At 48.0% G+C, this 60,948-nt stretch overlaps 1 protein-coding gene across 1 annotated transcript; it reads left to right on the top strand.

Annotated features, from left to right (window-relative positions):
* The first annotated feature begins 1,874 nt into the window (after positions 1-1,874).
* BPIFB4 (BPI fold containing family B member 4) lies at positions 1,875-29,211 on the top strand. The gene is made up of 16 exons (XM_057703416.1): positions 1,875-1,980; positions 2,941-3,003; positions 3,397-3,916; positions 4,878-4,982; positions 5,739-5,882; positions 8,436-8,499; positions 8,965-9,025; positions 10,030-10,121; positions 11,702-11,905; positions 13,300-13,353; positions 17,368-17,538; positions 19,728-19,795; positions 21,720-21,762; positions 23,488-23,551; positions 25,536-25,612; positions 29,188-29,211. The coding sequence occupies exons 1-16, from the start codon at positions 1,875-1,877 to the stop codon at positions 29,209-29,211; spliced, it is 1,860 nt and encodes a 619-aa protein (XP_057559399.1).
* The last annotated feature ends 31,737 nt before the right edge of the window (positions 29,212-60,948 follow it).

Here is a 60,948-nt window from a genome sequence, read left to right as displayed (position 1 = left end):
CTCGATGCCCAATGTGCAGAGCAAATCTGGATTCTGGTCTCTTGTAATTACATGGTGTTTGCCTCCCCGGGTCTGGGATCAGACTCCAGCTGCTATATAAGATCAGGCTGTGACCAGATTCAGCCAAAGCAGAGGGCCCGATGAACGGGACCTCTCAAGACTGAGCTGCAGGGACCTCCCGAGGGTAAGGAGGAGCCTCCTCCCTCCTCAGAGTCTGGGCAGGGGGTGGCTGAGGCCTGGGGAGGCAATGAGGCATGTCCCAGACTGGAGACCCGCCCGGGACACCCTTTTCTGAACCTCAGTGACCTTGTCTGCCACGTGGGCATAGTCAGGAGAAACTCAGGGACCAGCCAAAGGGCCCGACTTCAATTACGTGGGTGAACAGAGCTGCACTCATCTTCCCCAGGGATGCTGGGTACCCGGGACCTTTGCCACCTCCCTGAGATTCCTCAGCTGCTTGCTGATGTCAGCAATCCCTCCTCTGATGCCCATCTTTTTAACTGAAGGTGGTGATCCCTCTTTGAACACACACGTCTCTGGGCAGCGGAGTTAGGATGAGGTGAGGAAGTCAGAGGGGAAAAAACTCTGGGACACATCAGTCCTTAATATTCTGGTATCAATGAGTGCCTCTGATACTCTCCTGGGAACAAACAGGAGCAGGGAAAGAACTTTGGGGCTCTGTGACCTTCAAGGGACATGGGGGCAGGGAAAAGGGAAGAGCGCGCGTAAGTGGAAGGGGATGAAGCCAGCAGTTTCACAATCTGGCCCCGATGGGAGGCCACGTCCTGCTCTGAGTCTCTGAGGCTGGCGAGTGGGTAGACTGCGCTGGTGGAGTGAGAGACGTGGACTAGACGTGGAGGCAGCAAAATAAAGTTTCTTGGAGGCTGACCTGCTCTTCCCAAAATGCATGCTTCACCTCTCCCATCTCATACTTCAACTCACTTCTTAGGGGTCTGAAATAATAGTCCCCAAACAATAGCTAATGTTTACTGAGTGTCTGCTGTGTACCAGATATGATGGGCTGGTGACTAGGAAGCTGTAGCTCAAAAAGGTCAAGTCTCTCGTCTAAGGATGAGAACCCAGATAGCTCCGATCCAGAGCCCCTAATCTTAACTACATGGTGTAGAACCATCTCCTCCAGAGAGGTGGGAAAGGGTATTTGCTGGCTGGCTGGATGCGTGGAAGTGTGACTAGATGAATGTGTTGACAGCTGGAAGGATGTATATCGATAATGGGTGTATGGAAGGAAAGAAGGAAGAAAGGAAGGCTAGATGGATGGACATATGACTGGCTTGCTGGGCTGGTTGGAACGTGGATAAATGATGGATAGATGGGAAGAAGGATGGACAGATGAATGGATGGATGGACGAATGGCTGAATAAAAAGGGGAAAATGGATGGTTGATGCGTGGACAAATGGATGAGTGAATGAAGAATGGATGGGTAGGTGGCTGGGTGAATAGATGAGTAGATTTCGCCAGAAATCTCTGGAGAGATTTCCTCAGAGTCTGCCTTCTACTAATTTGCTATTTTGGTTGGAATCCCCTTTACTCTTCTCTCTTCCTGAAGCTCCATTTGTAAATTTTCATCTCTGGAGATAATAAAACATCTATGTTATGGACAGTTTGGTTAATGGGTCTGCTTTGTGCCTCCAGATTGATGCAATTTGAAGAACTCAGAAGGTGGTATCAGGAACTCTGGACCTGCCCCATTCTATGACCTTGGGTCGTTTCCCCTGTCTCTGGGCCTCAGGGTCTTGATGTGACTCTTTGCGGGTTGGGGGGTGGTGGTGTTAACTCCGCCTGCTGGCCAGCGCGGTGACACCCAGCCGTGGCCATAGACCCACTGTCTCCTTAGCAGAGAAGCAGTGGCAGCATGTGGACAGCGTGGTGTGTGGCTGCTCTGTCCGTGGCAGCTGTGTATGGCATCCGTCAAGAGACAAACACCGTCCTCAGGGTTACCAAGGACGTGCTGAGCGACGGTGAGTCCGGCCCTGCAGGGGGTGGGGGGTGGCATGGCACGGGTAGGGAATTCCAGCCAACTCTGAAGTTCCCAAGGACTCTCTTCCTCACTGGCAGATTCTACGTCAGATGGATGGGTGGCTTCTCTCTGGGCCTTAGTTTCTTCTTTTTCTTTTGGCTCCCACTTCCTGAGCACGTGCTGTGTGCCAGACACCATGCTGGGGACTTTATGCTTGAGGCAGTAGAAAGCAGTGATTAAGAGCTTGGGTCCTGGAGTCAGCCTTCCTGGGGTTCAGATACTGACTGTGTGACCTTAAGCCCATGACTTGAGTTCTCTGAGCCTCAGTTTTCTCATCTGCAAAGAAGGTGTAATTATGGTCTGCATCTCAGAGAAGTGACTCAAGAGCTAAATGAGATGACCTTTGGAACACTTCCCACAGTTTCTGGTTCATAGAAAGCCCTCAAAAGTGGGAGTTGTCGTTGATCCTGCCTTCAATTCCTGGGGCCTCACGTTTGTCCTCTGGCAAACAAGGACACATTCCTGCCCCTAATTCCTATCCAAAGCTATCATGAGAATAAAAAATGAGGTCATTTCTTAGCTAAGTGTCACGGGCCTCAATTTCTTTATCCATCAAACGGGGACAATAATCCTGGCTTTGACTATCCCAGGAATCAGTTCGAATAATGCACAAGGAAGTAGGTTTTTTAGGCTGTAAAGTGTGGAGCACTTGGGAGGGATGATCATGAGGGAAATCTACCCAGGCTTGGCTGAAATCCAGTTAAAGTGTGAGAGGTCAAACCAGCAGATAATGAGCTCATGGGGACGTCAGGGCTGGGTTGGTCTGGAGGAGTCTTTCCATTCGACCTCAGCATCTTACCAGTGGGAAAAGTGGGGCCCAGAGAGCTGAGCAGTGCTGGGAGGCGGTGCCTGGGGGCTGGAGGGGGAAGAGGCCCTGACTGAGACCTTTGCTTCTCTGCAGCCATCTCGGGCACCTTGCAGCAAAGTGATGCCCTCCGCTCGGCCCTGAGAGAGGTGCCCATGGGTAAAGCTGGTGGTGATGGTGGTGGGCCTCTCCTAGGGGGTCTGCTTGGTGGAAGTGGAGGTGGCGGGGGAGGTGGTCTTCTGGGGGGCCTGCTTGGTGGCGGGGGTGGAGGGGGTGGTGGAGACTTGTTGGGTGGAGTTGGAGGAGGCTTACTGGGTGGCAGTAGCGGCAGTGAAGGAGGGCTCCTGGGGGGCAGTGGTGGTGGTCTCTTGGGCGGCGGGAGTGGCAGTGGTGGGGGGCTGCTGGGTGGTGGAGGCCACGGTGGTGGGGGGTTGCTGGGTGGCAGTGGTGGTCTCTTGGGTGGCAGTGGTGGTGGTCTCTTGGGTGGTGGTGGTATTTTGGGTGGTGGCCGACACCGTTATGATGACTACAGACGCGCTGAATTCCCCCGAGGTGTCGGTGGTGTTCCCTACAATGACTTCCATGTCCGAGAACCGCCCCCAAAGTATACCAATGGCCACCAGCTTGGCAGTAATTACAAGTATGGTCACATCGAGACCAATGACAACACCGCTCAGCTGGGGGGCAAATACCGATATGGTGAAATCCTTGAGTCTGATGGAAGCGTCAGGGACCTCCGGAATGGCAACTACCGCAGTGCTGAGGATGCATACGGCAGCCACAGAGGCCACAGGCGGTACAGGTCAGCTGAGGTGGCAGCAACCGTGGGCAGACGTCACCGGCGAGAGCTGCGGCCTGGAGAGATCCCACCTGGTGTAGCCACTGGGGCACTGGGCCCAGGTGGTTTGCTGGGCAGTGGAGGCATGCTGGCAGCTGACGGCATCCTAGCGGGCCAAGGTGGCCTGCTCGGTGGAGGTGGTCTCCTTGGTGATGGAGGACTTCTCGGAGGAGGGGGCGTCCTAGGCGTACTCGGCGAGGGTGGCATCCTCAGCACCGTGCAGGGCATCACGGGGTAAGAACGGGCCAGTCTCTCCCTATCAAGCTCCCTGATGAACCTCCAAACAGGAAAGATCCCCCAGAGGCCTGGAGTTGGAAAAGGGATGGTCTTTAGTGCCCCATACAACTTAGGGCTTGGCCTTAGGACTGGACATCTCGAGTCCCAAGTTGTATGATTTGGGGTCTTGTCGTTAAACAGTCCTGAGTTTGAGTCCCAGTTCAACCTTTTATGTTAGTGTGTGACTTTGGGCCATTCTTTTCCTCTCTCTGAGTCTCAGTTTCCTCATCTGTAGAATGGTCATAGTAATATAGTCTAGATGGAAAAAACTCAAAGATCATAATACATATTATAATTTTGACTGCACCCAGCTTCCTCCTCATATTCACTATTTAATTCAAGCAATATTTAGAGCACCTACTATGTGCAGGGCGCTATATTGGCACTAGGGATACAAATTCACGGTGAGCCAAGACAAGACACATCACTTGTCCTCACAGAGCTTGCAGGCTGGTGGGGTACAAGGCAACGATAAAGAAGCCGGGAAACAATCACGCAATTACAACAGTGCTAAGAAGTTCATGGAGAATTGAGGATGGGTATAGTGGAGAGATCAGGGGAGGCTTCCTGGAGGAAGAGGACCTGGAGCTGAAGTCTAAAGAATGTGAAGGAGGGAACCAGGCAAAGTGGGGCAGGGACAGGCAGAAGGAATAGCATCTTTACGTGAAAAAAAATTCAAAGGAAATACATGGAAATGGAAACAATGGGTCTCTAGGCAGTGAAAGGATGGGTCATGGCATTTTTTCTGGTTTTAACTTCTCTGTGTTTTCCAAGTTCTATCCACAAACCACAGGTCTCTCTGGAGTAGAGAGGAAGGAATGGGGCACAGAGGAGGGAGGCGTAGGGAGGGCTGCCCCGGGTGAGCAGCGTGGCAGGCATCGGGGGTGGCCCCCCTCTCACCGCTCTCTGTCCTGTGCAGGCTGCGCATCGTGGAACTGACTCTCCCTCGGGTGTCTGTGCGGCTCCTGCCGGGTGTGGGCGTCTACCTGAGCTTGTACACCCGCGTGGCCATCAACGGGAAGAGGTGTGTGCCCTTGGTCCCGGAGGGGTCCCTGCCACCTTACATACTAGCTGGGAGATCTTGGGCAGGTCATCTCCCTGCTTTGTCCGTAATGTGGGGACTAAAAGAACTGATGTGTCACCAGTACATGCATGGCTTATACCTCTGGGCTCAGGTCATCTTCTGAGCGGCGAGCAGTGAAGGCAGCCTGTGCAGTGGTTAAGATCTGTGAGGCTGGAGTCCGGGACTGCCTGGGTTCAAATCCTGACTCCCTCTTTTAATCTGTCACCTCGGGCCAGTCCCCCTAATATCACTGAGCTGTAGTGTCTTCATCTGCAATGGGCACAATAAGACATATCTTTTTCCAGGTGACTGTGGCCACCATGAGGGACGGCAAGCAAAGGCCTCCCTGCGCAGTGACTGCTACTAGTTGGTGCTCATTAGAGGGCCTCAGACAGTGGACTTTTGCACTGATTTATCCCCATGGGATGAGGTCACGCCTACAAAGCTGGATGATTGGGTGGCCACCTTGGAAACCAGAATTTATACATAGAGTTTATTTATGGACCTCTGTTCCCAGCATTTGGAGCTCTCAGAGGCTACGGGGAGATAGATCAGTTCACGGATGACTTGAGGGACCCGGGAAGGCTTCTGGCTTGGGACCCCTAGACGTGAGCCAGCAGCATAGCAGATGGCGGGGCCAGCCAGGGCAAAAGCCGAGGTGCGGGGTGGTGGTTGAGGGTTGACTCACTGTCTCCCTGGCCCCATGGTCTCCTCCAGTCTTATTGGCTTCCTGGACATCGCAGTGGAGGTGAACATCACGGCCAAGGTCCGGCTGACCATGGACCGCACAGGTTACCCCCGGCTGGTCATCGAGCGATGTGACACCCTCCTGGGGGGTATCAAGGTCAAGCTGCTGCGAGGGTGAGTACCAGCGGGCTGTAGAGTGCCATGGCGGATGCTGGAGTGGTCTGTGTTTGGCAAATCATATTTGAGAGCAGAGGCTCTGGAAGCAGCCTGGACTTTAAACCTCTTCAGCTTCACTATCGCTTGCTCTGTGACTTTGGGCAACTCTGTTGCCCTCTCTGAGCTCCATTTTCTTTATCTGTGAAATGGGGGTGATTCTTTTCCCCTTTGGAATTAAGATAATGAGTGTAAAACACTTAGTGAAGAATTCAGCACATTTTAAGAGTTTATAAATACACGTCTAACAGAGGTTTTGTGTCCATTGGTGCCCCAACTCACAGGGAAATTTCTCAATTGATTCTGTTCAATGTGACCTTGGTCAGGCAGTGAGTATTTTCTATTACACACTCCCCACAAAGTGGCCAAGTCGGCCCCTTCTGTCCAGAGAGGTCTCAGGTGTCTGTATATTGACCGGAACACTGCCCCCAGGTGATGGTCTTAGATGAGGGCGCATCAGGGCAGCTCAGAGCTGAGTCCCTTTCTCTTCACTGCCCAGCCCTTATCCTGGGAGATGCTTGTTCCGCTTCTCTCTTTAAGACCCTCTACTCTGGGAATTCCCTGGTGGTCAACTGGTTAGGACTCCATGCTTCCACTGCAGGTGACACGGGTTTGATCCCTGGTCAGGGAACTAAAATCCTGCATGCTGCTTGGCCAAAAGAAAAACAAAAAGACCCCCCCTCCTACTCCTTCCTCTCCTGTCTTATCAATTTCTTGGCCCTCAATCCCCCCCAGACCTCATCTTAGCTAAGCTGTGGGAGCAAAGAAAAATCATTGTGTAACTTGAGCCCCAAATTTCTGATTCATGTGGGCTTCTCTGAGTCTTTGTTTCTGCTCCAGACTGGGTGGAGGCAGAGAAAATCAGCCTCTGGTGTTCTGGTGACAAGAGGAGAGGGAGGGAAACACAGAAAGCTCACAGATTTTTAATTCACGAGGAAATATGTCTGGTGGTACATGCTTCAAAAGATAAAATGATAAAAAGGCACAGTCCTCTCCCTCCTCGTCTCCCATCTGCCCCCTTCCCATCGAGCTCACCATGGTTATTTGTTTCTTGATTCTCCATCCAATTTCTTTGAACAGATGAGGCAGAGTTGAATGTAAATTCTCATTCCCCGTCCTCATTTTAGCACAGATGAGCACATACTGTAAACACTGTTTTGCACTTTTCTCTCACTATCTATTGGGAGAATTTTTTGTACCAAACATGGAGAATTTCCATTTGTTTACCTTTCTACAGCTATGTAATATTCCACTGTCTGGATGAACCATGATTCCACTGCCCCATCCCCTGGTATGGAACATTGCAATTTGTCTAATCTGCTCTGACAAATGAGGTTACAATGAAGTCTTTTATATACCTCTTTCATACATGGGCCAATGTGTCTGTTGGAGATACAGTCTGTGACCTGAATATACATAGATTAACTTCAAATTATCCCCTCAACACACATGGGTGGATGTACACACACACACACAGATAAACACGCATGTGCATTCTGACTGGCCTTATCATCCAAGGAGAATTAGAACCAAGACAAGACCCCTTAAGTTGAATTCGCTGAAAAAGGAGACCAATAATACACAGTAACCTTGGGGGAAGTGACCTAATTAGGACTTTATCTGAAGAAATTCTTTGCTTTGCACAGCATTGGACAGTCAGCTACAACCTGGGGGTGGGGATGGGGCACAGGCAGGGAAGAGGGGACTTATTTCTAAGGGGTCAGGCTGTCAGTGATATTTTTGTGTTTGGATAGCCATGTTCCTTCATTTTCTCATCACCACAGGGCCTCGGGAAACAAATATGTTACAAACAAACAAATGCATTACAAGTCTGTCTGTCCGTCCACCTGTGTGTTTTGTCTATGCATCAATAATCTCTTTCCCCCGCTTCACTAACTGGTTAGGAGAGTTACTTTAGAGCTGGGTGATGTGCTTAGAACTTGCTCTGGGTCGCTTCCCTGGGACCTTAATTTCATTGTCTGTAGAATGGACCACATTTCCCAATCTTTTCAGCACCAACAACTCATCTTTTCTGGTGGACCAGTATTTCTCCTTCCCTCCCTTCCACATTCATTGAGCACCTACTGTGCACCAGATACTGTGCTAGGTGCTCAGATAAAATAATACACTCATGTTTCGCTTTGGGAAGATTATGCAAAGCTGCATAATCTTTAGATGTTGCCCATGAGGGGCAGATGTGCAGGAAGGAATGACATTTGCAGTTAAAAATCAGGAATATCTCAGCCTGGGCCAGGCCCATTGCAGAGCCCAAGGAGCATTTGTTTGTTTGTTGAATGAATGAATGGATGAATGGATGGATGAGTGAATGAATGAAAAGTCAAGCCATTTGCCTGAGCAGCCCTTCCAGCCAGATCTAGGGTGAGCGTACACTGACCTTCCAGCCTTTAGAACAATTTTCCAGCACTCACGGGCTCTCCTGCTCAGCACCTGGACTGGGGCCCCAGGTGTGGACAGCTTGGTGAGCCCCTCCTGGCCCCGCTCCTCTCTCTTCAGGCTTCTTCCCAACCTCGTGGACAACCTAGTAAACCGAGTCCTGGCCAACGTCCTTCCTGACTTGGTAAGAACCTTTCTTGGGACATGGAGTGGGGAGCACAGACTTTCCCCAGTCCGGGGAACCGCAGTCCAGCCTCCATCCCTGGAGGCATGCAGGTGACTCAGAGGGATGGAGGGAGCCAGGGGGCTGGGATGTGTCCTTGGGGGTCTGGGAAGGGCCCTGAGGAATGTGGAGGGGAAGATTAGTGAAGGCATAAGGAGGTGAAGCTTGAGACTCACACAAGTCTGGGTTTGAATCCCAGTTCCAGCACTTCCAAGCTGTGTGACAACTCACATCACCTCTCTGAGTCTCCGTTTTCCCATCTGTAAAATGGGGGTCATGAGAAAGCCTTCCCCACAGGGCTGCGGGGAAGACAGTGCCACGCACAGAGAGGCAATCAGTACACAGTAGCTATGGTTGTTACTGTTCATGCACCCCCACTCCACCCCTGTGCCTTCACCAGAGCTCCTTGCCCTCTCTCCCCTACAGCTCTGCCCCATCGTGGACGTGGTGCTGGGTCTTGTCAACGACCAGCTGGGTCTCGTGGACTGTAAGTCCTTCCTGCTTTGCTTCATTCAACCAACATCTACTAGCACCTGATCTGGGCCCAGCCCTCGGAAGGCCCTGGGGACGCAGCCATGTCTGGCAGGAGGGCCCAGTGGGCTGGAGTGCTGTGCGGCTGATGCCAGAGGAGAGGGGCTGCCCGGCCTTTCCTCTTGTCCCCAGACATTCCCCCAAGTCCCAGAGAGAGGAGCTTCCTGCTTGGACCAAAGGATGCTATGGCTCTGGACTGGTGTCGGGAGGCTGGGTTCCAGCCCTGGCTCTTTCCAGGCAGCATGTGAACCTGGAACAGCTCTTCCCAGCTTCCTCATCTCTAAAATAGGGGAGTTGGCTTCAACTCTCAGAGAGGTTGGAGTGCATAGCAATAGATTAGAGAGTGACAGATGCCATGGAGACTGTCCAGGTCCTCAGACTCAGGCTGCAGCACTAGCCCTTGATCTACGATTTCTGGTGAACATTCCTGAAGGCAAGCCTGTCCCATGTAGTTGCCCAGGTCGTGCACCCCATGACTCCAGGGACCTCCTTCCAGATAGACCACGACATAACGGTAGCACCAGTTGTGCAGTGCACAGTCTCTACAGCCGTACAGGGCTGCAAGAGCCCAGAAGGTCAGCTATTCATCACGAGCAGTCAGCGAAATGCCAGATTCAATTAAGCACCACGTTGTGGAGCCCTAAAACTTCTTCCCTGGTGTACAGTACTTCACAGTTTACAAAGCTTATCAACCTTGAGAATCTCATTGGCTCCCCAATATAGTCCAAGGAATTCTATTAAGCCTGTTTTATAGAGGAGAAAATGGAGATTCAGAGAGGTGCAGTGTTTTGACTGAGATCACACAGCAAGGAAGAGGTAGAGTTGGGATTTGAACCCAGAATGCTTGCTCTTTCCATGGTATCTGGAGCTGAAACCTTGCTGCCCTTCTCCCCTCAGGGCACAAGGAGGGTGTCCAAGTGGGTGAGGGGGCCTTCCTGTGACCCCTACTTTTGCCTGCAGCTCTGATTCCTCTGGGGATATTGGGAAGCGTCCAGTACACCTTCTCCAGCCTCCCGCTTGTGACTGGGGAATTCCTGGAGCTGGACCTCAACGTGAGTGCCTGGGCTCGGGCACGGGAGGTGGCCCTCTCCCCAAAGGCAGATGTGTGAGTGAGAGTCCCCCAGGTTGCTGCTGAATGCCTGGGAGGCAGCATTTGAACACAACCCTTTTCTGCTTAGATGAGGACCTTCTAGGAGCCGTGCTGGGAAACACAATCACAGCCAGAACTTACCGATTGCTTACTGTGTGCCGAGCACATTCCTAGTGCTTTATGTAGATTAACCGTATGAGGTAGGCACTCTCATTGAGGAAACTGAGGCACAGAGAGGTTAAACCACTTGCCAAAGGTCACACAGCTAATAACTGTGACCCTGGGCTCTGAACCAGGCAATCTGGCTTCCAGCCAAGAGAGCTGCTGCCGTGGGCTTAGGTTTGCTGGGGAGTGAATCTGGCTAATCATGCGCTGGTGAGCATTAGCACCGGACTCCTCATGATTTTTTTTTTTAAAGTCCTGATTTGTAGTGTTTGCTGATTTCCACCGTATGTGTACTCCTTCCCTGGCCTAAACATGGGGATGGGAAGAGATGCCTGGAATTGGCTCTTGTGAGCTGGTGTGAGCTGGCTTGAGCACAACACTGGATTCTGACCTGTAACTGTGCACAGGTGCACACACATACGTACTCTCCCTGGGATGCACGGACACGAGTGCCTCCCCATTTCCTCCATCAGACGCAGAGCTATAGTGCACACCCATGCTCTCACAGACACGGCATACCTGTGCACACCGGGTATATCCATACACACATAGTTATTCAAGAGATGTTTATCAGTTGCCGGCTGTGTGCCAGGCTCTGGGCTGGGGCTGGAGGTGCAATGGTGAACACGACAAGATCTCTGACTTGGCCATCTGCTGGAGTGGACAGGCCATCCAAGAATCCCTCAAACGATTAGAGATCACGAGCTCTGTGAAAGTGGGTCCCAGGCTATCAGAGCCTAAAGCAGGGGTAGGATTTACCCAGGGAGATCACAGAGGGCTTCCTGGAGAAGGTTAACACTTGAGCTGAGACCAGCTAGATAAGTGGGACATAACAAAAGAAGAGGGTGGGGGAAGGAAGGGCAGGTGGGAAGCACCATGGTCAGGGGACTGAGGTGGACGCAGGGATGAACAAGACCCTGGTGGCTGCACTGCGGAAGGTGGGGTGAAGGGCAGAGTAGCTCCACATGGGGCAGACCGCACAACGCCTTGTAGGCTACAGCGAATAGTCTGGTCTTTAAAGAGCAGATACTCCTGTGTATATTGTGCGGTGCATTAACTTGCTACCTTGTTAGAGTGGGGTTGGGGGGTGGGGTCTGGCAGAATCTATAGTATATTTCTACTTCAAATATATGGCTTTGTACCATGGCTTAATTATAAGTGGACATAAAGCAGGGACTGCAAGAGATGCTATTCCATCACACACTGAATTTACGGAGCCATAGACAAAAGAGTCACTGAGACCCTTGCAGTGCCTTTAACCAAGGAAGGCTTCCTGGGTGCAGATACAGGGCCTCCCCGCAGCCTTCAGACCCCCTCCTTCACTCTTCTCCCTGCACCTCTCCCTGCTGTGACCCCCTTTCTTCTCTGCTTCCCCAGACTCTGGTTGGGGAGGCTGGAGGAGACCTCATCGACTACCCGCTGGGGCGGCCAGCCATGTCTCCCAGGCAGAAGATGCCAGAATTGCCCCCCATGGGCGACAACACCAATTCCCAACTGGCCATTTCTGCCAACTTTCTGGGCTCAGTGCTGACTCTTCTGCAGAAGCAAGGGGCGCTGGATATTGACATCACCGACGGCATGGTGAGTCACAGCCCGCGGGGTGGGCTAGGTTGGGCAGCAAACAGCCTGTTGTCCATCCTCTCTAGTCCGCAGGGCCTTGGGGAAATGGCTTTAAAGCGACAACTGTAGACAGTCCACCCCTTGACCCATCTCCATTTGAGGATGTTGTATCGATTATGTCAGTGTTTACCAGAGCATGGTGCCTGGGAGGGTTTTAGGTGATTCACAGACATGACACTAAACAACATCAGAAAGTTGCTCCCTATCCAATTCTATGTCATTTTATTGCAATCCTTTTTAAAAAGCATAATATAAATCCATATACCTGTATTTCAATATAAATGTTTAGAATCCTTTTACTTGGTAAACATTGATACTATATAACTAAAAGATATGTAAGAATAAAATACCACCTTTAGGTACGTTCCAGAGTCATTTTCTCTCCAAGTCTTTTTTTTTTTTTTTCAAAAACTTTCAAGCCTTCATAAAAGCTGCAAAATAGTACAATTAATGCCACAATATCCTTCACCTGGATTCACCCATTAATATTTTGCCACATTTACTTCATATCTATTCACCCATCCGTCTGCCCTCCTACCTATCCACTCATCCATCCATCCATCCATCCATCCACTCATCTATCTGCTGTTGAACAACTTGAGTGCTTGGAGATGTCATGACATTTCACTCCATAAACTTCAGTGTGTATCTCACAAGAACAATCTCCCCAACCCCCCCAAAAATCAGATACATTATGTCAACCTTGATTCTATCAAGAGGAAAGTCTCCATTTGGTCCCAGTAACCCTCTCTTAAACTTTTAGGTGTCCTCTTTTAATTCAGAGAGAACAGAACTCACACCCAAAGTCCCCCACAGACAACAGTATCCATGCAGAATGTAATGTCATTGTTTTGTTTTTATTGCATTTAATTTTCTGCCTGCCATCTCCCTCTGTCAAATGATACTGGCTTTCCATTTATTAGTATTTGATATTTTAAAAAAGTAAGTCTTTTAAGGAAAATATGAAGTAAATAGCAGTACAGGTAGTTCAGGGATATTGTAGAATCACGCACTTAGTGGACCCTGGGTTACGCACACGGACACGCTGATGCTCACCTCGTTTTAATAAAGAATCACATTTTTAGAGGAGAAAGATTCAGGTCTTGCCTCCTACCCTGAAAAGCAATCTCTGTGGTAAGCTTCAGTGGCTGCCCTCATCCACTTAACCACAAAATGGCGATCGTGGTCTGCATGGTGGCTGCTTGGACAGGTAGGGCCTCCCGAGGGGTCTTTAAGGGGTAGGAGATGCCCCCACTGGTTGTCGGAGAGGGTGTAGGAGTTTAGCACAGTGTTAACAACTCCTGTCTGTCCCTACAGCCTCAAAGACTCACATAACCCTTCTTCTTTCCCTGCAGTTTGAAGAGCTTCCTCCACTCACCACATCCACACTGGGAGCCCTGATTCCCAAGGTACGTAAGTCTGGTGCATCCCCTTGTCTTCAGTCTCGCATTCCCAGGAGCTGGGTGGGAAGGGGAGATACTCTGCACTAGAGGAGGGCGATCCAACTTCCCTCCCCCACCTTGGGAGTGCAGTGACAAAGGCTTGGAGGCCAGACCCCTGTGAGGGGGTGCGGCACAGAGGGCTGAGATGGAAAGAATCTGAGCTCTAGCAGTGGACTGACCTGCGCAGATCTAATCCCAGCCTGGTTACTTCCTCGCTGTGTGTCTTTGGGCAAGAGTCTTAACATCTCTGAGCCTAAGTTTCCTCACCTGTCAAAAAAGCATGCTGATACCTATTGCACAGGTTCATCCGGGAGGGTAAAGGAGGTGAAGGAGCTAAGGCATGTAAGGATGCTGGCACGGGGCACATGTGGGTGCATGGAGGTCTAGAGGGAAAGGGACAGATCTTTGGAGCAGGAAGACATGAATTTGAATTTCAACTCAGCACATCCCAACCATACTCCCTTAGACAAGTGACTTCTCTCTGAGCTTCAGTTTTCTCATCTGAGAAACAGGCGACGATGCCCACCTCTCAGGGTGGCTGCAGACCTGGGATTTGAACCCAGGCCCAGAGTAGGCATTTCATAAATGTTAATTATGAGTTCTTGTTAATAATAACAACTTCCTTTAAGAAAAAAAGAGCAAATGCACTCTTATTGGATTAGCCACCATACACAGTTGGAACAAAGGCCTTTCTGATCCCAGTTCTCATCCCAGGCCTGCGACCCTGTGCCTGGCACCAAAGAACCTTTTATGTAGTGTTATACAGGTGCAAAGGCGTTCTGTCATTTACAGCCATTCTAGACATTTTTCATCTCCTTTCTACCTGCCCCATCTGGTTCTGGGTGGAATTCAAAGGAGGCAAGAAAGGAGACCAAACTCAACAAGTTGTCACTATTGCCCTCGTGTGGTTGAAAGTTGAATGGCAGGGCACCATTACTAATGTGGCATCTCCAGAGGGAAGTGGATCCCTCGATTCACTGGACCTTTTATTTATTGGACCACTTCTTATGTGCACTGCACACTGCACTTTATGGTTCATGAAAGTTTTTAAGAATCCACTGTTTCACTTGATTTTAACCATCCCCCCATCCGTGGGGCCAGTTTCCAGATGGGGAAACAGGCTCAGAGAGGTCACACGATGTGGCAGCGGCACAGCTGAGCTAAAGCAGGGACTGAGGACTTCATGTGGGGCTGGGTCTGCAGCAGGGGGGACTCAGCCTAGACAAGGAGGAATGTCTCCTGGAGTCACCAGGAGATGCTTGACCAGAGCTAGGTTGGGCATCCTGGGTCCCCTGCTGCTGTGGAGAGAGAGTTCAAGGTAACCTCTCAAGTTCAAGGTAACCACTGCCTGTGAAGGCAGTGTTGCTAATTCTTGGAGATTCTGCAGGTTGGGGTGGAGGTGGTTGGGATACCAGGCCCCTTCGGGGAAGTATCCTGAAAATCCTTTTGTGAAAAGCCAATGCACCAAATCATTGATTTCTTGAAAGCCAGTTTGCCAAAGCTGAGTCCACTGAGTGGTCAATTGGCTGAATTTACTAGATTTGCTGTTAGCCCGAGAGCTTGCCCAGAAGAGTTTCATCCTGAATGTGTTCAAGAAAATGAACGTCTTTTTAGGAGCAGGACCCACACTGCTGCACTGCCTATAGAAAAGTTTATGTTTAAATTGGTTTCTTTTTAAAATAACTTTGTGGTTTTTACTATATATTTATGCTCATTTAATATATTCAAGAAAAACATTCCTTAAACTTTTTGCTAATCAGTTATTTAGCAAATACGGGAATTTGGTCATTTGATGAATTGTCCCTTTAGCCAATGAGCTTTGGAGGAATCCATCTACAGCAACTGGGCTCAGATCCCTCCTGCCGTGGGTCTCCGGAGACCCCAGTGAATCCAGACAGGTGGGGCAGGCTGCGCTTTGCTCTGGGAATTTCACTGTGAGGCACGCAGAACTGTGGACTTTCTCATTTCAGGTGGGGCGTCCAGAATCAGTAAGAGGGGAGAGAGGTCCTGGGTTTCTTTTACTTTTTAAAAAATTAATTAATTAGTTAATTTGTTGGCTGCGTTGGGTCTTTGGTGCTGCACGTGGACTTTAGTTGTGGTGAGTAGGGGTTACTCTTCATTGTGGTGCACGGGCTTCTCGTTGCGGTGGCTTCTCTTGTTACAGAGCACGGACTCTAGGCCTGCAGGGTTCAGTAGTTGTGGCACTCGGGCTCAATAGTTGTGGCTTGTGGGCTTAGTTAGGGGTACGTGGGATCTTCCCAAACCAAGGATCAAACCCATGTCCCCTGCATTGGCAGGCGGATTCTTTTTTTTTTCTTTAAAGAACTGTTATTGAGATACAATAAACTGCGCATATTTAAAGTGTACAATTTGATATTTTTTTCTTATTAGTAATGTGTATATGGCAATCCCAATCTCCCAATTCATCCCATCCCAACCCCCCCCCCCCCGACCCCGCTTTCCCCACTTGGTGTCCATATGTTTGTTCTCTACATCTGTGTCTCTATTTCTCTCTTGCAAACTGGTTGATTTGTACCATTTTTCTATATTCTGCATATATGTGTTAATATATGATATTTGTTTTTCTCTTTCTGACTCACTTCACTCTGTATGACAGTCTCTAGGTCCATCCATGTCTCTACAAATGTCACAATTTCATTCCTTTTTACGGCAGAGTAATATTCCATTGTATGTATGTACCACATCTTCTTTATTCATTCATCTGTTGATGGACATTTAGGTTGCTTCCATCACCTGGCTATTGTAAATAGTGCTGCAATGAACATTGGGGGTCCATGTGTCTTTTTGAATTATGGTTTTCTCTGGGTATATGCCTAGAGATTGCTGGGTCATATGGTAACTCTATTTTTAGTTTTTCAAGGAACCTCCATACTGTTCTCCATAGTGTCTGTATCAATTTACATTCCCACCAACAGTGCAACAGTGTTCCCTTTTCTCCACACCCTCTCCAGCACTTACTGTTTGTAGATTTTCTGATGGTGCCCATTCTAACTGGTGTGAGGTGATACCTCATTGTAGTTTTGATCTGCATTTCTCTAATAATTAGTGATGTTGAGCAGTTTTTCACGTGCTTCTTGGCCATCTGTATGTCTTCTTTGGAGAAATGCCTATTTAGGTCTTGTGCCCATTTTTTGATGGGGTTGTTTGTTTTTTTTGATATTGAGCTGGATGAACTGTTTATATATTTTGGAGGTTAATCCTTTGTCTGCTGATTCATTTGCAAATATTTTCTCCAATTCTGAGGGCGGTCTTTTCGTCTTGCTTATAGTTTCCTTTGCTGTGCAGAAGCTTTGAAGTTTCATTAGGTTGCACTTATTTATTTTTGTTTTTATTTCCATTACTCTAGGAGGTGGGTCAAAAAAGATCTTGCTGTGTTTTATGTCAAAGAGTATTCTTCCTATGTTTTCCTCTAGGAGTTTTATAGTGGCAGAAGGATTCTTAACCACTGTGCCACCAGGGAAGTCCCGGTCCTGGGTTTCTGAGTCACACAGACCTGGCCTAGAATCTCAACTCTCCTGTTGCCCTTGGAAATTTGCTTGATGTTTCCCTCTGAGTCTCAGTTTTCTCCTCTGTAACGTGGAGAAGAAAGTACCTTATGGAGTTGTGATGAATCAATGAAATCATGAATGTCCAGCACCGGCCTCAGTGCCCATCTCCCCTATCTCCCTACGGACCAGGTTTAGAGCATTTCCACATGTCAGGCATGGAGTTTAAAGCTTTACTGGCATGATCACATTGAATTCTCATGATAACTCTGTGTGAGAGGCTCAGAGAAGGCAGCCCCTGTCTAAACCCCACAGTGGTTGGAGGCTTTGCATGTGGTTTGTAGGACTCAAACAATATTGTTGAGTCTGAAGGTATCCAGTGCGGGACCCTGTGCTGTGTGTGTTTAGAGGTTGTGACCCCAAGCCCCGCCACCACCGAGGGCCCCGCTCACCCTGGCCACGTGTCCGCCCACAGGTGTTCCAGCAGTACCCTGAGTCCTGCCCCCTCACCATCAGGATCCAGGTGCCGAACCCACCTTCAGTGACGCTGCAGAAGGACCAGGCGCTCGTGAAGGTGTTCGCCACCTCCGAGGTCATGGTCTCCCAGCCCAATGACGTCGAGACCACCATCTGCCTCATCGATGTGGTGAGTGGGGGGTGGGCAGTCATGTGGTCTCCGGGAATCCGCAGACACCTTCAGATCCCCACAGTCCCCACCACAGTGGCTACGAGTCTGGTTTGGGGGCCAGATGATCTGATTCAAATCCAGGCTTTCGCACGTCTAGCTACGTGAGCTTGATCTTTCAGCCTATACCCCACAGGGATGGCAGCATGGCATTAAAGAGATGCCCAGAGAAGTACCCGATACACCATAAGGGCTCCAAAAGCGTTGACTGGTGTTATTCTCACGGGTTGTGTACCACACTGTGGCAAAGTTGTCCTTAGTCCTTCGTTCAGCAACATTTATTGAGCACCTACTATGTGCTACGTTTTCTACTAGATGCTGGAGAAAAGGGAAATAAGACAGATGGTTCTGTCTTTGTTGTCCGTGGTATCTAGCAGGGAAAAGATACAAATACAACAATTTCCACAATTATTTCACAGAGGGGAATCCTCTTAAAATCATGTGACTCCTTTGATCAAAAGGCTTTCTTTCAAACCTAAACAAAACTAGTCCTTTAACAATGGTCTACAAAGTCCTCCCAGGGCAGCCCTCAGTCACCTTTCAGCTCCTCTGCGATCCTCCAACATGCCAGGCACGGTCCCACCCCGGGGGTTTGCACATGCTGTTCCCTCTGCCTGGAATGCTCTTGGCCCAGACATCTGCGTGGCTCACACCCTCACTTCCATTAGGTCTCTGACCTAATGTCACCTCCTCAGAGAGGTCATCCCAGACCCCCCTTCTCAAATACCCCGCACCCCTCCCCTCTCTCTCTCTCTCTGCCTCCCTTGCTTTATTTTGTTTATTGCCTTAATGTGATATTATTAAATGAATTTGGTTGTTACTTTATTCCTGGGCAGAGACACAAACTGTCTTATTCACTGTGGGAGCCCCAGAGCCTAGCACAGGATCTGGCCCATAGTAGGTGCTCAGTAAATACTGATGGAAGGAATGTGTTCACTTGTGTTGAGTGCCTTTCCTGCCTCCGTGGTGAAAGCTTCAGGCTCAGATGCTTAGGGTTCTGTCCCATCTGCTGTATCTTCCCAGTCACTCCTCCCAGGGCTGGAGACCAAGTGAGCCGCCTCTAGTCTGGAAGGTGGGTGTTCTTGGCTGGAGCACGTGCGGAGTCCACGCTGGGCATCGTCAGCGGAGAAGTTAAAAGGGCCTCTTCTCAGCCAGGAGTGGGGATGGCTGCCCCTCATCCAGTCCCTCACTGATCTTTGCCCCTGCCATGCAGAGATGTCCCCCATCAACAGCCCACATATTTGGTCCAGCTCGGAACCCTGCCGGGACCCCCACTGCCCCCAGGATCAGCCCCGACTCCTCTCCAGCCCACTTGCCCTGCCTGGTCTGGCCCTGTCCCCGCTCCAGCCTCCAGGAGTCCCCTCACTCCTCACTCTCCAGTTTTCTCTCTGTCCCTCTGCCAACCTCCTTCCTGCCCCAGCACTTTTCCACACGCCCTTCCCACCGCCTGGATCACTCTCACACCCTCTTTTCCATCCAGCCAAATCGTATGTACCCTGCAGGCCTCGGTTCAAACACCATTTCTCAAGGATGATTTTCCATGCCTGGGTCGGTCTCTGCCATAGACATCCAGCACCCCTGCTTCTTCTCTGTCATCCCAATTTATTATTATCACTAATAACATCACCTGAAAGTGTTGTGAGCGTCCTTTTTTTCATAAGACCAATTTGTTTTGTTTTATTTTGGGGGGAAGAGGAGGGCAGAGAAGCAAAGAGGGATCTTCCTACCACAAGGCTTCTGCTTAGAGAGGGGATGAGTCTGGACTTTTTATGCCCTCTCCTGGGGGGGGCAGGGCAATTATGATTGGCAGTGATGATGCCCAATCCCATCTGCAATGGCTGGTCTGAAGCAGGCCTCCTAGGCTGCAGGCCATGCCCACCTCCTCTGAGACAGCTCAGAGAAACTTGGTAAACACCACCGACTCCCATGCCAGTCATTGTCTTTCTGAGGAATGTCCGCCCAGCCTGTGTTGTGACTTACTTGTGAACAACAGTTAATGCAGGCAATGTACGATTCCCAGCTCCTTCCCCCCAGAGGTGGGAAAATCCATTACATCCTGAGTGCTACTGGGGGTCTCACAGTGAGCCCCGCGCGAGCAAAGGCCAGTATATGACAGCAGCGACCTTCCACTCACCTCCCCTTTCCTCCAGGACACAGAGCTCTTGGCCATGTTTTCCGTGGAGAATGATAAGCTCATGATTGACGCCAAGCTGGACAAGTAAGTGGGTTTGCTGCTGACGGTTCTTGCTGCTCAGAAAGACCTCTTTGGTGCTCTTGTGTCTGGTGCCAACTCACTGAGGGACCGGGAGGAGACCAGGACCAGGTCTCCGGGCATGGCTGCCAGGGTAAATCCAAGAGGCTGCACAGGGGAAAATGGGCCGTGACTGCCAAGACCACTGGCACAACGAGCCTGGCAGGGTGGGTGGAGCCGTGAGCTTCACAGAAGGCCCTCCTGGCAACAACAGCATGGAAGGTCACGATGCTGGTGGTGGCTGCGTGCCAGGCTCTGCGCTGGGTTCTTCTGTGTCTTACCTGGTTTAGCTCTGCAGAGTCGGTGCTCTTATTCTCCCATCTTAAAGAGGAGAAAACTAGGGCTCAGAGAGGTGGATTTACTTACTCAAGACCACAGCATGAGAACAGAGAGGGCCATGAGCCAGCCCAGGTGTGTCTGACCTGGAGCTGCATTGAATGGTTACAAGCACAGCCTGCAGAGCCAGTGGTATGGGTTCAAATCCGCAGGTGACCGCCAACGGGCTGTGCGACGTAAGCCAAGTGACCTTGCCTCTCTGAAGCGCAGTTTCCTCATCTGAAAATGGGCATCATTGTCTCTACCTCATAGGACTCAAAATAATAAGAACTGTTATTTATTAGATGCTTTCTAAATGCCAGGCATTGAGCTAAGCCTTCAATGTGTCTTCATTCACTTAATTCTTTGTTTGTTTGTTTGTTTTTTGGCCTCACTGTGCAGCTTGAGGGGTCTTAGTTCCCTGACCAGGAATGAACTTGGGCCCCTAGTAGAAGTCCTAACAGCTGGACCACCAGGGAATTCTCATTCATTTAATTCTTAGTATCAGCCTATGGCAGTAAGGGCTATGATTGGTCCCACTTCAAGGTAAATGAGATTGTGTGTAACATTTTCAGCATGTGCCTAGGTCACTGTAAGGTTTTCCTCTTACAGCAAATATTTATCAAGCCCAACAGTGAGAGCTACTCATCATATGGTGCTAATCCGAGCCATTCAGGAGTTTCTAAGGAGGTCTGAGACTGAGGCCTGGATGGGGAGAAGGGGTCGCTATGTGGAGAGCTGGGGATTCCAGCCGTGAGAGCAGTGTGGGCAAACTTCCAGGAGCAGCAAAGAGCTTGGGTGTCATGGATGGAGTGGTTGCAGGAGGAGAGTCGGACGTAGAAATTGGGAAGGAATCCAACATTCCGAAACAGGTCTTCTCCCCCGAGAAGCCTCATTCGTTTCTCTCCCTGTGGACCGTGGTTCCAATGTCTCTCTGCCCCGTGGACAGGTCTGATGTGGCTTCTTTTAGGTGGGACTGTTGGTTTGCAGGTGAGATTCAGGTATAGCGCGACTGAGGCCCTCCTGATGCAGAGAAAGACCTCGAACCCAGGTCTCCAGCCTCCCTGCTCAGAACAGCACAGCAGCCACGAGCACGGCTCAGGACATGAGGCTGGGACTCCTTACTCCCCAGCTCTGTGGCCCTGGCCGGTTCCCTGGGAGCCTCCGGTTCCTCCTCCACGGGGTTGCTGAAGGATCACGCAAGGCAGGGACGATGCTCACACGTGCATGGCACTCACCGTGTACCAGGCGTGATTCTGAGGGCTTTACTTGAATTACCTCGCTTAGTCCTTGCAGCCGCCCACTCTGCAGAGGAGGAAACTGAGGCACAGGGAAGTTAAGTACTTTGCCAAGGACACACAGCTGAGATGTGAGCCTTATGTGTGTGGCACTGTGTCTGGTATCCAGTTAGTGCTGCGTACATGGAGACCGGCCCTGTTCTTATTGACTCCCCCAGATCCAGAGAGGTCTCCATGAGGATGTTAGTGGAGGCGCTTCTGACAGTTTATTGACGTGTGAGCCCCTTATACTTCTCAGGCAATCACTCCTTCTAATGAGCTGTTGTCTTCATCTACAGGACCAGCCTCAACCTCAGAACCTCAAACGTGGGCAATTTTGATGTAAGTACCAAGCTCAGGCCCTAGAGTGAGATCTGGGAGTAGCATCCTGTGAGGCTGGCTGGGGCCTGGGGTGTTGGTGAATTCCAAAGCGTTGATTGGCTTCAGTGCTGTCAGGCCTCATTTTTACAGATGGAAAAACTGAGGCCTACAAAGCGAGTGAGGGGCAGGGTCCAGACTCACAGCTCCTTCTACTCTGCCTATGGTGTCCCATTTTAACTGACTGCCCCCACGGAGATCCCATGGCCCAAATTCCTCCACCCCATGGTGGGTGATGGTGGGGCAGCCGTGCCCCAAGGGACCCCGCCCTCCCTGAATTGGGGGACTCAGCTTTGCCAGTGACTCTCGTGTCCTTGGCAATCCCAACCCACTCTGAGCCTCTCTCCTCATCTGTAAAGCAAACAGGTTTGGATTTATTTTTAAACCCCCACATTCCAGAATTCTGCTTTTCTAAGGATCCATGAATCTGAGATGCACATATTCTAGAACTTGGCCCTGTTTCATCTCTCTCTCTCTCTTTTTTTTTTTTTTCCATTCTTGTGTCCCCCAACTCCAAGGCTTTGCAAATGCTATTTTCTTTTATAAATTGACAATGAAATAGATGCTTGCTTTCTGGGACACGCTGGGGTGAGATTTCCACATGTACAGAGACAGTCAGACCCATTGTGTTGCTCGTTTGGGGGCTTTTCTTACCCAAACAACCCACAGAGTTGGCATCACCAGCTTCATTTTATACATAGAGAGACTGTTGCTCAGAGAGGGGCAGTGACGTGCTTCATAGCTGGTGGGGCAGAGCTTGGACCAGAACAGAAATCTATGGTCTCCAAGTGGAAAAAACGCCAAAACTTAATGCGAAACTAATGAATATTTATGCAGCAACAGAGATTGGCGTCAGGCACTAAATTAGGCTTTTATTATTTTTTTAACAAGCTTTTTTTATTTAATACTCACAACAAACTTATCATTTGTGTGCAATTATTAGTCCACTTTCCAAATAAGAGAGTCAAACACAGAGAACTTAAGTGACTTACCCAAGGTCACAGAGATGTGAGAGGCAGGGCTGGGATGTAAATCCCATGTTCTTGTCACTGTAGTACCACGTGGTACCACACTACGGCAGGTGTTCTACACAGAGGAGCTTATGTTTGATTTTGACAAGCACCCTCTGAAGTAAGGGTTATCTGCTCCCGTTTTCAGATGTGGAAAGCAAGGTTTAAAGACGTTAAGAAAGATCATATATGAAAAGGCTCAAGGCCAAACATTTTACGTGATCTCCTTGTAAGCCTCACTGCATCCTTGCAAGCTAGGCTTGCTGGCCCATTTTACAGCTGAGGAAACTGAGGGTCAGAGAGGCAAGGGAATCTGCCCAGAGGCCCACAGAGGCTGAGCTGGGGTGGGGACCTGAAGTGCTGGCCCCAGAGCCCAAGGGTCTTTCGAGCCACCAAAGATTTGTGCTCTGTGCCTCCTGGGAAGACCTGGGCCACCATGAGCCTTGGACCAGCGCTTGCCCTGCTCTGGGCCTCAACTTCCCCATCTATACAAGGAGCAGGTGGACCAGGTGCACCTTGGAGCTACCAGCTTGTGGAGTTTGGAATCACAGGGGCTCTGACTGCCGGCTCCCAGATTCTCCCTGGGCAGCTCTGTGGCTTCCTCTCTGGTCATGGGGCGGAGCCTCAAGGATCCCTTTGGACCTGAGCTAAATGCTGCCTTTCTGTTCTTCCTCTGCAGGTTGGCCTCTTGGAGGTGCTGGTTGGGAAGATTTTCGACCTGGCATTCATGCCCGCGATGAACGGTGAGAGCAGAAGCCCGGGCCTCCCTGGGGCCGTGTGACTTGGGGGCTGGGTGGCTACTGGTTTGCTGGGCATATTTTGATGCACCTCAATAGCATTTCTTCACTCTATAGAACTTCACTCTACGCTTATTTATTTCAGCTTCTGAAAGCAAATGTTGCTCTGAGAGTCCATCAACTTCTTTATTTGCTGCTTTTGCTTTATTCTTTTTCCTCCCTTATTTGGCTGATTTTTCTGATTTTTTATGTAAACTTCTGATTATATATGAAAATGATATGTGTGTACATTTTAGAGAGTCCAGAAGAGTTTAGAAAAGAAAATCTCACCTCCCAGAGGCAATTCATCCCAACATCTGGATATATTTCCTTCTAAACTCTTCTTTCTCTGTTTTTAAAAATACAGTCCCAGATGTTTCCAGATTTACTTTTTATATGTTTCTTTTTAGTTGTGCTAAAATACACATAACATAAAATTTACCTTATTAACCATTTTTAAGTGCACAGTTTGGTATCGTTAAGTATATTCACATGGTTGTGTTCCCAACTTATTTTCAATTGTGTATTTATTTCTACTTATACAGGGACCACGTGCATACATTATTACTGTAAAAAGTTCAGTCGGTACAAAGCTAAAGTTGCTCTTACCCATATCCCCAACCTCCTAACCCAGAATCTGCCCCCTCGGCAGTCACATTGTCAGTTAGAGGGTTTTCTTGCCCAAATTTATATATAGAACAGACTGAGCGTGGTGCCTCCCCTCTGCGGCTCCTTGTTGAACTATGGGGGCTGGGACAGCCGCCCCATCAGTAACCCGGTTATGATTGGAAACCTTGGTTCCCAGCCCTCATGCTACTGGACCCCAACCTCTCTCTCCCCACTTCCACTTCCTGGAAGAGAGGATGAAGAGGGGCGGAGTCAGCTGTACCAGCTGGGTTCGTTTGGAGAGCTCTGGATGTCAAACAGGCCCTTATTCTGGGAACCGCCACCAGAGGAGGCTGAACCTGAGTCACAGGGAAGTGCAGGCCACCAGCCCATGCTCGTCCCTGGCGGGAGAGGATGCTGTCAGGAGCTGGCGGGGCTGGGCTGACCTGGGAGCCAAGAGATGGAGACGCTCGTCCGGGCTTGGCCACTAAGAGGCGCTGTGAACTTGGCAGCGAGTCCCTCAGCCTCGCTACATATAGTGTGATTTACGGTTCTCAAAAGTGAGAGAGCGGGTTAGATCCATGATTCCCAAAATGGGTTTCGTAGAAAACTAGTCCCACAAGTTACTCTGAGAAAAGGGTTCCACGGCCAAGAGAGTTTGAGAAATACTAAATAGGTTCCTCTAGGGGTAGATTCATAATATCCTTAGCTCTCTGAAAAATCTTGCCGGAGTCAGAAAGTCTGTTCAACCTCACTCAATCCTGTTTCCCTCACCTGCCCTTTCCTGCCTCCCTTCCTCTCTTCCTGTTTCTTTCTAGAACGTTAATCAGCGGGTCTGCTTAGGCTCTGACAATCTAAACCAAACAGTACATCCCATGGGGGTCACTTGTTGGGGTCCCATGTGCATCCTTCCGTGCCTTTATTCAGCAAACATCTGTATCGTCTTCTGTACCCGGCCCAGGGCTGGGTGATGCTGGGGACGCAGTCCTTGCCCAAAGAAACTCAAAATCAGGTGGAAGTGACAGATGCAGAGACAGAGGATTAATATTTTGTGATTTCTGTAATGGAGTTGTTCAGGAAGAGTGGCAGGAGCCCAGAGTTGCTTGGTCTGGGGTGGAGGAAGGGTCACAGAGGTGACATCCAAGCAGAGTCTCGGGGAAGTCTTAGAACTCAGCAGGCAGGCAAGGGTGAGGCAGTGTGCTCCGGGTACGAGGACCTGCAAGGACAAAGGCCTAGAGGCATGAAAGACATGGTCAGTCTTCTTGAAAACACTGGTGGCTTCTGGAAGGCTGCCGCCTCTTGGCCACACTGACTATGTTCGATCATTTTTTTTTTTGTCCCACAGCCGTGCTGGGCTCTGGCGTCCCTCTCCCCAAAATCCTCAACATCGACTTCAGCAATGCAGACATTGACATCCTGGAGGTAAGGGGACTTAGAGCTCTGTTCTGCTTTCCCTTCCACACCCAGGAATTGGGAGGAGGAAGAGAAGGGAAGGGAAGGGCAGGACAACAGGGGCCTCTTCCTTCAAAGGATGGGGCTGAAGGAACAAGAAACAAAATTGCTAAGGAGCCTTAAATAAAGCTTTTCACATCCATGCTCTCATTTAGTCCTCAAGACAGATGTCATTGCCCCCATCTCACAGATGGGAATACTGAGGCACAGAGCAGTAAGGGGCTTACCCAAAATGAAAGTGTAGCATAGTTCATTGGAAAAGCTTTTATTGAGCACCTACTGTGTCCCAGACAACACCCAGGGGGCTGAGGATACAGCAGTGAACAAAAACATGCACAATTCTGGCCCTTGCAAAGCTTCCCCAACCAGTGGGGAGATGGGTGGGGCTTTGGGTAAATATTCCTGAAATAATTACTAATTATATCGTGGCCGGTGCCATGCAGGGGGTCTTGTTTCCACTACAAAAAACACGTGCTCATTATCTGAAACTTGGAAAACAAAGAAAAGTTTAAACAAATACATGTTTATCCTCCTTGATGTATTTGCAACCCAGAAATTACCACTTAGAACATTCTGCTGTTTTTCATTCAAATCTTTCTGGAGTTTTATTTTTAAACATGACTTGATCAGGGAATCAGTCAGTAGAGCCCTGGAGTTAAAGAATAAGGGTGCTGGCGCCCAATGGCTTGGATTCAAATCCCGACTCTGTTAGTTTCAGCTGAGTGATGCTGGGCCTCAGTTTTGTTCTCTATACCAAGGGGTTATTATAGGGCTGTGTTTAGGATAAAAGGAGACTCTGCATGTAACATGCCTTATACAGCCCCCGGCACATAGTAAGCACTCTAGAAGTGTCCATGTCAGTGTCATTGTAATAAAGAAGTCCGCAGTGTACATCCTGGTGCACAGAACTGTTTCTGGCCTCAGGATTTAGTTCCTTAGAACACAATCCTGGAAGTGGAATGAATTGGCCTTTGCCCCAGATTGACAATTTCCTTTCCAAAAGGTGGTACCTATTTGCATAGCCACCAGCTGTGTGCAGAGAGCCCCGCTGCTCACACTCATTTGAGACTTGGCCCTCGGCCCAGGGGACAGCCCTTCCACCTTAGGGGAGCAGTCCAGTGAGGTGGCAGTGACCTTGGATGGGCAATGTAGGCAGAGGTCAGATGCAGGCTCTGGGACAGTCCCCTGGGGTGCTGGTCCTGGTCCCTTCTCTTGAGCTCTTGCAGGGCCTCAGTACCACTCTGAGGCTCAGCTTTCTCATCTGAAAATGGGAACAACACTACCCACCTCACGGAGTTTATGGTGAGAGATTAAATGAGATACAGCATTTTAGTGTTAACTGTTATTCATGTTTTTTAAAGATTTATTTATTATTTATTTATTTTATTTTTGGCTGCATTGGGTCTTTGTTGCTGCGCACGGGCTTTCTCTAGTTGTGGCGAGTGGGGGCTGCTCTTTGTTGCGGTGCATGGGTTTCTAACTGTGGTGGCTTCTCTGGCTGTGGAGCATGGGCTCTAGGTGCGCAGGCTTCAGTAGTTGTGGCACATGGGCTCAGTAGTTGTGGCACACGGTCTTAGTTGCTCCATGTGGGATCTTCCCAGCCCAGGGATTGAACCCGTGTCCCCTGCACTGGCAGGTGGATTCTTAACCACTCTGCCACCAGGAAAGACCTATCATTCACTTTCTAAAATGGGTTAGGAAGTGTGAACAGGATTGGCACAGATTTATCATCACCATCATCGTTTCTACCATTTACTGAGCATGTGCGTTGCCTCCTGCACTCTTTTATATGCATTTGGGTCCCACCAGGGCTCTGGTTGGTCTTTGCCCTCACATCATAGGAGAAGGGCCTGAGTATCAGGTAGGACAGGCCATTTGCCTGAGATCACTCAGCTAGTGAGAGGTAGGGTTTGCACTGAAATAAGAGAGGCACCTCAAGCCAGTGGTTCTCAACCAGGGCTGTATTGCAACCCACCTCCCCAACCTGAGGGGATTTTTGAAATTAGTGGGGATGAGTTTTTCTCTCCTAAATAATCATGCATCAATATACCATATCAAAATACATGTTTTATTATAAATTACCTCTTATTTCTTCTTTATATTCCATCGAATGAATTTATACTAGTTTTAAAAAATATATGTGTAAGTAGACTGTATAATCTATGAATTTTGTTTCAGAATAATAAAGGAAATAATATGAAGACCTACAGTAAAATGTAAAATGGTTGTTGGGTCTGAAAGGTGAAGAATCACTGGTTTAAAGAAAGACTCAGAAAAAAAAAAAGACTCAGAGGGTCTTATAGTCCCTCTCTTATTCTTATTCTTATTCTTACTCTTATGTGGGTCTAGCCATTTACTTTAACTTTTTATGTTTGAAATAATCTTAGACTTAACAGAAAATTGCAAAAAATAGTACAGAGAGTTCCAGAACAGCCTTCGCCCAGCTTGCTTTCATGTTAGCATGTGCTATAACCAGAGTACAATGATCAAAATCAGGAAATTAACATCGATGCAAAACTATTAACTACAGGCCTCGCCCACCAGGTCCCCCACTGATGTCCTTTGTCTGGGTCAGGGTTCAGGATCCCAGTTTGCATTTGGTGGTCACACCTCCTTAGTGTCCGTCAAGCTGTGACCGTTCCTCAATTTTCCTTGTGTTTTATGACCTTGACATTTCTAATGAGTAGGGCCGGTTCTATGGGATGTTTCTCAATTTGGATTTGACTGATATTTTCTTGTGATTAGACTGAGGTCATGTAGTTTTTGCAAGATCTCCACCAAATGACGTTGTGCCCTTCGCAGGGCACCGTGTCGGGGCACAGGATATCAGCATCTTATTCCTGGAGATGTTCACTCGGTCTTGTGGTTAAGGTGGTTCCTGCCAAGTTTCTCCACGAAGTTACTATTTTTTCCCTTTGTGACTAATATATATCTCCTAGGGCTTAAACTTTGACACTATGCAAATATCCCGTTTCTCCCCATAGTTTTCCCACTAATGTGGACATTTGTCAGTGGTTCTCTCCTACAACAGTTACTACCATGCTGTTTGCCCAGTGGTGATTTTCTGTTTCTGTAATTCCTTTTACAATTATTAGTTGGAGTTCTGCTGTAAGGAAAAGCCATCCCTTCTCCCCTATTTATTTATTTACTCAATGATTTGTATCAGTATCACACATGGGTATTCATTTGTTCTATGGATTAAGTCTATTACTTTTATTATTTATTATTATCGTAGATCATTTAAATTATGAAAGCTGGATTTTGGAAGAGTGTGGAGCGGGGCTCAGGCCTCCTTCTCTTATTTTGGAAAAGAAGGAAGTGGGGGCAGGGAGGGAAGGGTCTTTCCCAGGATCCCCTGTGCACAGCAAGCTAGTGACATGGCCAGGGTGATTCTCAGGCCCCTTTGACCCCAGCTGTCCCCACTGTTCAGAGCTACTGTTGCCAAGAAACCGACTTGCCTCATCCAAAGGCAGGCGACTGTCTGCCGAGGCTGCAGCCAGAAGCCACCCCATCCACTAACTGGGTTCTCTGTTCCATACTCCAAGGACCTTCTGGTGCTGAGCACCTGAGTGGCAGAGGCAGAGATGCTGCTGCAGCCCTGGAAGAAGCCAGAACCAGACCAGGAAAAGCTCGGCCTGACACGATCCCCAGTTCCAAGTCTCTTCAGCCCGTTGACAGGTCCCTCCCCAGCCCTCCAACCCTCTTCTCACCTGCCCCCACCCTGAGAAAGGATCCAGCCATTGCCCCCGTTGACAAACAATCTCATCCATGGTCAGCACAGCTCCTCCCCCGCCCCCCACTGCAGGGGTTGGGGGTCCCACAGAGGACTGAGGCCTCTTGGACTCCACGCAGCCCCCAGACCTCACGCCGAGAATTTTACGCTTTCAATAAAAGATTCTACTTTCCCTGCAGTTGGGGCCAGTCTCCACAAAGGACCCTCCTTCAGGGTCTGGCTCTTTCCTTCAAGGCTTCGCGGGGGGCAATTGGCAGATGTAGCTACAGCTGCACGAAGGGTGGTTCAGTTCATGACTGAAAAATGCCAGACACCTCTGAGGACCCTGCAGATGGGTAGGAGGGGCCTTAATTCAGTTCTCACTGTCTCTTCAACCCTCAACTTGGCTGATCTCTCCTGCCTAAGTCCCCCTCTCCCCAACTCCACAGCACACGGGGAGGGCCAGGACTTAGAAGCAGCAAGTTCAAAGTCATCAGACTGACTGCACACTGCAAGAGAGACTGCCCTCTATCCTAACTCCCATGTGCCAAGATGACAAGGGTCTCCACTCCTTTCTCAGCTTTCAGTTGCCCTCTTCCCTCCCTCTCCTCTCTATGTTCCCAGCATGTGACTTGCCGCTGTCTGGAAGGGTGGATGGGTGGATCTCAGGTCCAAGGGGAGAGATGAAAGAGGCAAAAAAAGATACCCTCCTGCCCTGTCCTCTTGAGAGATGTTGATTGACTGCCTGCTACCTGCTGAGCCCGGCACTGAGGCTTTGGGACTTGATCTCATTTAAACTCATGAGAGCATCATGAGGTAGGTACCAGGATGGTCCCTACTTTGCAGATGGGGAAACTGAGGCACCAAGAAATGCAGCGACTTGCCCAAGGTTACACAGCTGCAAAGTGACAGAGCTGGGGTTTAAACCTGATGATTTAGCTGCAGGACCCATGCCTGCTTCACTCACCACACTGCCTCTGTTCATAAGCTGCTGGGGGAAGCCCTGGGCTGAATTTGACCCCAGAGCAAAGAAGTCGTAGAGAATCAAGAAGCAGCACTTCCAGGATTCTACCAGGAAGAGAAGGACATCGCTTCTGCTCACATTTCATTGGCCAAAGAAGGTCACGTGATCTTGCCTGACCTCGTGATCTCACACTTCCCTCAAGGTAAGTGTGATCAGGAAGAAAGGAAAACCAGGTATATTGGTGAACAGAGTAAGGTCTCCCACTCTCTCCCGTGCCCTCCTGGGTAGGTGAGGCTGGAGACATGGCTGGGGGTCAATGAGGCTCCTGTTGCCATAGAGATTCTGCAGAAATACTAGTCATCTCTTGCCTTCAGGCCTAAGCTGGGGAGGTACGGATGCAGCAGCAGCCCACAAAATGAGCAAGGATGCTCCCAAACTGGTTCTTTACAAACAAGCCCTTGGTTTCTAGAAATAAAGCCCAATGACTCTACTTCGAATGAAACCCAGACCCTGGGCATATATTGTCTGCTCAGAGCAACTGCTCCCCAAACCCCACCCCAAGGCTCCTGGAAATGCTATCTGCTAGACAGCGAGGGAAAGAGCCAATCTCTCCATATTAAAAACAATCAGACAGTCTTCTACAGAGAGGTTCCCCTGAAACAGGACAGCTTTACACATCATCAACCTTAACGTAGGCATCAGGAGGTCATTAAAGAACAAGAATTTTGGAGTCAGGAGAATGGGGCTTACATTCCATCACTGGCACTTGGTTGACTTAGTGAGCCCCTTAGCCTTCTGAGCTTCAGTTTTCCCATCTATAAAATGGATAATAATAATAATAATACCCTAAAATGAAAGTGAGGCTATTTAAATGAGACCATTTTTTTCTGAGGTGCTTAGCACTGAAGCTGGCACACAGTAAGTGCTTAATTTGTGCTTGCTGTGGTTAGTGCTAATCTCTAGAGTGTGAGCCTTTGGGACCTTTTGCCTCTGTTGACCTTGAACAAATAGACTGCCAGTTATTTCTTCAGCAAAGATGGGCTTATTCAGGATCAGCATAAAATTGCAATTTGAGGTCTGCAGCCATGGTGAGCCACGTGCAAGTCCCCCCACAGCAAGGGAAGGAGAACTCTTTTATAGAGGGGAAAAAGAAGTTGGGAGGGCTGTAGTAAAGAAAGAGTCCATGGCTTTTCATTGGCTGAGTCCTTGCCAGGAGAGAAGAGGAGTTGGGCTAGGCTATTGTCATGGGATGTGAGAGCTCCCCCTTCTGGTCTCCGAACTCTATTTAATTGAGGTTTCTGTTGATTAACTTTGACACCTCTGATCACAGCTAAACCGAGGACAAGGAGGGGCACTTGGCATGTTGGCAAAAGAATGCCCAAGGGATCCTTCCCAGAGCAAGGCAGGGGCTGTTCTTCCAAACAACTCCATGCCTACATTTAGAGCCACACAGCACATTTAGAGCAGTTTTTAACACAGTTATTTGATTCCAGCTTCTAGCCTTGAGAGGGCACAGAAATACTGAAGTCCCTTTTATGCAATTAAGATATTTCTTCCTCTCAGTGATTTTCAGAAAGGCTCTTCCCCCACCCCTCACATGTCTTGTTTTTTCTTTCACTTAAATATCAGGGAGCTAAACTATTTAGTTTATTCACAATAGTTTATTGTAACTCAATAAACTCAATAGTTTATTGAGTTTACTCCCGGCTGCATCATTCATTCATTCATTCATTCATTCACTAAATGGCTACCAATTCTGCCCTCCTGGAGCTGAGATCCTAGTCCCCAAGACAGACCTTTAATAATAAGGTCTAAGAAAACAAAAATAAGTAAATTAGTAGATAAAAAAGGCTATTTTGAAGTCGTCTTGAGGGTTATAAAGGGACACATATCAGGGAGGAAAGGGGAGGGGGAGGCACCACTAGGTGGTGAGAGAAGGCCTCTCTGAAGAGAAAGCATCATCACAGACCCCTCTAGGGGATTTCACAGTCTATCGTCCTTCCTTTCCCCAGGATCCAGTGTCTCTTTCTCTCCTGGTCTCCTTGGTAACATGCAAACCCGAGCTCCTGGTAGGGGAGCTCAGAGAGACATAGCGGGGGACTCCCTGTCCAGTCTACCCTGAGAAGGGCTAGAGGGGAGGAAGTTCCGCTTTAAAGGGCAGTGCCTCAAGAGGGCGACTGGAACTTGGTTCCCAGGCCACTGGCTAAGGCTGCTGTGTTCCTGCTTCCAGTGTTAGATCCACCTCCTATCAATCCTCATGAATTCATCCATTTGTTTCTATTTCTACCTCCTCCTCGGTCCCCCTCCCATCATCCTTCCTCTGGGCAACTGCTCCAACCTCCTCACTGGTCTCCCTTCTTCCAATTTTGCACCAACTATCCATTCTCCACTCAGCTGCCAGAAGGTTGGATTTTTTTTAAACTGCACATCCAATCACCTCCCTTCTCTGCTTCAAGCTCTTCTGTGGGCTTTTCATGGCACCCAGAGCAAAATCCAGACCCCTCACCTCTGCTCACAAGGTCCTTCAGGGTCTGTCCCCACCCCCTTCTCCAGCCCTATGTGTCCGCACTTTGGTGTGACAGTGAGGGCACAGCGTTGGAGTCAGGTAGACCTAAGTTCAAATGCGTCCCTTCCCGCTGACTCTGAACCTCAGTTTCCTCTTCTGCAAAATTGGAGTGAGAGTAGCAGCTATTTTAGAAGGTAATCCTGAGAAAATGCATGAGGAAAGCCAAGATGCAGAGCCCGGGACACTGTCACAAACTGCCTCCGCCAGTGGGTGGTCCAAAAACTGCAAGGCAGAGGGAAAAACTTGTGTCAAGATGTGGAGGGAAAACGCAAGGGGCTGTGAGAACACACTGTCAACCCCTGTCTCCACTTCACCCCTGCTCGCCATACATAAGCCCCCATAATCATAGGGACTGGAGACTCCGTGAGCTTCAGTCCCCCTCCTCACCACTCCCCCCAACCCCCTACCCTCCTGGCCCCATGAGGAAGCAGTAAGAAGCATCCACGGGGTGGACCCAGGTTGGGTGATGGACATGCAGTTCCCATATGACACCACAAGGTGGAGCAATGACATTGCAAATTCACGTTTCTCACACGGAATGTGAAGATAATTTGCATAAAGCAGCTTTTTTTTTTTTTTTTTTTTTTTAATGTCAGGCACTGTGCTGGGCACATGGCTTTCATGATCTCATTTAATTTTCAAAGGCTTCCCTCAAGGTCAGTATAATTAACTTCATCTTAAATGTTGGAAACAGGCTCAGAGAAGTGATGCAACTAAATGTGGGGGCTGGGAGTCAGAACTCTTGGGCTCAGACCCCAGTTCTTCAGCCTATGGGACACTTAACCTCAGTCTCCCCATTTGAAAAATAGGGATAATAATAGCAGTATCGTTACGATAGTTAACAGACCTGAGCTGTTTGTTTATTCTATGCCCGGCCCTGTGCTGTGCTCCTTACACAGGCCATTCCATGCAGTGCTCACAACAGCCTAGGAAGTGGCTGTTGAACCCCTGTTCTGCAAATGAGAAAACTGAGGCTCAGCGAGGCTGGCTGCCTTGCACACAGCTAGAAGGAGGCAGAGTGAATTTGAACCCAGGGCTTCTGGCAGAAAGCAGGAGGGGCTGGAAGAGGGGGTACGTCCAGGGCCTCAGGGAGGAGAGATGCCCTAGGGTCTCATTCTGGTCCAGCCACATCCTTGCCGAGTCCCCATGTTGCTGTGGCCTCAGTTTCCCCACTGGTACCACAGGGAATTGGGATTCATGAAGGTGGGCCCTTCATCATCCACCCGGTTCTACAGCTCTGCTCTGGGGGTGGGGGGACTCACAGGGTGGCAGCCAGGAGAACACATTCTGGAGATGCCTGTCTGGGGCATTGGGGACTCACAGGTTGGCAGCCAGGAGAACACATTCTGGAGATGCCTGTCTGGGGCATTGGGAACCCACAGTGACGGGAGGGTCCCAAGCCCCCAGGGCTCTCCCCACAGCCCTCAAAAAGTGACCCCAGAGCTCAGTCCTCTCTAGACCTCCCTCGTGCACCTTGGGCCCCAGCCTGAAGACACCCGGACTGTGGTGGTTCACAGGCCCGCCCTTCTGGCCCAGTGACACATGTGAGAGCATTTGTTTTGTCAACCTCCTTTTTTTTTTTTGCAGTTTATCCATTGTTTTATTAGGGACAAATTTTTTTTAAGAACTTTTATTGAGATACAGTTAACAGGCAATAAACAGCATATATTTAGAGTGTACAATTTGGTATCCCAATCTCCCAATTCATTCCATCCCAACCCTCTCCGCTTTTCCCACTTGGTGTCCATATGTTTGTTCTCTACATCTGTGTCTCTATTTCTGCGTTGCATTTCCTCTTTCATAGTTGTTAGCATTTGCCCTATGTACTGAGGTGCTCTTATATTGGGTGCATATATATTTATCGTTGTTATCTCCTCTTCTTGGATGGATCCCTTGATCTTTATGTAATGCCCTTTCTTGTCTCTTGCAACATTTTTTATTTTAAAGTCTGTTTTATCTGATATGAGTATTGCTACTCCAGCTTACTTCTGATTTTCATTTGCATGGAATATCTTTTTCCATCCCCTCACTTCCAGTCTGTATGTGTCCCTAGGTCTGAAATGGGTCTCTTGTAGACAGCATATATATGGGTCTTGTTTTTGTATCCATTCAGCCAGTCTGTGTCTTTCGGTTGGGGCATTTAGTCCATTTACATTCGAGGTAATTATTGATTTGTATGTTCCTATTACCATTTTCTTAATTGTTTTGTTGTTGTTTCTGTAGGTCCTTTTCTTCTCTTATGTTTCCCACTTAGAGAAGTTCCTTTAGCATTTGTTGTAGGGTTGGTTTGGTGGTGCTGAATTCTCTTAGCTGTTGCTTGTCTGTAAAGCTTTGGATTTCTCCATCGAATCTGAATGAGATCCTTGCTGGGTAGAGTATTCTTGGTTGTAGGTTCTTCCCTTTCATCACTTCAAATATATCATGCCACTCCCTTCTGGCTTGCAGAGTTTCTGCTGAGAAATCAGCTGTTAATCTTATGGGAGTTCCCTTGTATGTTATTTGTCATTTTTCCCTTGTTGCTTTTAATAACTTTTCTCTGTCTTTAATTTTTGTCAATTTGACTACTATATGTCTTGGTGTGTTTCTCCTTGGGTTTATCCTGCCTGGGACTCTCTGCGCTTCCTGGACTTGGGTAGCTATTTCCTTTCCCATGTTAGGGAAGTTTTCAACTATAATCTCTTCCAATATTTTCTCAGGTCCTTTCTCTCTCTCATCTCCTTCTGGGACCCCTATAATGTGAATGTTGGTGCATTTAACATTGTCCCAGAGGTCTCTTAGGCTGTCTTCAGTTCTTTTCATTCTTTTTTCTTTATTCTTTTCCGCATCAGTGATGATCACCATTCTGTCTTCCAGGGCACTTATTCGCCCTTCTGCCTCAGTTAATCTGCTATTGGTTCCTTCTAGTGTATTTTTCATTTCCGTTATTGTGTTGCATATCTCTGTTTGTTTGCTCTTTAATTCTTCTAGGTGTTTGGTAAACTTTTCAATCTTTGCATCCAGTCTTTTCTCAAAGTCCTGGATCATCTTCACCATCATTATTCTGCATTCTTTTTCTGTAAGGGTGCCTATCTCCTCTTCATGTAGTTGTTTTTCTGGGGTTTTATCCTGTCCCTTCATCTGGTACAAAGTCCTCTGCTCTTTCATTTTCTCTATCTTTCTGTGGCTGTGGTTTTCAGTTCCGCAAGATGAAATACTGCTGATACTGCTTGATACTGCTGCCTGCCCTCTTGTCTGTCAAACTTCTTTTGCCAGCAGCATCTCTGTGAACAACCTGAGGGTCTCCGTGGGCCTGGAGCAGAGCCATGTGGAGCCAGATTGGCAGGGGTGGCAGGGGGAAGACAAAGAAGGGAGAGAAGAGGGAATTGGAGTGGCCTTTGGTTCTTCCTGAAGTCTCTGCCAAGCCCACAGCACCTGGTGTCCTTGGTCCAGAATCAGTGATCCTGGGGAGGCTTCTAGGCACCCAAGGACCCATGGTGGGAGCCTCTCAGGAGACACCATCACCATGACATCCCTTCCTTTGGGCAGCAAATACATTCAGGTCACATCTATGTGAGTCTGATGCATGCAAATCTGAAACAGCATCCTGCAAAATACGAATGAAGTTCCATGTTGTGAACAGAAAGCTAATTTTTCTCATTGTTAAGAGCGCAGAACTGAACATGCCCCAGGCTCTCCCTCCTAAGGAGGAGTCAAGGTCCCTCTCTTGGTGCCACACTCCCTCCAGCTCCCTTCTCCCCTCCCATTCCCCCTTCACAGCCAGGTTCCCCAGAGCTGGACTTCCCAACCTGGAACAAGTGCAAAATGCCCTGAGGCTCTTGTTAAAAATGCAGGTTCTGGTGGGTTGGTCTGGGCTGGGGCCTGAGATTCTGCATTTCCTCAAAGCTCCCTGGAGAGGCTGATGCTACTGGTTCACAGGTCACCCCTTGAAGAGCACACTTGCTCGGGACACGCTTACCCCTCCACCCATCCAGTTTTACTGGTCACCCTACCAACTCAGTGCTCACCAGGACCTCAACAACCTCCATGTGGAAGAAACCAGTGGGCCCTTGTCAGCCTCATCTTCCTTGACCGCAGCTCAGACATCGTTTCCTCCTCCTTGAAACCAGTTCTTCCCTTGGCCATGGTCCCCATCCTGTCCCCCCGACCCCAGCTGACCGTTCCACCTCTGCTGCCTTGGCAGGCATAATGTTTTCACTTTGGCTAATCATTGTGTACTCCTTTGCCCTGGCCACTGTGACTGGATCAAAGCTCAGCATGTAACCCCAGCTGGACCAATGGGAATCAGACGTAGACTTTTTTAAAAAATAAATTTATTTATTTATTTTTGGCTGTGTTGGGTCTTCGTTGCTATTCATGGGCTTTCTCTAGTTGCAGCTAGTGGGGACTACTCTTTGTCTTCATTGCAGTGCTGGGGCTTCTCATGGTGGTGGCTTCCCTTTTGTGGAGCATGGGCTCTAGGTGCACGGCTTCAGTAGTTGCGGTGCACGGGTCTTAGTTGCTCCACCACAGGTGGGATCTTCCTGGACCAGGGCTTGAACCTGTGTCCCCTGTATTGGCAGACAGATTCTTCCAAAACTATGTTGAATAGTAATGGGGAGAGTGGACATCCTTGTCTTGTTCCTGATCTTAGAGGGAATGGTTTCAGTTTTTCACCATTGAGAATGATGTTTGCTGTGGGTTTGTAATATATGGCCTTTATTATGTTGAGGTAGTTTCCCTCTGTGCCCACCGTCTGGAGAGTTTTTATCATAAGTGGGTGTTGAATTTTGTCAAATGCTTTTTCTTCATCTATTGAGATGATCATGTGGTTTTTATCCTTCAAATTGTTAATATGGTGTATCACATTGATTGATTTGTGTATATTGAAGAATCCTTGCATTCCAGAGATAACTCCCACTTGATCATGGTGTATGATCCTTTTAATGTGTTGTTGGATTCTGTTTCCTAGTATTTTGTTGAGGATTTTTGCATTTAAATTCATCAGTGATATTGGTCTGTAATTTTCTTTTTTTGTAGTTTTTTTGTCTGGTTTTGGTGTCAGGGTGATTGTGGCCTCATAGAATGAATTTGGAAATGTTCCTTTGTCTGAAATTTTTTGAAGAGTTTGAAAAGGATGGGTGTTATCTCTTCTCTAAATGCTTGATAGAATTCACCTGTGAAGCCATCTGGTCCTGGACTTTTGTTTGTTGGGAGATTTCAATAAACAAAAGTTTCAATATCATTACTTGTGATTGGTCTATTCCCATTTTCTATTTCTTCCTGATTCAGTCTTGGAAGGTTATACCTTTCTAAGAATTTGTCCATTTCACCCAGGTTGTCCATTTTATTGGCACATAGTTGCTTTTAGTAGTCTCTTATGGTGCTTCTAATTTCTGCGGTGTCTGTTGTAACTTCTCCCGTTTCATTTCTAATTTTATTGATTTGAGTCCTCTCCCTCTTTTTCTTGATGAGTCTTGCTAGAGGTTTATCAATTTGATTTATCTTCTCAAAGAACCAGCTTTTAGTTGTATTGATTTTTGCTATTGTTTTCTTTGTTTCTATTTCATTTACTTCTGCTCTGATCTTTATGATTTCTCTCCATCTACTAACTTTGGGTTATGTTTGCTCTTCTTTCTCTAGTTTCTTTAGGTGTAAGGTTAGATTATTTATTTGGGGTTTTTCTTGTTTCTTGAGGTAAGATTGTATTGCTATAAACATCCCTCTTAGAACTACTTTTGCTGCATCCCATAGGTTTTGGATGGTTGTGTTTTCGTTGTCATTTGTCTCTAGGTATTTTTTGATTTCCTCAGTGATCTCTTGGTTATTCAGTAGTGTATGGTTTACCCTCCATGTGTTTGTGTTGTTTACAGTTGTTTTTCCTGTAATTGATTTCTAATCTCATAGCATTGTGGCTGGAAAAGATGCTTGATACGATTTTGATTTTCTTAAATTTACCAAGGCTTGATTTGTGACCCAAAATGTGATCTATCCTAGAGAATGTTCTGTGTGCACTTGAGAAGAAGATGTAATCTGCTCTTTTTGAATGTAGGCAGATGGATTCTTCACCACTGCACCACCAGGGGAGTCCCAACCCTAGACTTTTGAAGAGATATTCAGAAAGAGATAATGCTCTTTCTGCTAGGGTTGTTAAGAGACAATGCGAGCCTGGTGGCATCTCTGATACCCCTTGGGGAGAGTCGGTTTGAGAATGAAGGCAATGAAGAAGAAAGCAGAGCCAAGTCACAGATAGAAAGCGTCTTGAAACTTTCCTTTGTGCACTTGGATTCAGCCGTGCCTGAAACCCATTGACCTTGGAGTTAACATGATCCAATGGCTCCCTTTACACTGAAGTCACTTTGGGTTGTGCTTTCCATTACAAACTACACAAATAATCCTGACAGATGCAATTGACAAACACATTTCTCCTCATTCTGTGTAAGCCATCCTGGGAAATAAGAGATGAATCTCAGACAGACCTTGACCTCCCAGAGGTGACAGTTGTGTGCACATGTGTGTGTGTGTGTGTGTGCATAGGAAAGGAAGAAACCTATTCAAAAGCCACAAGGCAGAAAAGTAAGAAGGGCCAGCTAGGTGGATCGATGAGGGTTTCATATGGGGCATTCCCTGAAGGATGGGGGAGATTTGCAGGGTGTGAAATCCTCAGACCTGGCTCTGGGCACGGTGAGAAGCTGGTGCAAAGCAGGTCCAGGAAGCCAGAGAGGAGGCCCTGGGAATGGTGCAGAGAGACAAGAAGCCTGAGAATGATGGTGAGAGAAACCCCACACAACATATATCCTGTGAGGAAAGGCAAAGAGTTCTGCTATTTTCTCTGCCATTTCCCCCATTTTAGTTCAGTGGTCACCACATAAGGCTCCAGGATGTTTTATTCTCCTTTTTATTCCTTGTATCTCCAGTGCCTCCCAGCCAGGATCAGTATCTGACTTTAGAGAGGAGGTTCAGAGAGCTGATTTGCCTGAAATCACCACCTGTAAGAGGTAGGATCAGGAAAGAACCCCTGTGCTGTTTCCCACCCTTAATCCTTCCCCTGGGTCGAGTTCGCTTTTCTGAGCACTCACCAGGTGCCAGGCCCTGGGCTAACTGCTTTCAGGCTTAGATCTCACCTAATCCTCACACCAACTTTAGCAAATGCACTGGCACTCCTGTAAGCTCTACTTTGCAAATGAGGAATGGAGGCTCAGAGAGTTGATGTAACTTGCCCAAGGTCACACAGCTAGTCAGCAGCAGGGCTGGGATTCCACCTGAGGTCTGGATAATTATCAAAAGCCCCTGTGAGGCAAACATACTCAGAGCTACCCCAAGTGTGGGGATTCTGCCAACATCAGTCCTTTGTGTTATCTGTATTATCTGAAACTGCACCATAATGTCATATTGTTTCTTCTTTCAAGTCCCAAAGTGATCAGTGAAACCCAGTTCAGTGTTTATGAAAGGCCTTCCTCACGACCAGGTTCTGTGCCAGGGACAGAAGCCAAGGCAGCAAGAGGGAAAATTCTGACCATTTGCACGAAGTTTTCAATGTACAGAACATTTTCAATGCACAGAACATTTTCAAGAACATTACCTGCTTTGGGGAAAATAGTTGTCAGCGTGCATGTTTGCCTCCACCCACTGCTGGTGGGCGCTAAGGGTGGGTACACACATGAATACCCACCATGCCAGGGCCCTGGCATGGGGCAGGGCCACAATAGAATTTCCAAAAATATGTGATGAATGAATGGATGATGAGATGAGTGGCTGGAAGGAAGGGTGGGAGGATGGAGGGTTGGAGGGAGGGATGGAGGGATGGATGATGGATGGAATTCTGGATTCTTCTTGCTGGATTCTGGGTCTTGTCCCCGATATTCATCTGTTCAGCCAGTTGGCCAAACTGTTGATTAAGTTGCTCTTTTCACTTTAATTCAATGTAGTGTTTATTGGGACCTACCACAAGCCAGGCCCCTGCTGGGGACACAAAGATGGCAGAGCCATGGTCCCTGACCTGAGGGAGCCCCAGTCGAACAGAGGGGAAAGGGCTAACACACATTCCTTCAACCAACAAACTCTTATGGAGTGCCTCCTCAGACACAGAACTTGGGCAGGGTGATGCTAAGGAAATGGAAATGAATGAATCAGAGTGCTTCTTACCTTTGAAGGGCTCAGACAGTCCAAGGGGGATGCCGGTTATTAAGATGTAAATGACAGTGTGATGTAAGTGGCTCAGAGCATGGGCTCTGGGACCAGGCTACCTAGGTCCAAATCCCAGCTCAGCCACTTCCTAGGTGAGTCACCCTGAGCAAATCACTTTAGCGCTCTGTGCCTCAGTTTCCCTGTCTTTAAAATGGGGATAAAATATTACCTGCCTCTGATTGTTTGGAGGAGTAAACAATAAGATCACACTTTCCTACCAGTCATGAGCTGATCTCCGTGGCTCATCTACTGCCCTGGAGGGTGGCCCATCACTGGAACAAGGAACAAGAGTCATTCATCTTTGACACAGGGCATGGCATTCTGGAGGTGCCCAATAAACAGTCATCGAAAGGATGAGTGGTCCCAGCACACTTGTTAAATGAATGAATGAATGAATGAATGAATGAATGAAGGGTTAGATAGATAGATGAGGCGTAGTTCCCTTTAGCAGGAGGGATCTGAAAGATGACACAGGGTGAAGACAGACAAGAGGTCAAATTCTGGGAGGTCAGCTAAGACTAGGGAGGGATTCAGAACTCATTCATGTCAATGGGCTTCTGACCTTGTTCTTTTGCCCATTCATTCATTCAGTCAGTCAGTCATTGCCAGTTGGCCAAGTCAGGTCCTGTGCTGGGCATCAGGACCTTGGAGATGATGTGGTCCCTGCCCTCTGAGATCTGGTCTGATGGGACATAGCTGACTTCCTTTTCCCACTGCCTCTCTTTCTTCTTTCCTCTCTCCATCTCTCTTCTTCTTCCCTCCTTCCTTTCCTCCCTTCACCCTCTTTCCATCATCTTTCCCTTCTTCCTTCCACAGACATCATTTGATTCCTACTCTAAATCAGATCTTATGCCAGTCTGAGGGACCCAAGGGGAAACAAGATAAGGTGTTCAGACTTCAACGGACTCGTGGAAGGAGCCAGACATGCAGAACATTCCTTTCAACTGTGTGCTGATTCTTCTCTGGGAGATTAGGGCAGAGTGCTCAGGGAACATTTCATGGGTCAGGAGGAAGAAGACCCGAACCTGGGAGAGGTGGGGGGTGAGACTGCGTGTCCATCCATCAATCCATGAGAAGTAGTTCTTCATTTTCTAGGGGCAGGCATCTGGGGAAGCTGTTTATTGCAATAGGTGTTCCAGACACAGTTGTCCAGGGCTTGGGAAAATGTTTGCAAGCTGATAAAATCAAAATATGTTCCCTTCAAAATCAGAAAAATGTCAAAATTGTTTGAAGTTGAAATGAAAGGTCTTCAGAGTGCAACGTTATGCCAACTTCATTAATTGTTATATTTAGCAGTCATGAAAATGACAATATGTTCGAAAACAGCTGTTACTTTGATCTTTTGTATTTGCCCAGAATTCCCGAGGAGGCAATTCAATTGTGAGAAATGGGAGCCTATTATAAAGTGGATGAATTATTCCTGCCTGAGTGACTTCAAAAGCAAAGTGACAATTCTTTCAGCTTTTTTACAGCAAAATGAAGAAATTACATTTGGTGGCTGGGAGGTGGGCGCCCTTCCTTGCGTCTGTGTTGTGTGGGGAGGGGGAGCCTGTGGGCAGAACCTGGAGCTGAGTGGGAGCCCTGAGCCTCAGCCAGCCCTGGCCCTGCCTCTGGGCAGCCTCAGCCTCATCCCCGCCCTCTCTGATCACAGTAGCCTGGGTGACCTCCGAGGACCTTTCTTGACATGGGGCTGAGCCATGTTTGGAAAGAGCTACCAGCTCGGAGCTTAAGGGCTGAGTCAGTGGGACCAGGAAGCTGCCACGGCTGAGGATGACCAGTCATGAGGAGGGTCAGATGTCCTCGTCATGGGACAGCTACGCCTGAACGCCTCGCTGAAGATTTTCAATAAGAAATTCATCTCACGACCCTTGTGGCTGAGGCCTTTGTCCCTGGAAGGCAAATACCTTCCACGAAAAGAGACTCTTTGTACCCTAAGAGGGACAAGGAGGAGGGATGCACGGGAGGAGCTGTCATTGCTTCTCTTTCCGGGATGACCTGGAGGTGCCTGGACCTCAGATGTCCTCAGATGTCCTCAGAGGGTGCCAAGCTCCCTGCCCGCTGCCAGTGCCTTTGCAAGCCTCTCATACACAGGCCCTGCAGGGTCTGGAGAGCGTTTGGTTGTAAGGGGCACTGATGCACCCCGCATTGTGCCGGCCCCAACTGGCATCCTCTCGTTGCACATCTCAGCTGCCTGGAGAAGCACTGAGCTTGGCATTAACTTCCAGAGCAGAGAAATAACAGGTTCAGTGGGGCCCAAAGGGGAGCCGAGAAGCCCCCAGCCAAGCCCACACTTTCAGCCACTAGACAGACCAGGGTCATCAGAACAGGGAGGCTCCTCAGAGAAAGGAGGGGTGGGTTCCAGTGCAGCAAAAGGGCCCAGTGTCTGGGGAGAGGGAAATGTGCCTGGAAAGTACTTGAAAACAGAGCAACATGGCTCTCTCTCAGGGAGTCCCCTGTGGGCAAGGTCCCCGATCTGCGTATTATAACAACAGCAACAGCAACAAGTCAGGGACCATGTCTTCCACAGGTACCATCACAAGGCATTGTTATGGCACTGGGGACACATCAGGGAACAAACAGACAACGTCCCTGCCTCATGGGGCTCCTACTCCAGTGGGGGAGCCAGAAGAGCACATCTTTCAGGACTGTGTGTCTGGGTTTACACATGTTAACTCGTGTAGCCTTCAGACCTGTTCAGTGAGGTAGGTGCACCCATTGTGCCCACTTTACAGGGGAGGAAGCTGAGTCTCTGAAAGGGAAAGGACACAAGGCTAGTACGTGACAAAGCCAGGATTTGAGCCGAGGCCTAGCGTGCTTTTGAGAGCTGCACACGCTGCCCCTTGTCACCATCCCATTTTCCCTGGGCTCCTAAATGCCGTGTTAGGGCACCACTCACTACTGTTTATTGCAGTAATAGTAACGATGATGGTCGCTATTATTCCTGCAGCACCTTCTCCAGCCAGGGCTGGGCTGGGCTCCCTACTGACATTTCCTCCTTTAGTCCTCCTAGCTGGTCTTCTAATGTAGAGGATATTCTAGTTCTCATTTTATGCTTAACCTCAGAGACGTTAAGGTACTTGCCTGCTGTCACACAGCCAACAAAAGAAAAGACCGGGATGCACATCCAAGGCTGACTCTAAGAGCAAGCTTCTTGTGATGTTATAAAGAAAATTCATGGATTTTTAATGTCTACATTTTAATTAATCAGCAACAAGGAAAAATGCTTCTGCAGACTGTAATCAATATTTACTGAGCACCTACTGAATGTCAGGCTCTGGGGATGATATCCTGTGGTCCTGGGCCTCACGTCCTCAGAGATGGGGCAGCTATCACTGTGCCCAAAAACCTGGTGGGATTCCTGCTCAGAGCAACTGGGGAGGGTGCTCCAGCTGGGCATGTAGCAAGCAGCCCCCACACATTCCTGACTACCTCTCAGAGCCCTGACGGTCAGCTGTCTAGCAGGGAGCCTCTGTTCATTTTGTAGTTAGGAAACAGAGACCCTGGGAGAAAACGAACATCTTGCTCAGGGTCACAAAGCAGGTTATTAACAGGGCCAAGGCCAGACCCAGATTGGAGTCTCTTCCTGCATCCATCAGCACGAGGCAGGTCCCAGAGTCCCACCCTCCACGAACGTGTGGTGTTGATGTGCCCATCACTGGCTGGAGGGACCTATAGAGACGACTTGGTCCCACACTGGGAAATATGCAGATGCTCCACTCTCCCCTCCTGAATCGGTGGGAGGCATCACAAATCAATCCTTCCCTGAGAGCCCAGGAGCTGCCCGGGGGGGCTTCTTGGCAGAACACTCCACCTAGTCCCTATAATCAATCAGAGCCGGACTTGAGACCATAGATCTCAGAATTCCCTCACTTGGCCCGGAAGGGAAACTGAGGCTCAGTGAGGAACCACACCTGCAAAGGGCTAGACACCAGCACCTAAGGGAGCTAGAATGTGCAGACACTGGTATACTGGAGGCCTGAGCCCATTTTAGCTCATCCGACATTTACTGCACTCCAAAATAAGAAATGCAGTGGCCATTGACTAAGCATTAAATACATTGGAAGCTTAATCCTCTCATTTAATCTTCTCCATGACCCTGGGGTGTGGGGCCAGCACACCTGGGAGCCCTGAGGGGGAGGGGAGCGAAGTGACTGGAAACCAGCCATCATCATCCTCATCCCCATCTCTGGTGACACTGCGGATCAGGGGCGGCCACGTGCTCAGCCCTCCGTGCACATCATCCCACTGCATCCTCACTGTATGCCTGAGGGAAGTCGCACCGTCAGTCCCATTTCACAGATAGGGAACCTGAGGCTCAGGTAGATGAAGCCCTTTCTTCAGGTCACATAACCAGCAATAGGAAAACACAGAAGATTCCAACCCAGCCTGCCCGATCCCAGAGCCAGAGTCTCACCACCACCACCTTGGTACATTTTAAAGTTACATTTTGCCACCTGGACCCAGGAATCGGGGTGTTTACCCATATTATGATGAGGCAGCTGAGGCCTGGGGAATAACACGGGGTCTGAGGTCACTACATCACACTCAGTGCCTCGGGCTGGGTCCTGCGGGGGGAAACATCTCTTCAAAAGATTTCATGACAGCCCTCAGCTCTGAGGCCACAGCCAGGGCAAGAGTGACCTCAGATGTTTGCAGAACTGGGCACAGAGAGCCAGTGAGGGGGGGTCTGTGGACCGGTCCAGTGCTCTGCTGGATGGGGTCCTCCACATCCCAGGACCAGGATTAGGCAGCTGGGCTGCCACCTTCTCCCTGCTCTGTGCTCTGATGGTGGGACCACAGGCAATGTGAGGAAAGCTACCTCCCCAAGCGTCCTGCCCTACGCCTGCTTTGTCCTGGCCATGTTAAGTGGAGGACAAGCTTACAGATCCCTGCTGAGCTGCAGGTGGGTGACCGGAGGAGATGGACACTGGGTGATGTGGAGCTCTCTGCCAGTGTTCCCAGCCTGATGCCAAGAGGTCACCCATCTTGGCTCCCTGAACTGTGTTCCGGGTTGACACAGCCCAATGCACCAGGCATTACAACCAACTCAAACAACAGAGGTTGAGGAATAAACAGGATATTCTAGTCCAAGGACTTTCCTACCCCAGCAGCTGGCCTCAATGTGATGTGGGTGAAATGTCCTTCCCTGGGGACCCCAAAACTGTGTTCCTGTCCTTGTGAGGCCTGGAGAAGCCACCTGCCTTCTCTGAACCTCAGTTTCCTCAGCTGAAAAATGAGGTTTTCCAAATCTCCTCATGGGGTTGCCATGAGCACCAATGGTGAAAGGAGACCTGCAGGGCCAAACCCAGGGCCAGACACTCACCTGCACCTACTGGGTGCCAGGCACTGGGGTCAAAGAATGTGACTCACTGCTGCCCCCAGAGGTTGTGAGTTGGAACAGCCGATCTCAATGGGAGAAGATGCAGAACTGGGTTCAGGCTCCAGCTCTGCTCCTTCCCATCTGCATGGCCTTGAGCAAGTCATCCTCCCCTATTGAGGCTCACGCTCCTTGGCTGAGAAATGGGGGCAGTAACACCCCCTGGGAGGTGGCTGAGGGGCTGAAACAAGGTGAAGCGGGATGAGCACCTAGGGTGGTGAGGGTCATGTCTGGGCTGAGCTGAGGTTCCAGAGGATGGGGTGGAGGTCACAGCTCACAGAACTCAATGTAGAAAGTACCCCTGAGCCATCTAGTCCAGTTGTTTCCATTTCTGGCCAGCCACCCCCGGGCAGCTCCATCCTGGTGCCACTGACCCTAAGTCTCTAGGGAAGGCCTCAGGTATGTATAATTTGAACAGCCTTCTTAGGTGATTTTGTTGAAATCTTTTTTTTAAAGGTCATTGCCAGATTACAAAATTTCAACACACCTAAAGATGTGAAATGAAAGAGGAAAATAAGTATTTTTCAAATCACTGTGTAATCTTGGATGAGTCCTTCTCCTTCTCTGGGCTAAGGGCTTCCCAGACTTCCTGCAAGGAGGTTAAATTAATGACTCTAACCTCTCCTGTGGCTTTGATGTGTGTTATGTTTCCAATGTAGTCATGTGACCCTCAAGTAATCATCAGAAAGGAGGAGGCAGATGTGAGTTTTCAAATGTGTTGAGTCAGGACTTCCTGTGGGTTTGAATGGCATGATCCAAATCTCAGTGCCTTCAATAAAAATAAAAGAGGGAGGGAGAAATGTATTTGAACTGGGAAGTCTGTGGCATAGAGGACTTCAGGCACAGCTGGATCCAGGCAGTAAAAGGCTACATTTCCTCATTCCCTTATTGTCACTTCATTCTCTTGTGAGCTTTGCCATATAATTGTGTCTAAATTGCATCTTTAAGGACAAAAAGAGACTCAGGAAATCTGTGGAAACCAAAAACCCCCTTTGTGGCCAGTGAACTGTTTTATCCAGAACAATGGTAACATGGTGTCCTTGATTCAGTAAACATACCCCTGGTGTAGGGATGGAAATGTATGTGTTTTCTTCACAGGAGTCTAGCTTGTGCTGTCTTGTTCTTGCATGTATGCGTGTATCACATGTGAAGTGCACATGTTCATATGTGTAAGTATGTATGTGCTTGTTCAAGAATCCCACAAACACTGTTGGAAGTAGGGTCCAGAGGACCTGGGAGACAAGGGAGACATGGTGTCTCTCCACTTTGGTAAATTTAGCATAGTGTACACTAGACTTGGGGGTCCTTCAAATGCTTTAGCAGAAGGGAGCCCTTGAGGATGTGTGAGGTCCTGTCCTCATGTGTGTTGGAGCCAGTGAAACTGCAGAGGAGTGAGTGACCCTGAGAATATGGCTCCTTAGAAAGCAGGACCTTTGAGGTGCACGTGTGCCAGCCCCAGGCCCACTCCCAGGGGACAAGAGCATCCAGTTAATTTCACCTCAAAGCTTGGCCGAGAATAGCTGCTGGCATCCGTGGGAGAAGCTGGCTTCGTCCTGGGTGTGGTGTGTGCTGAGACACTGCACCCAGCACCAGCCACTGTGTCTCCAGGAGGTCATGGCCAGCTGGAGGTGGGGTCTTGGGAGATAGGAAGGGTGAGAAAAGGCAAGAGGCAGGCAGCCTGAGGGCACCATATCCCCATGGGGCAGCCAGACTCCGTAGAAACAGTATCTGGGGCCAACAATCCTACAAATCTACAACAACAGTCTTTGAACAAGAGACTGAGGAAACCCAGAATCACGGCTCACAGTCACATCACGTCACACAGGACCTTAGCAGTCATGTGCACAAATTCCTGAGCATCTCTGGTGGTGGGGTCCTCGCTGCCCTCCCAGGGAGTGGATGACTTTATAGGATGCTCCAAGGAGATCCTTGGAGCATTCTAGAGAGAAGCCTGTGTCTTGGGGACCATATGAGAGGAAAGCCCCAGAGGGAAGAGTGGTAGCAACTTGCTGAGGGCAGAAAACAGGGAAAAAAAGTCAAATTATGATGATTTGCTATGGAAGAAGCCAGCAAGGAGCTGAGGTCTTGACAGGGAGGGGCCACCTCAGCGAGGCGCTCACGGAGGCTGTGAGGTGATGTCGAGGGCCAGAGACAGCTGAGGGGGAGAGTCCTGGGAAGAGGGAATGGTCTGTGCAAAGGCCCAAGGCAGCAAAGAGGCTGGCATCTTTCTGGAACAGAAGGAAGACAGGAGGTGCCAGGGAGGGAGAGGGAGATGAGCTTGGAGAGGCAGCGAGCAGATGACACAGGCTCTTGTGGGCCGTGGTGAGCACTTTGGGTTGAAGGTGAGCGCGTACACCTCTGGCTGCTGCACTGCGCGTAGAGGGGTTGGGCAGGTGCGCAGAGGGAGACGCACGTGTGGGGGCCTGTGGGGGCAGCCTGTGTGCCCTGGAGGAGGACGTCTGCTGACTGATTGGAGAAGGGAGGCTTGGGAGGACGGTAGTGAGCACCCTGTCATGGCAAGCACTTGCCCTGAGGCTGGCTTCACTGTGAGGGGTGCTGGGGAGAGCACTCGCACACAGGGGGGGTTGGGAAGAGTCACCCCACTGGCCGCTGACCCTGACTCTACGGGCCAGACTGGTAGCCCCGTCACCCTCCCTGGCTTCCCGGGTGACCTCAAGCTGGTTGTTTCCCTCTCTGAGCCTGAGTTTCCAAATGATGACAGAGTTAGGCTGGGTGATCCCTGTGCGTCCTCCTACCAGAACATTCTCCAGTTCACCCATTCTCAGTCTTTAGCCCAGCCCCCACCCACAATGGCAGTCGGTTTGGCAGCTAGAAGCTCCATGAGAACGTTGTCTTAGTCCTGGCACAAAGTCCTCTCCATATCCATTCATTTCAACTCAAGCATCCTCGGTGACCTTTGGGTTGGAAGTCTCTATGTTCACTCTGGACAGGGGTTATTTTCTCTGGAGTCTTCTTGAAAGGTTCTGGAACCAGGGCTTGCTTCCGTGGGCAGCCTCCCCTGTTCCATCACCATCATATAAGGGCCATCACCACCCAGCAGAATTCCAGGAGACTCCTCAGGGGAGCAAGGATTTTGTAAGTATTTTCCTCCAAACCTGTGAATGGTGGATTTTCCCCTTAAGGTCACCCCCCATGGAGGCCTTCAGGAGGCTTGGGATCAAGAGGCAGAGGAATGTGGCCTCTTGAAATAGCTAATATTTTAAATATAGCAAATTAAGAAAAAGATTATATGAGACGTGCCAGACGGAGGAGCGATGCAGGACATGTGTGGTCCCCAGTTATTTGTTCCTATTTTATTCAGCAAACTTTCTTTTGTGGTTCTGTGCTAGGTGCAGGCTTTTTGCTATGGGTTGGTGATTCAACAGTGACATCAATCACAGTTCCTCCTCTATGGACTTCACAGGGTGCTTGGAAAAGCAGACAAGTCATCACTAATTGGTACAGAGGACACTGATGAGAGAATGAAGGCAGCAAGATGGTGGAGTGGGGCCCCCTATCTAGACTCTGGGGAGGGGCCTAGAGTGGGTTTCATAGAGGACATGCTGTCTTACTGAAGCTGGAGAGTCAGTAGGAAGCGACTTGGCTACAAAGGCAAAGAAGAGGGGAATGTTCCAGGCAGAGAAGCCAGCATGTGCAAAGGAGCTCTGCGTCAAGAGCATTGACCTGGAGTCAAGTGTGCCTTTTCAAAGAGTAGTTGCTCCCCTCAGTGGCTGTGCATCTCTGGGAGAGTTGCTCTAGCTTTCTGACCTGGGCGCCCCATCCCTAAGAGAGGAGATGACCACATCTATCTTAAAGGACTGTTGAGAGTAAGAGTGATGGGTGCTCACCAAAGACCCCCTTTCCATATGGGTAATTCTCAGTCGTGTTCCTCCTATGACTTTCCAGGTGTCAGGACAAGATGTTTCCTCTTTGGAAGCTTGTTCTCTTGTGTAGCCTGCTCACTGGGACCTCAGCGTGTTGTATTGAAGAATGCACAAAGGGTGTTTTGGAGAAGCTGAAAGCTCTTCTTGACGAAGGACTTGAGAACGTTGACACTACACTTGAAAGTGAGTCAGCAAGAGGGATGATCAGTGTCCGCTAGGAGCTTGCCTCCTAATACTATGCCCATATTAACAAAGGCTGCCACCAGGGGCTGCTCTGTATGGGTGGTTTCCTGAGAGAGGTGGCTATTTGGTTCCTGGTTCATTCATTGTTTATTTTTCTAGAAACAAGCAATGCTTACATGAATATCACTTTACATTTTATATTATGATCAACTATTTTAATATATGCATAGGATAAATTCCTGAAAGTGAGATTTCAAACGTTCAAAAGGTATGTCCCTTTCAATTACAGCAGATTTTGACAAGTATTCCCCTATGTGAATGTTTTCTCCAATAGTCTGTGACAGTACCCTTCTTTCTACTCCCTTGAAAGAACTGGTATGGACCACTTAAATGTTTTGCCAGTCTCACAGATGAAAGGTTATGATTCATCTCAGCAAGTCTCTAGTTATGAAAGAATTCACATTTTTTCACGTTTTATTAACCATTTACATACATTCTCTGAAATATTTTATTTATATTTTTAGCATATTCTTCTGTTGGGTCATTCGGTTTTCCTTCTAAATTTGTCTTAAGTAATTGGAAACTGAGGCCTGTCTAGTTGAGGAAGCCTTAAAACTACCTACCTTTCTAGCTAATCATACATTCTTGTAATCTTGATTTTTTAAAAGAACTTGTCCTTTTCATTTTTTTGAAAACATTAGCACAACCTTGGCCAACATTCTTTTGTGCAGAGACTAGGTATTGTAAATGACTGCCTTTGAAACCTTGCCAGGGCTTAGGCAACCTTTAAAGATACAGAAGGGACCCACTCTCTACTTTCATTGCTAATGAAACTGAGCTCAGAAACAGAAGTGTCTGGATGACGGTCAGCTAGTAATTATAGGACCAGATGCAATTTCCCTCTCTCTTTGCATCATTATGACTAGGTAGATATTGCGCATTGCAGAGACATGTTGCAGTAGTATGACTACATGTCTTTTCTTGAAGCCTTTTGTTTCTCCTTGAGCTAGTTGTTGCCTTGTTGTTTCTCATGTGAATGATTTGCTACACATATATTCTTATTTCTTTTCAAAGGTGCCATTCTACAGATGCCATGTCAATTACTCTTTCAAATCCCTCTTCTCTGAAGTCCCCCATTAGAACACCCTGTTCTCCTGCTCCTGTATGAATTATTGCTTCTAGGCCTGCTACAAACTTGTCATCCAGGGTCTCCTATTTGCTACTTTCATGACTTGGAGACATATTATTTCCTTTATTCTAGATTTTTCATTTCTTAATTTATTCTAAGTTTATTTTGTTTGTGTCAGCATCTCATTAGAGCTTCACTACTAGAAGCTGATGTGCAATCAGTGCCTATAGGCTGGTCAGTGGATTGATTGCTTTGTTGGATGGATGATGAGTATATCTTGGTAGGAAGGCAGCATGGAATGATCAAAGTCTCCCTAGCTAGGTCAGTTTAGGCCCATTTCTTAACATTTTGATTCTTTATTTCCTCATCTGAGTGCAGGTAATAATAACACCTTCTTTACGGAGTTGTTAAAAAGTAAATGAAATAACATTGGCAAATAGTCTCATGTTGTATCTGATGCATAGTAGCTGCTTCATTAAGTTGTGTATCACATTAAATGGAGATTATTTTTCCAGGTGTCCTTCAGAAATTGAAGGACTATTTTGTGGTGCTCCTGAAATCGAACTCTTGTGAAGACACCCAGGACATAATTGAGGAAGTTGTCAACTTGTTGTTAGAAGCTATTTGTCAAATTCTTCAAGTAGTGGGAAAGGAGACGGGGTGAGTTGATGCTTCATAGTGGAGATCTTTTTTCTAGGAAGGAGAATACATGTCTTTGGGGATGTAAGCTTAAGGTCAAAGACAGGAAGGTGAATAAACTGTGTCCTCATAGACCCAAAGTGGTCTGAGGCCAGCTCTACTAGAGCTTGGGTAAATTAGAGGCCGGGCTGCAGGGCCTATCAGGGCATCTCATGGCTTTGGGCTTTCTCATTCTGTGCTTCCAGGGGCAGCACCTCTACCTGTTTGCTGGTTCCTAACATCTCTTTCCACAGAATTAGACTTTTCTTCTTTGAATATAGCCGAGTATAAAGGTCTGAATGCCCTCACAAGAGAGGAAACTAGAATTCACACCCATAGGTCGTTCCACACATGAAGTTCTGGAGTTAAACAGTTCTGGGTTCAGATTCTGGCTCTGCATTAAAAAAGAATGAAATAATGCCATTTGCAGCAGCATGGATGGGTCTAGAGATTATCATACTTAGTGAAGTGAGTTAGACAAACAAAAACAAATATCATACAATGCTACTTATATTTGGAATCTCAAATATGGCACAAATGAACTTATTTAGAAAACAAACAGCCCCATGGACATAGAAATCAATCTTATGGTTCCTAAAGGGGAAAGTGGTGGTGGTGGGGATCTAAACTAGGAGTTTGGGATTAACATATACACACTACTATATGTGAAATGGATAACCAATAAGAGGATATGGTATAGCCTAGGAAACTATACTCAATATTTTGTAATAAGCTACAGAGGAAAGAAATCTGAATCACTTCGCTGTATACTTGAAACTAACACAGCATTGTAAGACAACTATCCTTAAATTAAACAAAATTCTGGCTCTGATACATATTCACCTCGGATTCTTGGGGGAAATCACATCTTTCTGAACCTCATATGCCACGCCATTCAATGGAGAGGATCAGACTTTGAACAGGGCTCTCATGAAGACCCAAGAAGGCAAGGTTGGTGAGGCTCAAATGCTCAGCACGACGCCGGCCTAGAGACGTGCCCAGCAATGGCTTCAGGGGGAGTGACGAGGGGCAATTGTGGTTTTTGCACAGGTTGTGTATCAGTAACGTCGACATCCTGGATATCAACTATGATAGCAACAGCTCTAGCCTGAGTGTTGTCTTCACCACTACCTGCCTGACCCTGTGAGTATGTGTTAGAATCTCAGCTTTGGGAGAGGTGGTGCAGCATGACTGATGGATCTCCAATCTGGAATCAGATACAGAGATAGGGAAATGAGGATGTGTAGAAGAGTCTTTATAAATTAAGTGCACTATGATTTCATCATTCGTTAGCTTGAAATCTTGGGATAGTCACTTAGCCTCTCTATACCAAATGTTTCCTCTTTCTGAAAATAGAATTAATAATAATTTTTTTCCCTCATGGTATTGTTGTCATGATTCAATGGATTAATGCAGGTAAAATGCTTTTTTGAAACCTATAACACAGGATTTGTTCTCAATAAATGTTTACTATTATTTTTATTTTAATCATCAGTGTGATACTGTATAGAAATTTCACATGAACCAGACCCATGTGGCAGGTGAAGAAACTTCTAATGGAAAATGTAGATTTCATAAAGAATATAGCCACTATTGACATTATCCATAGCCACCCCATATAACGTCTTCACAGAGGGAGGAACTCAAGTGGGCAACCTGAAGGAACGTCTCAGCCTGTGTTCACCGTGAATCTTATTTCCTGCAGGACTAAATGCTGCAACTGTAGTGACCTCAAGGTGGAACTCCAGATTACTGTCAGCATTGAAACTGATGCCACGACTGGAGACTGCACAGTGGTTGTAGAATGCACCACCGACCCAGAGAGCATCTTGCTTACCTTGCAGGAGAGGTCAGGCTCACCCATCTCAGCAGAGCAGCGCTCCCAGAGGAGCTGGGACCCCCGAATTTCAGCCCTATTCCTATACCCTACCTGAGAGGGGACATAGTGTGGTGAAAAAAGACTTCAGACTCTGGAGTCAAGTTTGCTTTGCCACTAACCTTGTGAATTTGTAACCAGTTTAGCCTCTCAGAGCCTCAGTTTTCCCATCTGTAAACTGAGGATGATAATAATACCTATTTGGAGGCTACTGAGCGGCCCAAATGAGACAATGCAAGTGTGTAGCACACAGCCTGGCACATACTAAGCTCTCAGTAACAATAACATCCATGCTGCCTTTCTGTCTCTTTGTTCTTCCCTTTACTGAGACAGGAGTGTTGACCTCTCCAACCACACCTGGGAATTTGGCAATTTCACCTTTCAGTTGATCCATTATTGCTTTGTGTTTTTGAAGCCCTATTGTTAGGTGAATGCACCTTTAGAATGTTGAGGAACTGACTCTTTTATTATTATATAATGTCTCTCAATAATAATAATGATAACAATATTAATAAACTGCATTTACCTTCTTGCCTCCAGTTAGGAGGGGAGAAGAGGAATAAATGCCTATCCTGGGCGCTACTTTCAGATTGTCCCCAAATCACCCTCCAGCCGCTGGAAAATTCCTGAAATGATCTTGAAATCTTAATCCTCTCCATTTCAATCATTGATCCCTGGTGACCCACAAATCTACATGTTAAACCATGTGCTTGAAAGAGCATGTTTAGTCCAGGGATGAGGGAGAAGGGAGAAAGGCTGACCCTGGCCACAGCTGGGAGAGGAGCTGTGGTCTGGTAGCTGAAGGCTGGGGCAGGTTGGCTTTGGCAGGGATCAAGTCTCAGTCAAGAGCAGAGGCCAATCCATCCTAACCCAACAAGGGATTGGGTCACAGGTTGCCTAAAAACCCCCCAAACCAAAGAAAGTCTCCACAACCTACTATCACTTGGAAAGACGGAGATGTAAGTCCAGATGCCTGAGCCCTGCTGGACGCTGCCTTGCCCAGAGCCCCAGGGAATTCATGCTGCCCTTCTGGGTCCCAGTGTCCATATCTGTAAAATGGCATTTGATTCGCTGCTCCAACTCCTCTCAGGGCTTTTCTCTACACTTTGGGTGGAATCCCAAGCCCTCTCCAGGGCCGTCCAGGGTCTGCCTGATCTGGACCCGCCCTCACATCACTGCACTCTTCCGCTGGCCTACTCTGCCCTGGACACGTAGCTTTTGCTCTGTGCCTCAGACAAACTTCTTCCCACCTCAGGACCTGCGCATGGGCTGCTCTGGCTACCTAGAACACCTATCCCCATCCCATTTTAATGTACTTTTCATCCTTCAGGGTCAAAAACAAGGTTCCTCCTATTCTCTGTTGTAAGAATCTCGTCTTGACCTTCTGAGTACTTGTCGCAAGTTGTCCTTATATACCTAATTGTATGTTTACTTCATTTATTCTTTCCGCCAAAAATGTATTGGGCATCGGCCACATGCCAGGCTTCTCCCTGTTCTGAGCTGTGGAGAATTTATTGGTGACAGCAGACAGGGAACTTTTTATTGTGGAGCTTATTCTCTTGAGGGAAAGGCAGACAGATGAGCATTCAGTCCAATATAAAGACTCCATAAGGAAAATGTCAGATTGCAGTGATCTCTGGGCAGAGCAGCACACTTAACAGGACACTCTGCTACAAAGGCCTTCTTTAGGCAAGCAGTCCAGGAGGGCTGCCCCGAGGAGGTGACAGTTATGCTGCAATCTGAAGGTGGGAAGGAGTCAGCCTCAGCAAAACTTGTTTAATAGTTATGTACCAGGTTAGGAGCTGATTTCGCTTTGCATACCCCTGTGATCCCAGTCTTGGTTCCTGAAATATTGTTTGTTCTCTAAAAATATGTGTTGAGTGAATGAATGGATGGATGGATGGATAGATGATTGAATGGATGAGGTCTGAGGGTTGTGATGAGACTCTTGAGGTATTGGGGTGAGCTGCTGGTCAGACATGGGGTTCTAAGTGTTTACCCCTCTGTGTAGAGGCTCAAGTCACCTGACTCCAAGCTGTTCCACTCCAGCTCTGCCCTCTTTCCCAACCTCCTGCTTGGTTGCTCTGTCAACTTGAAAGAACTTGATCATTTTCTTCTATTTTCCAGCTGCCCTGACGTAGTTGAAGAAGATGCAAATGCTCTGATCACCCTCGTGGAAGATGTGGTGTCTCTTCTAGTGGAAAAGGAGGTGAGTCCCCCACTCATGGGTGCCCAGAGCCAAGCCTGCTTGGGGGAGGTGTAACATTTCCTGGCCTGGCTGTACTCTCTGGGCACCTTCCCTTCTGAGGTGCACACTTCCCTTGGGGTGTCAGCTGGTGCCTCTGCTCCCTTCCTTAGCATGGCATGGGGAGGATGGGAGGAGGGGAAACACATTAGCTGTGATCACGGCTCCCACACTTGAAGCACTTGCCATGCCCATGGAGCCAATATGCCTTTTACCTAACATTTAATCAACATAATTTTACTTAAATATATTTAAAAGTTTATTTTTGAAAGGAATCTTTATGTCCCTCTCATAAATAGAAATTAATATCACTTATCATCGTCTTAAAAAATAAGCAGCAACCCATAAATATGTTATCTGTGCGTCACACAAAGCTACATGTACCATGTGCAAGATTCCTGTACATCATGTACGAAACCATATGCACCTTGTGCCAAAAGTTCTAATTTACTCACTCTGGAGGGGGGCTGCGAATCTGGGTTTATTAAAAAAAAAAATCCTCCAAGTGGCTCTGTGATTTAAGCTGAAGTGTCACTCTTCAAAGTGTGGTCCTGCCACCAGCAGCACTGACCTCCCCTGGGCACTTGTTAGAAATGCAGACTCTCAGGTCCTACCCCAGACTTGCCTACTCAAGATTTTGCAATTTAAGAAGATACACGGGGAATTGTATGTACACAAAAACCTGAGCAACACCTCTCTATGCCTCCCAGGGCCCCGTTTGACTCTAAAATTCCAGAGTTCCAAAGGTCAAGGTTTCTAAGAGTGTAGGGTTCTGAGAAGTTCACAGTCTAGATTCTTAAGTTGCTAGGGTTCTAATGTTCTGAAGTTTTAGGATTCTAGCATCCTGTGGTTCTCAGATATTGTCCTTTTGCATTTCGATTGTTCTCGAATCCTAAAGGTCATAAGTTCTAAGATCCCAAGTAGTGAGCATGTCTGTGGGTGGCAGCCAGTGCACTCCCAGAGGAAAATGATCAGTCCTTCTCCCCTCTTCCCTCTCCCTATTTCCTATCCCTCTCATCCTCTTCCCCTCCGTCCCTCTCTCCATCTCTCTGTGTCTCCCTCCCCGATTCCCTGCATCCCTCAGGTGTGCCCAAGGCTCCCCATCATCTTCAACACCCTGGATGCGAAGTGTATTCAGATGATCTTTGGTAAGTCACAGCCTGGGGAAGCGGGGGGCTCCCTCTGCAGCCTTCCAAGGGCAGGTACGCCGCTGTATGCCTGCCCCACAGGCAGGTCTGGTCAGGGGACCCTGGAGAAGCTGAGAACCTATCATCTTGAGTGAGTTGCGAGAGCATGGCTGGTGGGGTCCCTGCAGAACTGGTTGTAGAATGCACCAGAGACCAAGACAGCATCTCACTCACCGTGCTGAACAGGTCAGGCCCATCTGTCTGAGCAGAATAGGGCTATGAGAGGAGTTGGGACCCTTGGATTTTGGCCCTATTTCTCTACCCTATCTGGGAGGGGGCACAGTGTGGTGAAAAAGAAGGGTTCCGACTCTGGAGTCAAGTTAGCTTTGCCACTAACCTTGTGACTTTGTAACCAGTTTAGCCTCTCAGAGCTTCAATTTTCACATCTATAAACTGAGGATGATGATAATACCTATTGGGAGGCTACTGAGCGGCCCAAATGAGACAATGCAAGTGTGTAGCATACAGCCTGGCACATACTGAGCTCTCAGCAATAATAGCATCCATGCTGAATTTCTGATTATTTGTTCTTCCCTTTGTTGAGACAGGAGTGTTGACCTCTCCAAGCACAACTGGGAATTTGCCTATTTCACCTTTCAGTTGATCCATTTCTACTCTGTGCTTTTTGAAGCCCTATTGTTAGGTGTATGCACACAGCACTGTTGTGTCGTCTGGAGGATGTGATCCTTTTGTTATTATTTAATGTCTCTCTGTCATAATAATGATAACAATAGCTATAAACTGCATTGACCTTCTTGCCTCCAGTTAGGAGGAGGGAAGAGGAGTAAATGCCTACCATGGGCTCTAATGTCAGATTATCCCCAAATCACCCTCCAGCCACTGGAAAATTCCTGAAATGGTCTTGTAATCTTAATCCTCTGTTTTTAAATCATTGATCCCTGGTAACCCACAAATCTACATCTTAAACAGTAGGCTTGAAAGAGCACGTTTACCCCAGGGAAGAGGGTGAAGGGAGAAAGGCTGATTCGAGCCATGGCTGGGAGAGGAGCTGTGGTCTGGAAGCTGACGGCTGGGGCAGGTTGGCTTTGGCAAGGATCAAGGCTAAGCCAAGAGCAGAGGCCAATCCATCCTAATCCAACAAGAGATCGGGTCACAGGTTGCCTAAAGACCCCCCAAACCAAAGAAGTCTCCACAACCTACTATCACTTGGAAAGACGGAGATGTAAGTCCAGATGCCTGAGCCCTGCTGGACGCTGCCTTGCCCAGAGCCCCAGGGAATTCATGCTGCCCTTCTGGGTCCCAGGGTCCATATCTGTAAAATGGCATTCAACTCGCTGCTCCAGATCCTCTCAGGGCTTTTCCCTGCACTTTGGGTGGAATTCCAAGCCCTCGCCAGGGCCCTCTAGGCTCTGCTTGATCTGGACCCACCCTCACATCACTGCACTCTCCCCGCCAGCCCACACTGTCCTGGACATGTAGCTTTTGCTCTGTGCCTCAGACAAACGTCTTCCCACCTCAAGACCTGTGCAAGGGCTGCTCTGGCTACCTAGAACATCTTTCTCCCATCTCATCTCAATATACTTCTCATCCTTCAGGGTCGAAATAAGGTTCCTCCTGTTCTCCCTTGTAAGAATCTCCTCTTGTCCTTCTGAGTACTTGTCACAAGGTGTCCTTATATATCTAATTGTATGTTTACTTCATTTATTCTTTTTTTTTTTTTTTTGCTCTTCCTCTTTTTTATTATTTTTTTTTTGGGGGGGGTACACCAGGTTCAATCAACTGTTTTTATACACATATCCCCATATTCCCTCCCTTCCTTGACGCCCCCCCCTCGAGTCCCCCCCACCCTCCCTGCCCCAGTCCTCTAAGGCATCTTCCATCCTTGAGTTGGACTCCCTTTGTTATACAACAACTTCCCACTGACTATTTTACAGTTGGTAGTATATATATGTCTGTGCTACTCTCTCGCTTCTTCTCAGTTTCCCCTTCACCCCCCGCCCCCTCCCATACCTCGAGTTCTCCAGTCCATTCTCTGTATCTGCTTCCTTGTTCTTGTCACTGAGTTCATCAGTACCATTTTTAGATTCCGTATATGTGAGTTAGCATACAATATTTGTCCTTCTCTTTCTGACTTACTTCACTATGTATGACAGATTGTAGTTCTATCCACCTCATTACATATAGCTCCATCTCATCCCTTTTTATAGCTGAGTAATATTCCATTGTATATATATGCCACATCTTCTGTATCCATTCATTTGTTGATGGGCATTTAGGTTGCTTCCATGTCCTGGCTATTGTAAAGAGTGCTGCAATAAACATTATGGTACAAGTTTCTTTTGGGATTATGGTTTTCTTTGGGTATATGCCCAGGAGTGGGATTACTGGATCATATGGTAGTTCTATTTGTAGTTTTTTAAGGAACCTCCAAATTGTTTTCCATAGTGGCTGTACCAACTTACAGTCCCACCAACAGTGCAGGAGAGTTCCCTTTTCTCCACACCCTCTCCAACATTTGTGGTTTCCAGACTTTGTGATGATGGCCATTCTGATTGGTGTGAGGTGATACCTCATTGGGGCTTTGACTTGCATTTCTCTGATGATGAGTGATGTTGAGCATCTTTTCATGTGTTTGTTGGCCATCTGTATGTCTTCTTTGGAGAAATGTCTACTTAGGTCTTCTGCCCATTTGTGGATTGGGTTATTTGCTTTTTTGGTATGAAGCTGCATGAGCTGCTTGTATATTTTGGAGGTTAATCCTTTGTCCGTTGTTTCATAGGCAATTATTTTTTCCCATTCTGAGGGTTGCCTTTTAGTCTTGTTTATGGTTTCTTTTGCTGTGCAAAAGCTTTTAAGTTTCATGAGGTCCCATTTGTTTATTCTTGATTTTATTTCCATGATTCTAGGAGGTGGGTCAAAAAGGATGTTGCTTTGATGTATGTCAAAGAGTGTTCTGCCTATGTTTTCCTCTAGGAGTTTGATAGTGTCTGGCCTTACATGTAGGTCTTTAATGCATTTGGAGTTTATTTTTGTGTATGGTGTTAGGAAGTGTTCTAATTTCATTCTTTTATATGTTGCTGTCCAATTTTCCCAGCACCACTTATTGAAGAGGCTGTCTTTTTTCCATTGTATACTCGTGCCTCCTTTGTCAAAGATAAGGTGCCCATATGTGTTTGGGCTTACTTCTGAGTTCTCTATTCTATTCCATTGATCGTCCTTTCTATTTTTGTGCCAGTACCATACTGTCTTGATCACTATGGCCTTGTAGTATAGTTTGAAGTCAGGAAGCCTGATTCCACCAACTCCATTTTTCCTTCTCAAGATTGCTTTGGCTTTTCGGGGTCTTTTGCGTTTCCATACAAATCGTAAGATTTCTTGCTC

This window comes from Hippopotamus amphibius, chromosome 12, assembly GCF_030028045.1.
Source record: "Hippopotamus amphibius kiboko isolate mHipAmp2 chromosome 12, mHipAmp2.hap2, whole genome shotgun sequence".
Lineage (NCBI taxonomy): Eukaryota > Metazoa > Chordata > Mammalia > Artiodactyla > Hippopotamidae > Hippopotamus > Hippopotamus amphibius.
This window is presented reverse-complemented; position numbering and strand designations above follow the sequence as displayed.

Coding starts and splice junctions, on each gene's coding strand:
- BPIFB4 (XM_057703416.1), top strand. CDS start 1,875: ATGTGGACAGCGTGGTGTGTGGCTGCTCTGTCCGTGGCAGCTGTGTAT. Junction 13,354..17,367: donor TGGGAGCCCTGATTCCCAAG/GTACGTAAGTCT, acceptor GTCCGCCCACAG/GTGTTCCAGCAGTACCCTGA. Junction 25,613..29,187: donor CAGACATTGACATCCTGGAG/GTAAGGGGACTT, acceptor CCATACTCCAAG/GACCTTCTGGTGCTGAGCAC.